We start from the raw sequence: 71408 nt of genomic DNA, 5'->3' as shown, positions 1-71408 counted from the left end.
GTGGTCGGGAGAACAGCGCGTTCCCTTCGCTACAGTGGACGCCTTTGATTACTTGGTTTGTGCTGGCACCGAGCTGCACTTGGAGTACCCGCAAGCCAAGTAGGAAACATAATTCAGTGGAAGAACAGAACACAGAAAAACAGACCACCCCGCACCGGGCGTGGCCAACAGCCGAGGCTGGGGATTTCAAATTAACAGCGGGGTTATCTAGTTTATGCTGGATAATGAGTATTCCAGATCGCCTTCAGATGGTGCTGCATGCGCAATAATGCCCAAGCCATGCTTTATCAACGTAAGCGGCCCCAATTCAGCGCGCTGAATATGCCAGACGCGCTGCGTGTGATTAAGGAGGTTTCGCTCGAGGTGTATTGAATGCTCCACTATCACTACTTTCATAACCCAAGCAGCTGGAAATTCGGGAGTAGGCAGAACTCGGGCCTTCTGGAATAGCGCCCCAAAGATAGGTTTTCCTTCCCGAAATTTATCCAGCCTTAACGGAGCCCTAAGCGGCCATTAATGAGAAAGCTGTCGGCCATGCAGTTTTCTGGAAACCACGGTGTTGGAGCTAAAAAACAGACGCCGAGGTCCCGGTGAATCTCCGAACATGATAGGGAAAGAAGTAGAGCGGTGAAAAGAACAAAGTGATACGCCCGGAAAGAGCTGCGGCGGAGTGGAGATTATGTAAACAATCTGGGGCATGGCTCAATCGCCAACCGGAGCTTTCCACCCTGCGGTTGGCTTGGGGAACGTTGCCCACATGAATCTGCGCCGACAGTTGACGAACAAATCATGGAGCTAGTGCGAGTGCCATCACGTCGAGAGGTAAGGCTAAAAAGAAAGAAATGCCTAGCACCCTCACATACGCACCATGAAAAACAACGTGTGTTTTTCGAAACCTAAGAAGACCAACAGTTTTGAGGGTAATATTATACTTGTTGTCAACCACTGTGGGAAAAGGACCACGTATTGAAAAGCTGCTTCTTCTAGACGTACGAGCGGCGTCTTCTGTGCGACTCTACTTCTTTGCAGTTTCCGAGGCCGTATTTCCCGGCCTGGGCTGCTGCCGTTTCAGCGGTGCCCACAGCCAAGGTTTTGCCGTTGTCTCCGAGAAGCTACGCCGCCTACACAAACGACTGCAGCATCCACGGGTGGTGATAGACGCGAAATTCATTGTTGACTGGAGAACATCACAAAAACGACAAGCAGTTCCCATTTTATTTTTTTTTCAGCCTTACCGCAGCGAACCCCGAGAAATTCTTGGCGGTTAAATTTTCACTCTATTTTCTAGCGTTCGTTTTTCTTCTCTGGTCTTCCTCTTAAGCTCCGTGTGACAATTTCTCGAGAAGACGACAGCGCAGCTAGTACGCAGACAGAAACGAAGAGATATAGAGACACCCAGCGCTACTGTGTGTCCATACCTCTTTTTTTCTGTCCGTGTCAGCTGCGCTGCCGTCCCCTCAGTATGTTCAACCCAGAAGCCCAAACAACCACTTCAGTGTCACAATGCTGTTCGAAAAACACTTGTGTCGAAGCAGCGCCTGCGAACAAGTGGTATAAAAGTTTGAATTTCTCTACTTTCGATTTTTTTGTTTTCTGTCCGGTAGCCTTTAGAGTGGTATGCGAATATACATTCGAATCCAAGCTCCTGGATTTTTTAGCACCGGAGTTGCTTAAGCTTGAGCGTGGTCTGGTCGCGCCGGAAAATAAAATGCCAAGAAAAAACTATTCCACCTGTAAAGGGTGCACCACCTCAGGTCGAGTAGAAAGAGAGAGATTCTTTATTAAAGAAGAAAACGCAGAGAGGTTTGCCGACATGAGTCCGTCCACATGATACTCGGCGGGGAGAGGAGGAGAGGGAAAAAGGGCGGTAGGTGCAGTTACGAATGGAAGCAGTAGAGAAAACAAGCATAAAATAAAAATAAGATGCAGTCATGATTCAGGGAATTGAGTTAAAAGTTTCTTGAAATGACGGTAAGGCTATAACGTCGTAGATACGCCAATGTCCTGGAGAAACGCGAATCATGCAGCCAGGGCTTTGTGCTGAGCAATGGGAGAGGGCAAGCCTCAAGTAGTATTTTAGCAGTGAAGCCGGCTGTTACGCGTGCTCGAGTGTGAGCACAAGGGGCATATGCGTTTGCGCACCCCTGGCTATGCCGTTTTGAAAGTGATAGCCTTTCTTGGCTTACTTCAACGGAAAACAGTTACTTTGCTTGTGTTGGTGTCATTGGCGTTCATCTATTTATTTTTATTGGGTTGGTGTTACTCTTTTTTTCGCGTCGTTTACTTTTCGTTTTGTTTCAGTGTTTACATTAACGATTCTCTTTTCAATTGTATTTTTATGTCCGGACTCTGCTGGCAGATTTCTCTTGTTTTTACTTTCCTTTTTTTTCAACGCTCCTTGTTTGTCTTCTTCCTGCTGTAACCCTAATGTCTAATATTCACCACTCATCAACGTAGTCACCCACCATCTGGTGTAGCAAGCCTTGTCCCTAGCAGGGCTGACCTCACCAGTTTACATTAAAGAGCCTTCTCTCTCTCTCGCATAGCGCAGCTTTCACTGGTCGGGCAAGGCTGGAGAAACAGCGGAGCTGGGGGAGGACCTAGAATCTTCCTCCCTGGGCTCTGCTGTCAGTGTAGGGTACAGACCGGAGCGGCATTGTAAAATCCGGCTAATCTTGGCTTCACCCCTCAACACTTGGCCTAGCCTGTGTCTGGTTCGGGACAATAATAATAAGAGAACGAAAAACTTTCGGCGAGACTAAGTTCTATTACTCCAAACCCCTCGAAATACACACAACAAAAACGGATACAGAGACGTAAGAATACCAAAAGGTGACCGTGGCTAACTATTGGCAAAACGTTACAGTTCAAACAATAGTAGAGAAAGTACGTGTTTGTCACCGTAAATGGTCCGCCGCACCTCACTTCCCGGTAGCACAGTCACGGCATGACATCTCGTGGCTGAAGGTAGGGCAACGCGCTCCGAGCTCCCGTCGCTGAAGAGCCGACGCAGCTCTCTTGGAACGTCGCTGCCGATGTCCGACGAGACAACTTGCTTGCGGGAGAGGACGTCAGGTGCTTCGTTGTGAAGGACCTCTTGGACGTGGCCCGGGTCAGGGCACCCGGCCGCCAGCGTTCCGGTCTCTCTTCACTCTCTGTCTTCTTCTTCGACTCCTTCTTCGGCCAGCTACTGTCGCTGGCCGCGTCCCATTGGCTGGTCGCCGGCGCAAGCTCGTGCCGTGGTCGCGAGACCTCGGCGCCGTAGCCGGTGTCGATGTCCTTCGCACCGCGTGCCTTGCGTCGTCTTTGTTGTCGTCTTCTTTGGGCGTTTCTTGTGGTGTTGGCCTTTTCTGTCATACGATTCCTTCGCATGACACCAGGCAAGACCATCGCAGAGCCTAACAAGCCTTAGCAAAGCCTTGCAAAACATACCAAAACTTAGCAAATCAGGAAGAAGTTAGGTCGACCTCCCGCTCCAGCTTTACACCAGGAGAGAAAGCTGCGAACATTTTTGGGCGCAGCCATTTGGCGGCTGTCTCTGGGCTGATCCGGTTGTCGGCGTAACCGAGGGAACGATGGCCTGGACCGACGAGTGAAAGCAAAAGCGAACGATGAAAGAAAGCAAAGCAGGATAGTGCCGCGAAATTGGGAGGGGAGGCCGGTTCGTAGTAGCGGCACGAGCCAGGACTCTCCGAAAAGTGCGTTTGGGGTGGGGAGGGGTCAGTTTGCTGTGCCTGCACGACGCCCTCGAGGGCGCGACGCTTGGCGAAAAAGTTGGGGACGGGGGGCGTGGGCGTGACTATGATGTTCGGCCGCTTAAAACGCACTCCGCACTTTCTTCCCGGGACGCACTTCACGCCACCCACGTAGGGGCTCATCATCGCTGCCGTCGAGAGAACCCGCGAGAGAGTGCTGCCTCAGCGCACTGCTGCTGCGCCCAAATATCGCATTAGGGGGTATCGAAATCGCCAGCCAATTTTTCACAGCTTAACGGATTAAATCTTCGCGCAGGATGTATAAACCACTCTGGCTGATGGAAAAACACTCCGTGGTGAACGAACATTAATCAGGAGAGGGGGAAAGGCTGCAGCAACCGTCTGGTTACACTATGAAAGCAATTCCAAAACACAGCAGCCGTGAGAACACGGCAGTAGAGTCCGCCCCCCCCCCCCCCCCCCCCGCGGATCCGCAGGCGTACCGGAGGCTTTTCGACTAAGCAGCCGTTAAAATGATGTCTAACGTGAAAAATCTTAAAAGGACAATATCGACTTGGCAGGTATTGAAAACTCCAATACAAAGTATGGCGTAGTGCGCATACATGAGAGAACATACACTCGCTTTACAAAACTCGCTTGACTGTGGTTTCATAGAATTAATTTTACCGCGCGGGTTGAGCGCGCCAGTAAACACATGTTTCACAGGAAGTTTTTATCAAGATGGGTTTGGAACTGGTATTTTGTACAGATGACAGCACCAACAGTCTTTGCGCGTCTATGTGCAAATGTTGCGTCGCATGATGCCTGCTGCAAACATTGAAATGCACTTAAGTTAAGAGATACTGGATATCTCAAACGGTATGTGTGGCATCAAGAAGTTTGATTTCACCAAAGACAACTGTATTACTAACCGTAAAATAAGAATAATGAAGATACATCACCGTTTACAATCCCTCGTCAGGAAGCAGCGTAGTGCTTCTGCAGAACTCAAGAGTGCAGAGGCACATTCTCAGAGCACACAGCTCCTCACAGCGCAGCCTACAGCGCCGCGCTGTGACTAATTCACAGGTCCCTGCGTTGACGCAGTCCAGTCGGTAAAGCGAGCTCTGAGACTGTAAGAATCGTGGGCGCTAACGATACAGTTCCCACTGTTGGCAGAGAATTGTATTCACTCGCTAAAGAGTTGTTCAGTAATTATTTAACTAAAACAAAGAACTGAAGCAAAATAGTTACAAATAGATGCTTCAGTAATTAATACTAGCTATTTAAAATCTTTCAGTGATATTGCTGTAATTAGCTAACAAAGAGTAAATGTGTAATTTAGTTTTGGTTTCAATTTCCTTTGGGTGCGAGGCCGTTGCGAGGCCGTCGCGCCTGACTTGTGCAGTGCGTGCGTGCAGTCTCCAGCTCAGATGAGCGTGCGTGCAAAACGTGGGTAACTCGGGTGCACGCGCTGAGCAACTGTTTCCCGTGCGCTTTGGAGGCCATCATTTGTTGCTTCACGTTAAGCACTTATCTATTGCCCCTGAACTGACGCCGGAACAGAGATTCCGATATAAACTTGACTACCGCAAGTTCATGCTATGGAGAGGCGGCCAGTGATTGTTACCGTTGGAAACGAAATAAAACAAGCCGTTATAATCCTTCCTCTAGGGCCCAACATGTCACCCGCCTCCTGCACAACCATCTGTCTATGCCTGACCGAATGTTGGACAAAGTACGCGCAAAGATCTTCGGGGATGATACGACAGCAATTATCCACCCACATTACACGGGAGTGCCCGATTCCACTCTCGACGCCCCTTTTATGATGATCAAACACGATGAAGCCTTAGTCAAGTGAACCTGCAACACGGCACCGGGCCATTACCAGATAACCTACGGCCTCCTACGGACCCTGAACGAAGAACACCGGGAGTCGCTACTGGAGTGCTACAACCATCACTGGGCTCATGGTAGGGTACCGGCGCACTGGCGACCTGCCGAAATAACGCCATTAGCCAAGCCTAATAAGCCCATCGCCATTCATAATTTGCGCCCTACCTCTGTAACATCGCGCGTCGGCAAGTTTGTCGAGTACCTCGTTACACGTCGGCTCACCAACTACTCAGAGGAGAGAGATATGCTCCCACATACAATGTTTGGTTTTCGACCCCGTTTTTAAACATCGCTCTATCGGGGCTCAATCCCAACATAGCTCAATCCCATACATGATGTGTCCAACGCACTGCACGCCGACGAATTAACACTGTCGAGCACCAAAGGGTCTTCAAACCACCAGTAAGGTCAGCTAAAACGAGCAATTGACACCACATTGGCATACCTGCAAACTTGCGGCTTAATGTTCGCGAACCTTCAAAAGCAGCCCAATCATTATGCGCTGGCGGGCATGAGGGTGACCGGTTCCACCGACTGCACATCTGATAGTGACCCTAGAGGGTACAGTCCTAGCCACGGTACAACGCTCCGAATCCTGGGAATTCCCTATCACCATAATTGAAGTGGAGCAGCATGGCTTCCTAGGCTTCAACAGACTGTGGCCCAGATGACTCATCTTATTAAACGGGTCTGCTCGCGCCGTCATGGACTAAAAAAGCAGACACATGTGGAATTCTTCAGGCCATTCTAATAAGTAGGATAACTTATGGAACACCCTACGCGGCTCTTAAGACAAAGGAGACCAACAAATAAAATTTCTCCAATCCAGCTTGTGAACAAGGTTGGAAAGCAAAGCTTTAAACAGCACCCACAACAATTTCCCATGCGACGTCATTTCAATTCACCCACGTGGCTCTACAAAGAGTGAAACCAGAATTTGTGCCAGCCGTTACCTAGAATTCGCGGTGGCGGCATCTCGAACACAGCAGCGTCGGCCACGGCCCCGCTAGAGCGGCGGACGCTACCGCTGTAGCCCGGCCGTGCGTCTTCAGAAAGAAAACGGAGAGGAGCTTATGTGAAAGAATGAGTCAGCGGAACCTAACCAGCCTGATGTGCTAGCTCCAGTCTACACCACCGCATAAAACAAGCGCCGACACTGAAACAATTCGGCATGGGACCTTAGTGATTCCCATTTCTACCGATTTGAACTAGTTAGTTTAGTAAGTTTTGGAATGATATAAAAGGTTAGGAAACTTTTACAATCACTATTTATTAGAACCAGGTCCTCCTTTCGCCTTTTGTAATACCTCCTAAACACAACCGAATCCGTATTCAATAATTTAGAAAACTGAGTCCCATTCGTGGCAAGCAGTCCGCAAAAGGTCGCGTTCTTCTTGCGGCCAGATGCCTGTATGTGGTCTCTGCATTTTGTTTTCCCGCCTTGCAAACAACTGTTAACGTATATTTGCCCCACGACGAATTAATACCGTCGGGTACGGGTTACCCAGAAGGTGCTATACAACAAGTTAATCAAGCTGTGGGAAGGAAGCACGCAATGAACGCGAAGCTAGCTGCGCCAACACAGGCCCAAAACAACCGTCGCTAAAGCAGACGACAAAGCTGTCCCGCCAAGCAGGTTGTGTGTCCCGCCGACACGACCGCCGATGTGAGCAGTGAACTTCGCGCGCGGAATGCTGGGTAACCATTTGCCGGGCCATCTACACTGTGCCCCGGGAATGAAAACCACCCCCTCCCTCCCCAGCCGCGTTCAGAGTTTCTTTTGGCGCACGCCACGAATGGACCGTTTGCTGGTAGAGGTAGAAAGCTTTGCTTTATTAGATATAATAATCTGCAACGCCTACAAAACCGCTCTTCGGCTACCAGTCTTCACATCAACTAATCGCCTCCTCCAGCTGGGCCTCCATAACATACTGGCACAACTAATTGAAGCCCACACCAAAAGTCACCATCAACGACTTCGACTAACTGCTTCAGAGCGATATCTGCTAAGCTCTTGGGCTGCTCTCTTGCACCAATAACATTCGCCCAGCAGCGCATGACAGCGATCCAACGAGCGGCCTTACGGGTTCAACAGTTCCAAAACACATGCACCCAACTTACAATGCTGGAGGTCGCAGGCATCACCACGCACGTCTTCTTACAGCGAGATATGCTACAGGCCCCGAAGCATGCCACGGCCTACCGCTTCCGAGATCCGCATGCGGCTGGGGTAGTTAAGGCGAATGGCAGCACACTGGCTTCAGCAACATTTCTTACCGGCTATATAAGTACTGCTGAAAAAGAAGCCATCACCATAGTTGCGGTGCACGCACCGACCTTCCTCGTTACCGTTCTCACCGACTCACAGACGGCGTGCTGACGGTTCCCAACGGGGAATATCACCAGCATTGCACATACCATCCTCCATGAAGACCACAACTGCCACATTCCCGCATTGTATGGATCACTGCCCAGGAATCCCTAACTGGGAATGAGGTGGTACGTGCCACAGTGCGTGACCTTACCCACGGGGCATTCCAAGAAGGGGAAGAAGAGTAACCACTTAGCGATCCTCAGGCCCTGCACAGCCTCTCACCAGACAACTCCGATATCCGTCATCACTACCGGGCTTCCCGCAAAGCCCTACGGTCCCAGCATCCATCTCTAGGTGTTGCCGACGCGCACATTTGGCGACGACTGCAGACCGACACTCACTACGACCACAATGTCCTCCATAGGGATGCTACTGCTGCCCCCCCCCCAACTGCCTGTATTGCTACGACACCCCAAATACAACAACTCATTCGGTTTGGATGCGCCCTGCCAACCCCTCACCCCCCAACCACATACCCTTGAGCAGCGGGAGAGCCTGCTGCCCAGTGGCCAGCTCGCGGATGAGGAATTTCTTGTGGCGCGCGCCCTCGCCACTGCAGCCCAACGTGGACTACCGGACTAGGGTTTTTCCCCACCACTTACGGTAGCCATCAAGGCAGAAATAAAAAAATGTTTTTATTCCAACGGTAATTCTTCCTGCCACTCTCGAGCGTTGCCCTTTCTTAAGAAAAACTTGTTTGGCCACGCCGCGCTCGGGGGAAGCCAGAACTGCGAAAAAATGCTTTAAAACTTTGCCTGGGGATGGCGCTTTATAAAACTAGGCCGGCTTTCATTGCTATAAAAACATCGCTGCAGTAACAACAAAGAGCTAATTGTGAATTTACTTGGTGTTATAAACATACGACATTAACGGTATAGTCCATGTAACGCACTTCCAGGATTTCCCCATATGCAGGTAAATAGGCGTGTTTGGCCGGTTTCGGAGCTTTCATAAAACTAGCCAATTTATCCATCACTTTATACGTGTTCTACTTCTTTCACCACAATAATTTCCCATAATTACCCAAAGCAAGTTTTCAAATTTGATCTGTGAAAATATTGAAGGTGCCTCTTCCACAAGAATGGGCCAAAGTTGCACACAAGGGCCTGTTTGTATGCGTAAACTGGTATATTTAGGCTAAAGTAGCTTAAATCGTTGAACCAAATGCAGCGAAAGTTCGGTAGTATATATTTGTATAGGGTGGCAACGCGCGTACGGCAGCGGATTGCTCTGTATTAAAACGTGTAAAAGTTTATTGCGACTGATGTTCAGTTATTTTAGCTATTTTTTAACAGCCGTATAACAAACTCTGTCCGCTTAATCGGAAATTACCTCCGTAATTATGTGCATCGACCTGTAGTATAAGACCATACCAAACCGCATGCCATTACGTCAAGTACGTGTCTGCATTTATAGCAAATGCCGACGCAAGCGATGCGAAAATACGAATTTCTCTCTTCAAATTCGGCATCTCCTTGTAAAGCCAAATCAGCAGAATAGCTGGGTTGCAGATGTATCATTGAGGATGGGTTTAAAAGGATCGTTACTCAATGATGAGACCTTAAAAGCATATAATAAATCTATGTATATTCGTTGATGCTCCAGGCACCATTTGTTAACAATATCTGAAAGTAGAGTACTGTTGCTTTCTATTGATACATCAGCCATGTCTGTGGCGCAAACAGACGTACAGCAGCGGCTGCAGAAACATGGCCCAAAACTGGCAGCGCAAGCGGAGGGAGTGCGGCCGCCCCTGAAATCGCCGCAGTGAAAACTGCCTCCTATCCCACACCCGCACATGGCGTCTTCCACCCGAGCGGTATGCAAGGATACGGCAAATAAGCGGGCCACGTGCTGGAAATAAGTTTCTTCGCTTGCCTTCTGGAGCATAGAGTTTGAACTGTCAGTTACGCATTTCGTGCGTCGAGGGCTTTCGCAGGAGAACATTCATTGCATTCATTGCAGAACAATGATAACTGAAGCCGCTAGAATGATGTTGCTGCTTAAACTAACAACTCCGGAGCAATTTCGTTACAGCTCGGGGGAGCAAAACGTTCCCTTGTCTTTGACTGAAACCACGGAAGCTATTGTCTTCGTCACGTCCGCAGTCCCGCGGATTTAACCCGGTACTGGAGCACACTTAAGCGACAACTGCTTAGCGGGTGTCCCTCTTTGGGCGCGGAGCAGTAAAAAATTCCCCGCATTTCCCCGAGGGGAAGAATGTGAAAGTGCGAATGCACGAGTTGAATTTGCGCGGTTCGGTAATGTTCGCGAAAGAGAGATCACACACACACACACACAACTACAAAGAAAGAAAGATGCATTTATTCACAGACACCTATTTGTGTTGTCGTTGTACTTGATTGCTAGAGCGGATCTCAGCTTTGAAATTTCGTGTCAGTACTCCTTTAAGCGGGTGCATTAGCCCTTCTCACGCCCGATTCCTGGCCAATCCCCCACGTGGGTATGTGCCATGTCAGCGGCCAGGCAGCGCGCGCCCATCTCCCCCCGTTGCCAAGGAAGACGAGGAGATTCCTGGCCAATCCCCCACGTGGGTATGTGCCGTGTCAGCGGCCAGGCAGCGCGCGCCCATCTCCCCCCGTTGCCAAGGAAGACGAGGAGATTCCTGGCCAATCCCCATCTCCCCCCGTTGCCAAGGAAGACGAGGAGATTCCTGGCCAATCCCCCACGTGGGTATGCTATGCGGACATCGCCGGTGGACGCAGGTTCAGGGTCGCTTAAGAAGTGCATTCGCACTTAAAACAGTAAAAGGGCACTGAGATATACTGATGATGGTTGGATGTTTATGGCGCAAGGCCAACTAGGGCAAAGAGCGCCAAAACAATGGTTAAATATGACGGATGAAGATGTAAATACTTAAATTGCTCAACAAAAGCAAAAATAAATCAGTAAAATCAGTAACAGACAATGAGGATGGCTGGTGTAAAAGGCCGGGGTGTGATAGTGAATAGCATGAACTTAGGTGCAAAAATTACGCGTGATATGAGATGAGTTGTAAAAATTTGATATCACTAAGAAACTTGAAAGTGTGTTGTAGAGGAATCATAGGATTATCTGCTAAAAACAGTGCTGGGTGTAGTGGAATGTGTTGTCTGTAGAGTTGAGGGAAGTGCTTACGTCTAGTTGTGTGGAGTGCTTTGCATGTAATGAGGACGTGAAGTACAGACAGGCCCTCCCCACACCTGCTACACAAGGGTCTTCGAGATCCAGTGAGCAGATGGGAGTGTGTCGCGTGCGTGTGGCCTATTCGTAATCTAGGTAGGGCAACTTCGATGATCTGTTGTGTGAGTCACTAGTGTATCGTCCTAGGTGTGGTTTTATTATGTGTAACTTGTTGTCTGTCCGTGTACTCCAGTCGGCTTGCCATGTTTTGTGAAGGTGTTGTCTTATGTGTGGCTTGCGGTCAGTGTAAGGTATTGTTGTTTTGTCCACTGTATTTTCAAGTGCAGCAAAGGCAGCCATTCGATCCGCGGTCTCATTCCCCGCGATTCCAGCATGGCTTGAAACCCAGCACAGAATTAGTTCACAATTTTTAGCATATATGGACATTATGTCATTAAAGACAAGATTGACAATGTGGTTTTTCGTGGGTCTCTGTGAAGACAATGCACGCACAACACTCAAAGAGTCTGTAAAGATGACGGATTTAGGAATTTGTTTTTCCAGAATGTGCTGAACGGTGACTCAAATGCCATAGGCTTCTGGTGAGAAGATAGTGGTAAGTACGCTCATGGTTATGCAAGAATTAAAGTTAGGACCATGAGCGCCGCAAGACACCATAGTTGAGGTTTTCGAAGCATCAGCGTAAAATTCGGCACATTTATATTTATCCTGCAGGGACAAGAAGTGCTGCAGAATGCCAGCACCCGAAACCCTGTTTTTATCCATTTTGATAAAAGAAACATCACAACAGATAGGCTGCAGTTGCCATGGTGGCATAACGTCAAACAAATGATGATGTGCATACTTCTAAAAACCCAACAGCAAGACCTGAAGCTTCCTCTCTCACCCTGAGTGAGTAGGGCAAAGAAGCAGATGCACGATTCGAGAATAGCTGGGTTGCAGATGTATCATTGAGGATGGGTTTAAAAGGATCGTTACTCAATGATGAGACCTTAAAAGCATATAATAAATCTATGTATATTCGTTGATGCTCCAGGCACCATTTGTTGCTTTCAACGTACAGACTCTGGGCTGGGCTAGTGAGGAACGCACCAGACGCAAGGCGCAGGCCCAAGTGGAGCACTGGATCAAGCATTTTAGTGCGGTTTTTGATGCCGACCCATACACGACACTACCGTAGTCTTACCGAGACCCGACCAAGGCGGTAAAGACACGGAGAAGCAGTTGTTTGTCTGCACCATAGGATTGGTGGGAGAGGACCTTGAGGATGTTTAGTGTTTTGAGGCATTTATGTTTAAGTGCATTGATGTGTGGGATGAACGTGAGCTTTTCATCAAATATGACACCTAAAAACTTGTGCTCCCTTTTCACAGGAATAGGTGCACGGTTAAGCGTAATCTCAGGGTCCGCGTTAATCCCACGCTTGTGGGAGAACAGAACACAAGTAGTTTTGGCCGGGTTTAGTTTAAACCCGTTAAGGTCCGCCCAGCCAGCAACTTTCTTAACACCGAGCTGTACTTGACGTTCGCATATTGACAGGTTACAGGATTTAAAAGATATTTGCACATCGTCTACATAGATGGAACAGGAAATGGTCGGCGGCAATGCCTTTTGGAGGGAGTTAATCTTAACTATAAACAACGTGCAGCTTAGGACTCCACCTTGCGGCACACCATTTTCCTGCAAATATACATTAGAAAGTGCACTGCCAACCTTCACTCGAAAGGTTCGTTTGGCCAAAAACCAGAAACAGTGTTCATCATGTTGCCGGAGACACCAAATGACTTAAGGTCCCTGAGGATGCCGTAGCGCCAGGCTGTATCATAAGCTTTTTAATTATCGAAAAATACAGTAAGGCAGAACTGTTTATGGACAAATGCATCTTTTATGTAGGATTCCAGTGCAAGACGTTGATCATTGGTAGATCGCCCAACCCTGAAGCCTGCCTGGCAGCCCTCGAGAAGACCGTTGTACTCCAGAAAGTACACGAGCCTACGTTTTATCATCTTCTCGAGGAGCTTACACAGGCAGCTTATCAGGGCGATGGGACGATAACTTGCTGGAGAGGAAGGGTCCTTCCCCTCCTTCAGAAAGGCGCCACAACTATGGCCTCCTTCCAAGACCTTAGAATCTGCCCCGAAAGCCATATTCTGCTGTAGAGGTGTACGAGTTGCTCAAGAGTGTCTGCGTGTAGGTGTTGTATCATCATCATCATCATCATCATCACCAGCCTATCTACGCCCACTGCAGGGCAAAGGCCTCTCCCATTATTCTCCAAATACCTCGGTCCTGTGCCAACTGTAACCAATTTATCCCCGCAAACTTCTTGATCTCATCTGCCCATCTAACTTTCTGCCGCCCCCTGCAACGCTTGCCTTCTCTAGGGATCCACTATGTTACCCTTAATGACCAGCGGTTATCTTGCCTTCGCATTACGTGCCCTGCCCACGTCCATTTCTTCTTCTTAATTTCTACTAATATGTCTTTAACACCAGTTTGCTCTCTGACCCACTCCGCTCTCTTCTTGTCCCATAATGTTACACCTATCATTTTCCGCTCCATTGCCCGCTGAGTCGTTCTCAATTTAAGTTGAACCCTCTTAGTGAGCCTCCAAGTTTCTGCCCCGTAGGTGAGTACCGGTAAGATGCAGCTGTCATACACTTTCTTCTTCAGCGACAATGGTATGCTACTATTCATTATCTGAGAATGTCTGCCATATGCACCCCACCCCATTCTGATCCTTCTAATTATCTCTGCCTCATGGTTGGGATCTGGGGTCACAACTTGGCCTAAGTAGATATATTCGCTTACCACTTCCACTGCCTCGCCACCTATCTCAAACTGCTGGTGTTGTATCATGGTGTATGTAATGCTGTCTGCCCCTGGAGCTGAGGGCTTACAAGTGGCAAGAGCAACCTTCAGCTTATGAAGTGTGAATTCAGAGTTGTAAGCAGAATTCGGCTTGTTCTTGTCTCGTAAGGGCTTCTTTTCTGAAGATGTTTTGTGTTGCATGAAAGTATTAGTGTAGTGTGCTGAGGTGGACACGTGTTCGAAGTGTTATGCGAGTGTGTTACCCTGGTTTTCCAGTGTGTCCCCTGTTGTACTAAGCAGGGGCAGGCTGTGTGTCTGTTGTCCTTTTAGTTTTCGTGTACGTGTCCACACTTTGTGTGTGTCTGTGTATGAATTGATGGAAGTGAGGAAGGTACGCCAACTCTCCCTTTTCGCCTCACGGCGCACTCGCCTGCCAAAAGCCTTGGCCCGTTTCAAGGAAATGAGATTATCGGACGTGGGGTACCGGCGAAGAACACCCCACGCCTTGTTCTGGGCCTCTCGAACACGCCTACAGTCCTCATTCCACTAGGGCCTCCTTGGTATGCGTGGGGCACCGGAGGCCTGGGAATGGACTTTTCAGCGGCGTCGAGGATGTGCGCCGTGAGCAGTTTGGTCGCCTCTTCTACGTGTAGGTGTTTTATGGATGTGTAGTGCAGTTTAGATGTTTTTGTGAATGTACTCCAGTTTCCTCTTCCCTCATTTAACTTTTTATGAGAGGGAGAAGTGTTTGTAAGGGCCTATGTATGTCAATTTGGTGGGGAAGTGGTCACTACTATATAGGCTTGTGTCCACATGCCACTCAAGAAATGGAAAAAGAACTGCAGAGCCAAGAGCCAAGTCAAGATGTGAATAACTGTTTTGTCCTATGTTATAATATGTAGCTTGGTTTTTGTTAAAAAGGCATGTTCCCGATGATGTTAGAAATTTTTCAATTACGCGACCTCGGGCCTCTGTGCGGGAAGAGCCCCAGATTGAATTATGTGCATTGAGGTCGTCTAAAACTAGGTACGGTTCAGGTAGTTGGTCTATCAGGGCCTCAAAATCAGTGTTCGATAGTTCGTAAGCCGGAGGGATGTAAAGGAGCACACCGTTATTAACCTATCATAAATAATTGTTGGAATCGCGACAGCTTCAAGCATGGTGTTTAGGTGGATGGTGTGACACGCTAAGGATTTTCGGGCTACTATGGCCACATCACTTGAAGAATAAGTGCAAGTGTGCCTGTCTTTTCGAAATACCAACTAGCTATTCAAAAAGTTAGTATGTTTACTATTTAGGTGTGTTTCCTGAAGACACATGAGACTTGGCTGATGTGAATGAAGTATCTCGTACACATCATCTAGATTGTTGATAAGGCCTCTACAGTTCCATTGAATGATGTTGTCTGTTCCCATTATTTACATTTAAGAATGACTGGAGTATGTTTGTGTGTGTGTGTGTTCATGCGTCGTCTTTCGGGGCTGTTAATCTGAGATTGGGCTTTTTGGGCCTTTCTGAAGGCTTGGAAGTCGGTGGCTTGTCCTTGCGCTGCGTTGCAGGAAGGAACGGCCCGACATCCATCTCGTCGTCGGATGTCCGAGGGGTGCGCGATGAACCGGGCCCCCCAGACTTGGCCTCCCCCTCGGGAGCCCTTCGTTTGAGCCGCCACCGCCGAGGGCGTCCCGGGCACCAGAGCTGGCACGAGCGGTACGGTGGCGGTGGGAGCCGGTGCGGGGCCCGTGGTGTCCATCCTCTCGGCACCCTCCAACATACTGGAGGACGGGGAGGCAGAGGCGGGAGCGGCACCGGTCGCTACGGAAGAGGTTGGCATCACAACCGCTGCTGCCTCAGCAAGCGGCGTGGTGCCGGGTTGGGCTGCGTGAGGCAACCCAGCGGGGGGTGGAGGCGGGACCAGGTCAGACTCGCTGAACTGGGTCCCTGTGGACACCAGACGCCGCTCTGCCCCCCGGCGAGCTGCGTCGGCGACCTCCCCAGGGGGAAAGAGGCGAACCTCTTTCGCGCCTCTGGGAAGGTAAGGTTCTCAGTGACTTTCACCTTGATGATCACATTCTCCTGTTTGAATTTCTCGCATGTTCTATAGTAGGCCCCGTGGGGTCCAGTTAGCACAGACGAGGGTTTGCGATGGGCAATTGTCAGATGAATGATCGTGTTGTGCGCACTTGGCGCATGTTAGTCGACCACGGAAGGCGGTAGTGCCATGCCCAAACCGCTGGAATTTAAAACACCGCCGGGGGTTGGGGATGTATGGCCTTACGGGGCAATGAATGAAACCTGCATTTACTGATTCAGGAACTGTGGAATGGTCGAAAGTCAATATTACATGTTTTGTTAAGATTTCCTTGATATCTCGACGAATCGTGATACGCCTCACTGCTGTCACAGCATGGTCCTTAAGGCCTTCCAACAGATCGGTGTCAGTTTCATTCATCAGATCTGACTCAGAGATCACACCCTGGGAGCTATTAAGGCTGCGGTGGGCTGTGACCCTGATGTCGAGATCTGCGATGCGAGTTTGAGTCAAGAGATTTGTAGCTTGTTTCTTGTTATTCACTTCTACAAGAACTTCTCCTGTTCTGAGTTTTTTGGCTTTGTAGGACTGGCCAAAAATTCCCTCAAGAAATTTGGAGATCAGGAAGACAGACTTTGTGGCAAGGGGATTCGACGCATCAACAGATTCAATTACCAAAAACCTAGCATAGTTGTCCGGCGTTGGGAAACTCGTCGTTGGCAACGGAGGAAAGGATACTTAGGTGAGGCCTCTTCTATGGGGCCGATCTCTGGATTTAGAAAATTTGGTAACCATATATCATAGTATAAAAGCAGGGAGACGGGGGTACTTTCTCCTTTGACCTTACCCTGGTAGTCAAAAAGGTCCCGGAGCTCCCTGCCTGGTAGTCAGACAGGGAGCCCATCGGCCGGAGCTTGACCAAGGCTCCGACGGCCACCGTTTACGGCTTCTACCCTTCACCTTTAAACACCTCGCCACGGTTGGACACGGCTTATGTTGGGAGCACGGGGTCCGCGGTGTCGCTGCTCACCGTCACCATGAATACTCAAGGCGCCCCGTGCGGGGAACTTAGATATACTAATGAAATTCATAACGCAACCAACACGGACGAGTTGAATGACGAGGCACATTGCGATAAATCTCCAGTGTGGAAAAATGTGAGAGGTTCTCTTCCATCGCGCATTAAGTCAAACTAATTGCTTCTCTTGGTGGTTTGTAACCATATGATGGCGGTGCGCGTTTGAGTGGACTAGGTGTTGCGCTGTCTCTAGTTGTTTCCCTTTCGTTATTCCTTGCATTGACATCTGCTGCCTTTGTATACCAAACGTCGCAGTTTGATACTCACGCATGTGTACCGTCATTCCGCTCGTCTTCGCATTATCCCCTGTGGATTTTAAGATGGAGCACCACATTGGCGAAGCATCGAATAGATGATAGAGTGTGTGAAAAGCTGGGTACTATGTACAGAAAGCTGGGACTGTTGGTATTCGTTCATGGTGGCAATCTGTCATGCGGTTCAATTATCACCCCGATCTGGATACTGATCCCATGCTAGGTGGGGCCGACGGAGGGGTGTTATGCATACTGCCTTTCGGAAGTCGAAGTCATCACAAATGCTTCGCGTATCTCGCTCATATTGCGGCGAACCATGGAGTTCGACCTGTGCATCTATCCTTTGCTGCCAGCACTGGCCGCTCCCCGCTGCCTGATCATGCGTTCTAAACGTAGTGCGTATAACATCGTTTGTGTGCCGCACCGGCAGTCTTATTAGGTGTTCGTTTGGGGTCAGTGCTCTAGATTGTTCTTTTTTATTATTGTTATCAATCTAGATCGATGTTTTTTTTAACAAGAGCACTGCAGATAAATGTTGCTGAAAACACTGTGGCATTCGATCCTCCGACGATAGACTGTGCACGTCAGTCTGTTGACTGCTTCTTCGACGCTTTGGTATTCCTTAATTTCATTGCGGAACAAGTCCACTACAAAAAAAGGTAACTTCAACAAGATCCTTGCTTCGTCCTTCAGGGCGTGGAAATACCAGTAAAATGTTTCCCCCTCGGCGTACAGGACTATTTGTAATGTACTTTTAACACAGCACCGTTACTTTTCTATAATATAATTTTTAAACAAACAGCCGGAACTTCCACTGCTAATTCACGTCACGTCTCACGCTGAAATGTATTCAAGTCAAGTCAAGTCAAGTTTATTCGACATCGAAATACAGATATTACTACGGACCATAGATTCAGATGTCAGGAGCGCGGACAAAAAGCCAACAGAAGCGGCCTGACGGGGTCCGTGCACCCTGTTGTATTTATAAAACAATTGTGTATACTTATGCAAACAAAAATAGATACACAACTCAATGTAGTAAAAACATAATTCACATTTCTTGGCAGCAATATAATAAATCCAAACTTAATACACTGCAACAAGATGCTTGCACACAATCAATAAAGCTAATTACGAACTACCAAAACCGATAATAAATACAAACACAACATACTTCATTCATTATTGATTACGTGAATTCAACAGACATGGTAACGTGTAGCACAATAATTGTTTTCCGTAATTGGTACGTGGGCGTAGCACAAACCATGCTTCTGGATGACGTGTGTTATAAATGCTATGATGTGGAGTCAGGTTCGACAGTTTTCTAATAAAATTACAATTTGTTCTTGTTTCACTATTGTAGCTGTTAAAAAGTTTTTCGTCATGCAGACCTTGAACGGGGCTAACCCCGAGGCTTTCGAAAATTAGTTGTGTGAGCATCATAAGCAGAATTAGAGAGGGCTCGCATGGCTTTCTTTAGTAGTAGATGTAGTTTAGTAATATTAGTAGCGGTCGTACGTCCCCAGACTAAGGGGCAGTAGTTAAGGTGAGTGAAAAAAAGAGAACGGTAAATACGCAATTTCATTTTCTGCGGGAGAAAGAACCGCAACCTTGTGAGAACACCAACGACGCGTCCAAGTTTGCTGGAAATATTATCGACGTGTTTGTTCCATGTTAAGCGTTCGTAGAAAAAAACGCCGAGGCTTTTCACTAAAGGGACAATTTCGATGCTGGAAGTACCAATGCATAGGCTGTTGCTAATACATGCTTCAGAATTTATTGGTTTAAAGAGAACTGCCTTTGTTTTGGAAGTGTTTATCGTTAACGAATTCACTGTGCTCCAATTACCCAGTTTATTTAGCACATTGTTTGCATCATGCAATAATTTAGTAGCATCTTTAGTAGCATCATAAAAAACAAATCTGCAAGAGTTGTCCATATTTACCAAGTCATTAATATAAAGTAAGAATAATAGTGGCCCGAGGATGCTCCCCTGGGGTACCCCTAATTTAACTGCCTAATAATCAGATATTTTATTGTCTAGCACCACAGCCTGGCTTCGGAATTTGAGGTACCTTTCTAGCAAAGTGAGATATTCACCTCTAAACCCATAATGCTCGAGTTTTTTAGTAATATGGCATGGTTAATTCGATCGAACGCCTTCGAGAAATCTACAAATAACCCTAATGTTACAAGTTTATTCTCAATTGCCTGCAGAAATATTTATTTTTGTGTTAGAAGCGCAGACTCGGTTGAAAGATATTTTCGAAACCCAAACTGTGAATTAGTTATTATAAGGTGTTTCTCACAAAAAGCTGACATGGGTTCACTAATTAGTTTTTCAAGCAATTTTGAAAACACGTGAAGGATTGATATTAGTCTATAGTTAGACAGTTCATTTCTATCACCACCTTTGAATATAACGCTCACTTTAGCCATTTGCATGCGTGTTGGAAAAATGCTTTTTTCGAAAGCGAGGTTGTACAGTGCACGTCAGGCTTGTCTATGGCAAGCGAGCGCGCGGCTTTCGAGCATGCTGGCGACATCTGGTGATAGTGGCTGGGTTGGAGATAGCTTAGCATTGCGCGTGCGTGGATCTCGGACAGGCTCGGGTCGGTCGTTTCGTAGCATGGGCCCCTCAAACTTAGAGATGCCACGCCCCGTAAGGGGCGCTTTTATTCTGCAGCGCCAATCGTAGGCGGACACGAGGTAAGCGCGTAGTTTGACGCGATGCATCATCAGTGCAGCCGTTACTTAATCGCACAAAAGTTTCGACAGAAAGCGCTGCAGTGCGTTCTTGTTGCGTGCTTTGCGTTTGCTAGACGTTAGATGCGAAAGATTAGCTCAGGTCGTTTTGTAGTATTGCGTAACTGCCTGCTGGGTTATTGCAGCGCGTCGAACGACGCGTCTATCTGGCCTGTCAACGCTCCCGGCTGCCACTCTGAAAGACAAGCGCCCCTCTAGGGTGGTGGCGTCTGCAAATTCGAGCGGCACATGCGAAACGACGACCGGCCTGCACGAAATCGGCGCACGCGCGATGGCAAGCTATCTCCAACCCAGCCGCTATCAGCAGATGTCGCCAGCGCGCACCCAAGCCGCGCGCTCGCTTGCCCTAGACAGGCCTGACGCGTGCTGAAGTACAGGGCAGGTGATATCCAGTGTGTGCTTAATCGGTAGGATTTGAATGTCATCGGCATCACATGCCCTAAAGTTACGAAATGATAAGAACGTGCGGAAGATTTCATTGGCATCGGTTGGGAATAGGAACGCCCTACTACTGTTACTGGGTGGCAAGTAGTTCAAAATACCCGCATTGAAAGAGCTGTTATCAAGGGATACAACAAAATTGTTAAATGCGTTTGCCAGCTGCGCATTAGACGTCGGTGCGCCATTCAAAATTAGTTCACTACCCTGCGCATGTTCCTGCTGTCGGCCAAGTACATTGTTGAGCCTTTTCCCCGAAACATCAGTTTTTGGCATGACTTCAGCGTTGAAAAGATTAAAAAGGTAAGCACGTTTAGCTTGCCTGAGGGAGTTGGTCACAGTATTTCTTAATATTTTAAAGGCGCGTAGGTCGTCCAAGTTTTTCGTACGGATGAATCGCGTATAAAGGGCGTCTTTCTCTTTTATCAGTTTTAATAAATGTGGTGTGATCCATGGTGTTCTGGCTTTCCTAAAGGATAGAGCTTTGCGAACGAAACATTTTTGGTATACTGAGTTAAACAATGACAAAAAGTTATCATAGGCTTCATTGGGGTCAGTTGCACTGAAAACGGTTTCCCAAGTTATCGTGGATAGCTCGTTTCGAAATGCTTCTATAGTGAGCGGATTAATGTCCTGAAATGTTGCAGAAGTATGCTTCGGTGCTTTTATTGTTGTCTTGTTCTCCGTCATTAAAAAATATGGGCAGATGATCGCTTAAATTAACGCCACTCACACCGGATACTAGATTGCGGGCTTCCATATTTGTAACAAAAACATCAATTAACGAGGCACAATCGGGCGTGAAGCGAGTAGGTGTAGCAATTGTGTTATAAGGGCATTTGAATCTAGCAAGTTTTGAAAATGATGTTGGGCTGAGGTTGCATTCAACATGTTGATATTAATGTCCACCCCTAACACAAGTTTCAAACGATTGCCATTAATCCATCCAAGGAACGTTTCCATAAATGATAGAAAGACCGGTACGCCCCCCGCAGGTGGCCTATACAAGACACAGGAAACGGTTTCTTTAATATAAACGCTACTATTTCAAAATCTTCCGTAGTTCGAGTGAAGTCCTCAATGATTGCGCAGTTTAGATTCTGCTTGACTATTAGCAATAACCCACCTCCCTTACTGGCGATACGATTCTTGTGGAAAGTGTTATATCCGGGTATTTTAGGAATATCATGTCCTTCTTGATACCATGTTTTGCTTAGCGTTATGACATCGAATGAAAAACCTAACTATGAAAGTAACGCATCGAGGTCGTCTACTTTGCCGCAAGCAGATTGTGTGTTGAAGTGGAAAAAAGATGTGCACCTTGTGGGGATCGCGACTTTCACGCGAACCCCTTTCTGGCTAGCTTCCGATCGCGGCCGGCGTTGCACAACCCGCCTTGCTTACGCGACGGGAGCCATACGGGAGGGCGCCAGCGACCGGAGGGTTTGTTGTCGCCCGGGTGGAGGCGTTGACTATTTTCCCCTCTGCCTTACCCGAGAACCAGTACTTCCTCCTATACTAGCGCCACCAAAGGGCGAGGTCTGGTGGGTTGTCGCATGACGAGAAGACGCTCTCTTGTCTTGGGGATGCGGTGGCGAGCGGACGTTTCGGCGCGCCGGTCCGGACCTGGGGAACGCGCCACAATGGGACGCGTCCGGGCGAGCTGCGAGACTGCAACCTCGCTCGCACGGGCAGCGCTCCGCTGCTCCGGTATGCCATCGGTGAGTCGAACCATGTCCATCTCTAGCGTTGTTTTAATGCCTCGCTCACAGTGTTACCGTTATGGCCTACGATCAGTCTGTATGCAGTGTACTTGATTCGCACTTTGCAATAAATGCTGCCGTTTTGCCCTCGCCGCCTCCTGCCTTTGTCTGTCTCCACAAACAACGGACCCGTCCGCAGCCGGCGCCCGCAAGGCATGTTTGCTGAGCGTGGATGGCTGAGGGGTGGGAAATAACTAGCGTGTGAAATCTAGAACCCCACATTTGGCGCCCCAACGTGAGGCCTTGTTTGCGGAGACGAGCAGGAGGCACGACAGCATCCTTTCTTCTGGCCTCAGACGATCCGAGCATGGACAACAGCATTCAGGCCTAACTGATTGGAGCGAGTTATTAGAAAGGCGAACTTTCCTGAGAGTGAGGCGATTTATTTATTGCTGCTGCGTTTTAATTTTTTAAGCGCCGAGTTACCAGCAATCGTGTCTATGGCAGGGCATCGTTGCCAGTTAACACGCGGTCTCCGAATTTTTGTCGGGACGTTGTTGTTTACGGAAACAAGGGTTTCCTAGCTTGCATCCACCCGAGGCCGGGGAGCCCGCGCCGTTGTGTCAGCCCGAAGTGAGTGTGTACGGAAGCTGAAATTTGGGTCCGAGTTTTCTGTAATGTTTTGTCCACTCCGGGAGTCGAGGCTCTGGGAGCCGTATGGCCGGGCCACGTGTGCCGCAAAAGGCTAGCTGGTATTGAAGCCTGGTACGGGCGCTCCGATAACCCTGATTGCGGTAGGCACCGTTTCGCTCATAAGCTGCTTGTGTTGCAGCGAGCGTGTAGGACCCTAACAAAGCAGATGTCTCCTCACGGCTGCACGGACCGGCACGTTCGGGGTTTCTTTCGTTTCGTCTGTTTTATTTTGGTGTGTTTTTTGATGCGGGTCGTTTGCCGAAGTGAGTGACCCGAAGGCTTTCACAGCCGGTCCTCCCGGAGAAGGCACGACCTTGGGAACAATCCGAGGGGGGCACCGCGCGCTCCCTCTCTTTTGTTGATCGCCTCGCGCGAGAGAAATGAATCTCTCCCGCCTCAGGAAAGACAGTTGCTTTGACCCCTCGCTGCTTGAAAAACTCCTTTCCGCAGCGTAGCTGTTTTTGTTGTCGCGCCACGCGGGCGACTGGACTAAAGGGGTGCCTCATCCCTTCACTAACGGAGAGAACAACGCGGGACAAACTTTGCGCCCGATAATTGTAACGTCGCAGGAGCCCTCTTGTTCGGCTCGAGAGACGAAGCTCTGTTCACGTGAACTAAGCGCCAGTGTGTTGAAACGTATTTCAGCATTTTGACGCAAGCGGTGTTCATGTGTGTGAACATAGGGCTGCCGTTGGGAGCAAATACTGTTTCCGCGTTCATAGGTATGAATGTAGTGTTACTATTGCGAGCAAATACTGCTTTCGCATTTGTGTGGTTGAGCATCGCGCCGGGCGGTCGATGCGATCGTGTGTGTTCTTTGCGCGCTGTACCCTACCGGGTTAGAACAGGTTCTAGCTCTGTTGACATTTCCAGAGCGGTTGCATTGCTGAGAAACTTAGCAGCTCAACCATCGGATTGTGTCACGTTATTGATGCAATCGAATTTGTATTCTCCCTACCCTGCACGCTGCAGGGTAAGGACAATTTGGCCAGATTTGTTGACGTTAACAAGCTGGTAGGTCTGCCGAAGCCTTGGAAGTTGTGATATTGGACTTCGAACCACATGATCAATGGGATCAAAGGGCCACTGCAGCCTGTTTATTTTTCTGCCGTATACATTGTGGGGTTTGGACAATTTATTGGGCTTTGTTGACAATAACAGAGCGATGGCAATGCTGACAATTTGGCAATTGTCCAATTGTCATTGGGATCGCGCCACAAAGGCGATGTGATCGGAGAGCTATTTTTCTGTCCTACACTGAATGTAGGTGCGGTGAGTTTATTTGTGCAGCTGAGCCACCCAGGCTTGGACCACATGATCGAGCGTGACTACTGTCCCGGACGACGGGTCGTCTGCAGCTGGCGAGCTTGCTGAAGCGGTGCGTGCGGGTATGCCTTTCACTACTTGCGGGTATGCCTACTACTTGCGGGTATGCGTGCGGGTATGCCTACTTGGGGTATGCCTTTCACTGCAACGTTTCGGATACGCGAGTATTGCTCGAGGTCTGTCATTCTTTGTTCATGCGCGGTTACCCCTGTTTTAGCTAGTTGCATTCCGTAAAAAGCACAGCGTTCTTTTTTTTTAGAGCTGTGTTTTCTTTCCTTCTCAATTTCTGAACTCCGTGTGGCCATGGCGTCAAACTGGGTGCTGAAAAAAGCAACAGACAGCTTTAGTTCGTTAAATTCTTCCTTCAGTTCTTTTTCTATTGCGGCAGGCATGTCTTGCATTTCTTCCCTGAAATCTTTCAAGAACTTTACAACTGCGTTTGTAATTTTGGGGGGAGACATGAAGCACTTTTAGCTTGGCAGCTGATTTTTGATTATGCTTTGATTATGATTTTGAGGTGTCCCGCCAACCAGCTTTTTTATTCGTGCTTACAATCGTCGTACCAACTATCTTCGAAAGAGTTCCCCATATAGCTGTGCCGGCGAACCTAGATAGAAATCAGTGTTTCAGCTTGATGGGTTCTGCGCGTCCTTTGCCACTAAGAGGCGATTACAACCGCCGAGACTCCCTTACACATTTGTCTCCAAGCGCAAATTGAATGACAGCGCTTGGGCACAAGGATATACCACGGGGACTTGCGCAGAGATCAATCTCACCCCCACTTTTCCCCCTTTCACAAAGGACCCCTGTAATGAAAAGTCTGAGGCTCGCAACACTTGTAGATTATTTTCTCGCAACGAAAGTGCATTGTTGTAAGTCGTCGTAAGCAGAGTACTGGGACATGACAGAAGCCCGATGCCGAACTTTCCCCATCACTTGCTCTTTTTTCGCCTCCACTCCCATTCGCTTGAGGCTAAGCTAATGGTACTACTGACTAGGATATTCCAAGCTTTAATGTACGCGGTATTCTCCCGAGGTCGAACACAGTCGGCCCCTGGCGAGTGTTGATGGCGCTTTGGCGTCGCAAGGTTGAAAGGAAGTTGCAACTACGAGCGGCTCTAGGTATGAAGCGTCCAGTCATACCTCAGCATTGGCCCCGGAAATGGCACACGATGGTTCACAGGATTAGAACTGGATCGGCAAGAACCCCACACTTTTGCGCCACAAGATTCGGACGCCTAGATGACCCCGAGTGTTCGCGGTGCTCAGCCAATAATGACATTGCACACATCCTGTGAGACTGTCCTAATTTTGCCGACTGTCGCCAACAAGCCTTCCACACCGTAGAATTGGCAATCCCACCGAGCCTTAATGATTGGCTTTATCCAGGCAGGTCCAATCAGAGCGAAGAACGGCGCCTGCTCGCCGCTCTACGAAACTTCGTCGAGAACTCTGGTCTTCACCACTTCCTTCAATTCCACACCCAATTGGATGTACCATTGGATGTATCCTACTTTTCTCCAACTCCCATTACCTAATCCCTCTCCCCTAGACACCAAAATTCGCTAAAGCGTAACATGGCGTCCTTGTATCCCTTGTACATAAAATAAATGCGGGTTACCACCACCACCTGGCGTAGTCTGCTCGTTCACGTTGCGCGCGGCGTAAAACTCGTGCTGCATACGATAAAACAACCAATATGTGTACTTGTTTGGCAGTAAGCAATGACATAGTTACCTCTGCTTGCGCATTTCCTGAAGAGACGCAATAATCACTGGCCGTTGCTGGTTAATGCGCTGGTTTATTTTAACGAAACGTCTTCACCGTGGTGAAACGTGTTATACGTGTGAAACGTATTACAACCATTGCTTCTACACATTGCACTTTTCTTATTGATGAGTGCAGTCGTCTGCCGTTGCCTGAACTTCAAAGGGTGGTTTTTGAAGGTGGCTTGTGGGTATTTAAAGGATAACAGTTTAATACACGAAACGTGTAAGAAGCGACAAGACCTTTGCATTCCCGTGCATTTTGCCACACCCTTTTAAAGTTGCGGTGTGTCCTTATAAAATGGAGAACCAACAAAAACGATTACACTGCACACGATCCGTGTGCATTCACCCACACATTAACGGGGACCTATTTTCCACCCGCAAGCGCCTGTGTGATCGAATTATTCCCATTGCTTTGCGAAAATAAATACCATTTTTGGATAGTCATTGCTTATACTGTGTTGCTCACTTTTCGTATTATTTAAGATACGTATATGTGAATGCGGGAGACTATTTCGGGTGAATTTCACGGTAAAATTAAGTCGTTGTGAGTTCACGCCTGTCCTGTGGCATTTCGTACGTGTGTCATTTTCATGTGTCCCATTTTCAAATCCCGACATGAATCACCTTGTCCAGAAATCTGTTTCACTCAGCATAACCAAATGCCTAATGTGGTCACATCTTAACCTCTTAAGGTGGGCCTAAGTTTAAAGGCGGAAAAATCGCGTAATATAATGCACGTTGTTGCTCATATATCTGGAAGTGTGTGCCGTGACTCGCTGAAATTTTTTTATTTTTCCCACAATGCTCGTTTTCAATATAATTTTGAAAAAGGCGAGCCACAGTTCTTAGACAATCTCAGGCCGAAAGGTGGGTTAATCAGTTTTGAAAATACTAGCGTCTACTCGTTGAAGTACTGCTTTTTCACCGCTATGGAACGCGATGGCTCGCGTACTTTCAACTGAAAGTAATACTGATTACCAACGTTTGGCTTTTTGCGTTGCATGTGTTCTCATCTTACTGCGCTTGGAATGTTGGTAGACCCCCCCCCCCCCCCACCTAAAAAAATAAAACAACGAAATGGACGAAAAGTTTCATCCGTGACTTGTTTAGCCAGTCCTCAAGAACTAACGCCAAGACAAAAGTTTACAACACAAGTAGTTACCGGGAACCCGTTGCGCTGTTTTGTAACGAGAAATAAAAAAGGCAACGTTTTACTAAATCTGCAACAGAGCAACCTCATTTGCCATCTTTATGGTTCGTAAGCGACATTACGCGAGAATGCAAATACACCTCGCTGTTCTTGGCACCTGTTAAATTTTAAAAGGAACGCAAGTGGTCAACAGTGCACCCGTAACAGAAACATCCATGCTGACTGTGAGGTCCCAGAAGCTTAGTTTACACACTCTAAACCTACTTGTCACTTTGAAGGTTAGCAATTTAATTCACAAGTGCACTTGCGACGAAATCCTCAAATAATTGATCCGACACCGTTATTCATCACACCTGCTTTCAGAGTCGCTAGACTTTCATTTAACTTAAGCTGCGGGCAAAAGACCTGTTAGAACGGTTGCATTAATATCTCTGCGCTGGTTAAAATAAGTAATTTTAGGTGGCCTTTCGAACACGCAAAAATATTGTAAGCTCTCAGAAAAAATGTGGGGGCAGTCAAGTGGTGTTACCATTTTAGGACATCCCACAAATGCAAGAATGCGTCATGCTACCAGTGAAAGCGATTCAAACTGCCGTTCTAAACCGAATTGCGGAGATCGAGGCTTCAATATTTGTATCCATTTATGATTTATCGAAGGCTCAAAGTCATAGTCTTTAAAGATCGAGTTTTTAACGGCATACAAGTTCTTTGTCATCATTGCGGCCGTTCTGAGATACCCGCGCCGCTTTTTTACGTAATGATGGAAAGTTGTTGCCACTTCCATGCTATACATTGAACCTTGAGGGACCGAACTAAAGTACTCCACTCTTGTCTGTGCCTTTCGTGTGCACAAACGGCGCGAGAAAGGCACGAAGCGTGCCCACCGTGTGCATTCTCCTGGGCCGCTCAGCGGAGCATCCACAATAGCAGGGTGACGCTGTCGCCACCTACATGTCGATCTCGCGGCGAATAGTGCACGTCACTGCGTGGATCGCAAGTCGGCGTCTTGGGTGTTTAATTAAAGCGGAGCAGAGGGAGTGGTTTCTGCTCACCTCATGGATTCCCGGACTAGGGAACCACTCGCACTTCAGAAAGCTGAAACAAACGTTTCTCGCTCTATCTCGATCGCTATGTCGCTCTCGCTCCTTACAACCATGTAGTGTACAGTAGAGCCTTGTCTATTAAGAAGTGCGCGCTTAATCCACAACACCTGTTTTCAGTGAGGTAAGTGCAGGCAAAACTACTCAGTTTGCATCCAGCTTGCGTCATCGTTGTTGAATACGTGCAGGTTTCTGAGTCTCATCTCTACACGCACATCAAGTGGAAACGCACTCTGTCTATCAAGCATGAACGCAATCACAAACGTCTGTTTTCGACAAAATAGGAAAGGAAGTGATAGCGGCACCCCGCTACTCCGCACCATTATTTATGTTGTGCGCCAATAAGCGCTAAAGAAACGAACTTGTAGTTCACCGCCAAAACCAGCGCTCCCTGTAACTACTTTGGCTTGTGTACAGAGTCCTTCCGCAATGAAACTCCCTGTTAGATTCGTGCGTGTTTGGTCGGTTCTTAGTCCTAAGCAGAGTTTTATGAATATAGCGTATACAAATGAGTGAGCATTAGTAACTGCGGCTCTCCGGAAGAATGGTTTTTGTGTGCTGCGGCTTCTACTATTCAACAGCGGACCCTCTGTCTCCTGAGAACACCAATTCAGTTTTGTGCCTTTAAAACCTTCCCTGATAAGGGTTTTCCTTTCTGAATTGGATATGTAATGCTATGGCACAAAATCGCCAATTTACTCTTGGACACCCGATAGTTTTTGGGGGGGTTGCGTCATCACCATTAATAATCATTTTTCTGTCGTCCACTGTAGTCCGTGCCCCTCGCGAAGATTTTAGAACACTGGTTCGGTGCTTCACCGACCTCCCTCCTTGTTTATAAATTGACTTATCTCGCCCACCGGCGTGCTCTCCCTGCATCTACTTTATGCCTCGTCTTATATCTAGCCCTTTTCTTACTGCGATGCATGGACCAATGTGTTCCCTGCATCAAATGGGGCTTGGCCTATTCCTCCCCTTTTCCGTGAGGTTAAGCTGGGAACCCTTCTACGCAACTTGCTCCTTTTAAAAATCATGCTTGCATATCATCCCTAAGAGTTACAGACTTCCCATTCACAGCACATAATGGATAAGCTCGTAAAAGCAGTGGCAATGGAAGCGCTAGCTTACTGCTCAGCTGGCTTACACGCTGATGTAATCCCGCAGCACGCGTGCATGACATACGCCGCGAGATATCCCCACCTTAAGCACATACCTTTGGATGGTGCTTTACGATGAGGTGACCGAGCAGCGGAGCGGTGAGGCAGGGCTCGACGGAGCGCACGCTGTAGGTGGCATTGAAGTTGAACTCAGTGTCATGCATCCAGGCGTCCACTGACGATGCGAAGCGTTTCTCGTCTTTCCACCGCACGCCCTCACACTCAGAGCCGCACTGCGTGCCAGCGGTCCGCAGCACCATTGCCAATGGAAGCCGGGATAGCAGCAGGAGCTCCCGGGAAATGCCTGGGTGGAAGAACTGGGCGACGACATTGGACAGACACGCTCCACGTGCGATACCGTTTCAGCGATGGTCGAACGGAACGTCGCGGCGTGAAGAAAATATCTGCAGGTGGCTCAAAGAGTAGTCACACGTCGCAATCGTGGAGTCACACGTCGCGATGAAGCTAATGAAACAGTGATATGCTTATAAATGCACGGCAGTGCGCAAGGTCCGGTAGGTCGGCGCGACGTTTAAGAGCCGTGACGCAATAATATATGTATATATATGAAGCGAGCTGAGCGGTCTTGCAGGGAGACAATATCAGCTATGCTGTATGCTCAATGGAGATCCCGAATGGTTGATAAATACGCATGTTAGTCGGAGCGTGGAGCGTGCGTAATATTACGCTTGAGAGAACCGAACGACGGTTCGCAGAAGCCAGGGCATTTTGTCTGTGATGATGCCTGAAAGGTCAAGTTGAGAGTGGATTCCAAAATATTTATAAGTGGAAGCGAGGCCAATGGTAGCAATATCAAGAACATAGGAGGTGGGTTCGCGAGGTGCGATTTGTGAAAGACATGTACTAAGGTTTACACTTGTTTAGGATCATTAGCCAAGATGTGCGTCATGCATTGATGCTGCTCAGATCAGTTTGCAAAGCTTTACGGTCTTTAATACGGTAAATCACGCAGTCTTCAGGGAAACGTTTTATTCGGCAGCGGCCAGGGCCGCAGAATGGTAAATTGTTTGATGGTAAATCTCTTGCATATCCCCTCTGGAGTGAACTAATTAACATTTTCAGGCACTTAGTTAGAGATGAGTGCGATCAAAATAAAAAACTGGGCGTGTATGTACGTGCCCAGCTTAGGGATAACCCTTATCAATGCTCATGATCAATAAAATTTCTCCTTTCACCTCGCCTGAAAGGCAAGCTATTTTTTTCTGTGATGAAAGGGAACTAACGATTGTAAACCCAGTGTTGCCAAGTACAAAAAGTGGTGGGGCTAGGGCGGGTGGTTATCTCTGCCCGCATTTCACATTCTCCCGTCTTATGTGGGGTACTCTAGGGCAGAGGTCGAAAACTTTTGCCCCACGGGAAAGTACTACGTTTCCGCCAACACGAAGTCCCCATTCCCTTGCCCTTGTTACCTTCTTCTGAAGGCTGATCTTGCAATTTTACACTTAAATGGGATTAGTCAGGAACAAAGCAAAATCGCTTCCAGTGGGCATTCGCCCCCATCTTCACACTTAGCCACATAACGTCTTCACTTCCTTTGTCTGTAACGGTCCTGAATATACCCCTCACCCTGATTTTCCGTCTGGCCCTTGCCTTGTTAGCTTCATGAAACTGGGCCCTGCACTTCGGAAGGTTGCCGACCACGGCTCTGACGTATTACTCAGTAGCAGTGTATTTGGCAAGCCCAGACTATATAAAAACACATATGGTATCGTCAGGCTTCCCATAAAACCAAAGTCCCTTTTCGGTTAACGTTCAGATTTGTGTGGTGGGGAAAAAATAGGAACCAGTTCCAGTACGTTCCGTAAATGTATCGCTAAGTGTGAGAAACGCATAGAGCGTAAGAGTTAGAATTATCCATACGTACCTACTACCGAAATCATCAAGTCTATTGAACTCACTATTGTTCCGCTCTTATAGCATCCGTGCCAGAGTAGCGACCACAGCGAAAACGTGAGTAATATTGCACAAGTCTACTGTACTAGTTTCTCATAAGTTCTGCCTATTTAATCTTTATACACCTTGTTGAATTTGGGAATTTTATTATTGTCCTGACGTTGTATATTTTGATATATTCCTGCCGCAGACAGTAATGGCCCATTTTAGGTACGCTCTCGCGCGCGTAGCCCGGCATTAAAAAACTACTCTTCTGTTTCCGAGCCCCATCAAGCCCCAAAATATCATCGCCGCTAATTGCATCATCATCATTATCACCATTGCGCGTGTCCCCGGGAAGACGTTTTCTGGAACACTCGAGCTCCCTGGTACCGGGCCAACCGCTGAGAATCTAGTCCACACCGCCGAAATACGTAAACATGGACCACTCCCCGAATACCGAAGCAGAACCTCTGAAGCAATCACCCACTTCTGCGATACCCGGGGTACCAGATCCGGCCTCTGCACCGCCAGCCATCCTTTCTGGTTTCGCAGTCCAGGACTCTTGGTCCGCTATCCAGGACAGCCTGTACGTGATCCTTGGCCATGGCCCTTACCAGCGCCGTGTCCTCACGTGCGGCGTGCTGTCCTCGTTCGGTGTGCTGCTGTACGCCATGTCGTACCTTTTGCTCGGCCGGCAGGTCGACCACTGGTGCAGTCCTCCCGACTATTTGGCTGCACTGTCCGCTGCAGAGTGGAAGAACCGCTCCATTCCACTCCAGGAGGACGCGGGCTTCAGCAGGTGCACCATGTACGGCCCGCCATTCATGGTAATGATAGCTCGACTCCCGTTACTAGACACAAACTGTACCGCAGTCAGAATTTAGTAATTGTGAAATCATTTATAAATGTATTGGCATCATTCACTAAATGTGAGAAAAGAGTGATTGGTTTGCAAAAGCCTTAAAGCGGAGCTCTGCTAATCTATGTTCTCTCGAAAACTGCGTGTGTCCACAGGGTATGTAAGAAAAAAGTAGCTTCGACAAAAGTGAATCTTGCAGCACGGCCAATGCTCTGCAGCTCTCGTTGTATATAGTATATGTCGAAACAAAAATACTGAAATTAGCCATTAGGACGGCTGTACTATTCAGCTGAGTTTAATTTGCCTCTCATAGTTGACAGCGAAGTTGTAAACGTTACGGTATCCCTATCAGCTATCAATACATGGCGTGTACGGAGGGAGTGTAGTTACAAAAAACGTCTGTAATTCTTGTTTATCTAACGTATCCTTAAACGAATTATACGAAAATTGGCCGCAAAGGCGGCTCTATATTCCCACAGTTTGATATACTTTTCATTACTACGCATTTACAGTGAAGTGTAAATATTGTTACAGTAGAGACTGCGAGCAATGGTGATTGGCCATTCACCTGTATAGCGTATGTACGAGGGAACGGTGAAATCTGCCGTTGACTGGCAGGAACAGAAAAAAGAAAATTACGCGTGCTACCAGCTCAGTGCTGACCTGCCTGTTCTCGCTCCACGACTGGCCTGTTGCAGACCTTGTAAATGAAGATTTCCGCATTCGTTACGGCCGTAGCAATACTGTGGACTGGCCGCCTGCTGCGGATACTGTGGCTTCTACGGCGAGGAAATAATAAGTGGTGACTGGGATGACTCTATCATTACGGCGATTTTAATTGGCTTGTTATATTTACTAACCGGGAAGTTGCAAACGTTACAGGTTTCTTATCGGCTGTCGATTGATAGCCGTGTACGCGCGGTGTCAGAACATTTTTTTCAAGCGCAGAGCACTTAATGGCCTTGCCTTGTCCTAGTAGTTTGGTAACAGATGATGTCAAGCGACTGTCGGAATCAGGCGGCGTAGCGAGATAGCGGACCCAAGCAGAGCCTGGTGTACCGTCATCGGGGTGTCACGCTGATACTTCGAAAACCAAGTGTTTTAAATAGTCATAACCGTTCGAATCTCGTGAACTGCTGGAGCTTGTCATACATCTTTCTGTTGTTCAGCGCAAAGATAACTGCTGGCACATTTAGAGCAAAATCACTGTATATAACCGGCATAACGCGCGATCATTTACTTAGGAACGCTCGTTTGGTTGTTTTTTACGATAGTAAGCGCAAAAGAAAGAAATAGCATTTTCGAAATGCCGCAGAAAGGCATCTGCCGCGCAAGGAAAAAATGGCGCGTTCGAAATGACGCAGAAAGGCTCTAGCCGTTCATGAAAAATAGTACGCATCCCCAATGGCGCAAAACAGCTGCAGCATTGGAGATTAAAGCAAGCACAAAAACAACAGAAATCTCGCTCGCACAATTTCATTCAGGGGGCGCTCGAGCCCTGTGAAGGCGGCACATGTGAAATGCATTTGGTGGCATCAGTGAGCGCATAACGGCGCTGCAGCCCATCATGACGACTCACTGCTCTACACTTCTGACAGCTTTCATATTGATTTGGATTAGTTTAATTTCTTTCTTTGCTGTTTCTGTTTCATTCCATTAATAAAAGTTCCGTTCTGGTTCTGCTCCTGAACGAAAAAAAATTATGGTTCGTAACGGTTCATAACGTTTCGTGTTACCAAGCGAAAAATTTGAAATTCATTTATATTTGTAAAAAAACATTCAAGATAGCGAAATTATCTTAAAAAGATTAGGTGATGCTTTTTGTTTTTACTTTCTGTATTTTTGTATTTTTCTAATCTACGTTCGACTAATTATCTTCATCTACGCTTCGTAGCGACAATTATGTAACTCCGCCCATTTGCATTTCTCTGCAAATGCAGGGCTATATATTTGGTACCTACGTGCTGTAGTCGGCGGTTGTGTACGTTCACTTTAGAATCAGCCAACAACGATAGGCTGGTGCATGCCTCCTGGCATGAAACGGATACTACAGTTATACGTAGGCTCAGCTTCGCTGAAAGCCGCAAATAGTGGTGGTGGGGTCCTCTTATGCACCAATGAAGATCGAGGGGTGGGGGGGAGGTCGACCTGCAAGGGCGGAGGGCTGTTCCTCGAAGGTGTCGAGTTCTCGCCTGTTCAAATCAAGGACACATCCATTACAGGTGTTCTGTGTGAGCCACTTCAGCAGGAGCTGAGAAGCAATGTGGCAAATAATCTCGCAAGTACACTCCTGACGAGACCAGAAAAACTCGATATGCCGTGAAATGCCGCATAAATAGCTACCTAGCAGGCTGAGCTACACCTTCGATGCATAGGTGTGCACTCCCGCCTGGCGGACCTTGGGGTTACCAGCGGGCTTTTAAAATCTGGCTGGGGTGCGCCGCGATTGGGACGCCCGGAGGAGAAGGGACCCGGGGTGATCTCGGAGGCCATGCCTCTGTAGCCTTGCTTACCGTCAGTCCTCCCAGATGGCGCTACCATACTGAGCCACGGCCGGATGTACACGGTTACTTTTTTGCCGTAATTGCATTTGGCTTGTTTTTTTACTGTAGAAAGTAACCAGTACAAGCTAGTAGGTGTGCGCGATGTCTCCATCGTCAAAGTAAATAAATACTGATTTGGGGCTATTAACAAGTCCAAAGTATACCCGGGGTATAGGGACCGGGCGGCCGTTGTATGGCACCACCGTCGTTTCAGCGAAGAGCGCCGCCCGTGGCGAACCGCTCGTCAGTGGAATTCCGGTGGAGGTCAGCGCAGCGTAGTTGTGCATGGCTTTCTGTCGTATTTCTGCGGTGTGGCTTGCAAAGCGGACGTAACCCTACGTGCATTTTTCAGATCGGTAAATCTTGAGCGTGGATGTGTCGTTTACGAGGCATGTCATATATGTTATTTACGCCCATACTCAGTATTCACGAATAGCAGACGACGCTCAATGCGCCAAGCTGGAAGTCAAGCTGGAAGTGAAAGTTCATTGCTTCACGCAATTTTTTCATGCCTGCATGCAGTTTCGCGAATCGAGGAGTATATGGCCGCTAAATGCTCCCACAAAGCCGGTGTGTGCAACCGATCTAGGAATGCTGCGGCGCTGGCCTTTGACAGTTGATGACGAAACGGCGTCGACGTCGTGCACAAGGGAAAGACGAAGGGGGGGGGGGTGTCTTCGAAGATTTACCTCAAAACAGAAATTGTGACGGACGACGCTTCCGTAACTTCATTACCTACGGCTGAAACGTGTTTAATTTCACAGAAATGCTCTTACTACAGTCATCGGGAATCGTTGATAGAATAAATACCGCATGATAGTAGAACGTTATTGCTTGTCGTGGAGAAGCATTGCTTCACAAGAATTGCAATGGTTACTGGCTAGTTGGTAAATGGTTTTTCAAAAACCAATTCCTGCGTGGCTGAAGGACGCAACACAGTAGGGTGCCCGAAACCTGTACTCAGCTTCACAAATGAATGCTGGGGTCGGTTTACAAGCTGCCACCTACGCTTGAAAAATCATGGACACCTCCGTCTAACGACGATAATGGTTTATCGCAAAGCTCTGTCGTATGGGTTTCCTTGGTTGCCTTCTGGATTTAAACTTTGACTATTTAAGCGTCGAATTTGACCAGCACACAGTTTCGTCTTTTGATCGCAGCGTCTTTGACTTTGACCATTTCCCATTCGATTTCGCACGAAGAAAGCTTTGTGTTCAACCATCATAATCATTAGACGGAGGGCTAGATGATTTTGCTGTTTAATTTTGAACTTCCATGCCCCCTCTCCAAATCTAAACTTTTTCCAGCGTGTCGGAAATGTGTCTGTGGTGGAGGACTCGGGCTCATGCACTCATATTTGAGGCGACTAATCTCGCGTTTTTGGTGTCTTCACCAGGCATTATACGATTTTTTTAGGTACTCCGTAAAGAATACTTAAGCATTAGAAAACACCGGCTGACGTTAACACTACCACATTTTTTTAACTATCGTGCCAGCCTTTATTCTACGCCGGTGGTAAAACGGGATGGGGAGGAGGGATGGATTGTAGCTTGGGCTGTTGAGTTGGTGAATAACTTTCGCTCTTGATAAAACGACCACCACAAACGTGGGATTTCCACTTCGGCTTTCAGGCTCCCATGCTGTCACAGTGTCGCTCACCAAAACCGAAGGTACAAAGCTCACGGTTACAGAAAGTGTAAACTACCGCAACATTTCTACGGCTACACGGTAATCCATCTCGTATGCAGGTGCCTTTCTATTTAAAGCATTCGTATCGAGGTATGCCAGCGCTAAGGCTGGCGTGGAAACCGTTGTCATTGAAACCAGTGAAGATAATTTAAAGTGATAGAAATGAATTCCAATATTGCTAATAGTTTTATTCCTACTCAGATCGCGCGGAGGCAGGCGCAGAGCGCTGCAAAAAGCGCTCGTGTCAATGTAGCCCCTCCCCAACCTTTCAAGCATCCAATAAGTTTGCGTAGCCGTTAGTCCATTTAAGAAGAAAATAATACTAATAATAGCAGTTTTATTCGTACTCAGAACGGGTGGGGCCAAGCGCAGATCGCTGCTAAAAGCGCCCATGCCATTGCAGCCGACACCCAACTTTAGACGCGTCCGACAAGTTTACGTAGTCATTACTGCATCTAAGAACCCAACACATCTGTCTAGACTTCGTTTCATCTTACATGTCTGCTGAGTACGCCACCAAAACATACAAAGCACCGAAGCAAACACTACAAAAGCAACGTGAGGCTGTGTAGTCCAATTCACCGGCCCATTCCACTGACGAGGGGAGCGCCGAGTGGTGGCGCCACCCGTGCAGCTGCCCGGTCACTATGACGCCTCCCGTAGTGAGGGCTCCTGATATTTTAGTGCTATAATCTCGACCAACTGGCGCCTTTGCTTTTAACCTCAATCTAAAGAACCGGCGTGGCACCCAAGAACAACCCCGCCCCCTTGGGACCACCAGCCTATTGCCTTACCAGCTCAGCCACCACAGCGGGTGTGTGTTATTTATGCATTGGTACTGCAGGTCAGGAGGGGCGGGAGGGGCAACAATACAAAAAAGACTGAGCAAAACCAGAGTAGCATCGTCACAGACAATGCAGGAGGCACATCGAATACATTAGGATACATGAAAGTACATAACATAATACAAGAAAAGACAGCGAATCACTTTATAACCCTATTACAGTCCGAACCAAAAAATTGCGGGATTCAAACACACCATGCGGCAGCGAGTTCCACTCTGACACTGTGCCTGGGAAAAAGCTGTTTTTAAAGTTCTTGTGCGAGCGAAAATTGGTGTTAGAGCGCGCTTATGACTGTGGCTTGATGTCGTGGCAGTCAGGGGTGTCACAATTATGGGGAGGACTATTTTCAACTTGCCAGTTATACAATAATGCAAGAATGAGATTCTACTAATTTTCCAGTGTGCTTCTAGTGTTGAAATATTCGGTTTCATCAAAGATGTTTTGGCAAAATAAATGTTACCGCCTTTTTCTTGAATATTTTCCATCTGGTGGGAATTCTTTTTAGTAATAGTGTCCCTGACAACTGCGGCATATTCAAGTTTGGACCGTATAACATTCTATGCGAGAAGCTTTCTACCTACCGGGCGATTTTTTAATCTTCTTTTAGATGCAACTGCATCTCATTCACTCGCCTTGTCCATGCAGAGAGAGAGAAACAACTTTATTGAATCGATCCGGCAGTTCAGGGGAGGGGGTGTGGGAGGGGAGACTCTTGCGTGCCCGCTTGCCCCACGGAGGCGGCGGCCGTGCTGCGAGCCCGAAGGCGAGCACCGGTCGTCTCACGCTCCTAGGGGAACGTGGCACGTGCTGGACCTTGTCTCTGTGGGTAGTCTTGCTGCTTCTTCGTTGTGGTGTTCCATGTCTTCGTCCTAGCCCCGCGTTCACCCTATCCGTTGTCTCGCAAGCGAGACGACGTCCCGGGTTTCTGCCGGTCCAGGAGCTCGAGGACGTGCTGGACGACGGCCCGTTGATTACCGAGTTCTGTGCTGATGAGCTTGCTGCAGATCTCGTCTGGCAACTCGTTGTCTTGGGTGTTGGGTGCAGGGGGCGAGCATTCCCAGAGTATGTGGCTCTGGGTGGCTCGCGCCTTCTTGCACCGTTGGCACGTGTCTGTGTGATATATCTCCGGACAGACGTGTTTCGCCCATACCGGAGTCCATATCGCTCTTGCCTGTAGTTGTCGTAGGGTGGTCGCTTCTTTGCGTGTTAGGTCCCGATGAGGCGGTGGGTATCTGTTACGGTTCGCTCTGTACCATTGCAGAACTTCCCCGTACGTTGTGATGGCATACTCTTCGCTGTTCTCGTTCTCGGCAGCGGCTTCTGTCGGGTTTGCCTCGCGTATTGCGGGGAGCGATGACGGGAGCCCGCGTCTTGTTAGCGCGTGCGCCTCCCTGTCTGCTTCCTCGTTGCGATTCGGGCCAGCCGACGCGTCCAGCTCGCCAGCATGCGCCGGGAACCACTTGATGGTGACGTTGGTTGCCAGTCTTCTGTTCTGTGTGATTGGGGCTAGTGCTCTTGCCGTAGTGGGGTGCACGTTATTCTGCGAAAAGTTGGAGACCGCCGTTCTCGAGTCGCTTATTATCGTGCGGCAATCCGGTACGTGCAGCGCCAGCACGATGGCGTATTCTTCTGCCTGCGCTGGCGTCCTGCACCGTATGCTGCCTGAGGTGACGAGTTCTCCGGTGCTTGCGTTGATGACCACCGCCGCGTAAGCGTTCCGTATATTGTGATATTTGGCCACATCCACATAGTAAGCATGTGGATCGTTGGCGTGGCTTTTGGTTAGAGCCACAGCCCTTGCTGTTCTTCGCTCTTGATCGTTCTGTGGATGCATGTGTCTCGGTACAGGTGGTATCCGGATCTTGCGCAGTACGTCTCGGGGTAGAGCGGCCGCTTCTTTTGGCGAGGTGTGTGGGATTTCCACGCCGATCCGCTTCAGGATGGCTCGCCCCGTTCTGGTTTGAGCCAGGCGTTGGTATTGCGCTGTTCGTTGTGCTTCCATGATTTCTTCGAGCGTATTGTGTACGCCCAAAGCGAGCATGTGTTCTGTGCTCGTGTGGTGATATAATCCGAGGGCGCTCTTGTATGCCCTACGGATGGCGGCGTCGATTGTTTTCTTCTCGTCCGCCCGCCAGTTGTGGTAGGACGCTACGTATGCGACGTGACTGATTGCAAATGACTGTGTTAGTCTCAGCAGGCTGTCCTCCTTCATGCCGTGCTGTCTTGTGGCCACCTTGTTGATGAGCCGAACGGCTCGAAATATCTTTGTTTGTAGTTCGTTTACCAGGGTCTTTTCGTTGCTGCCCTTGTCTCTGAGCCTTAGACCCAAGACTTTGAGTGTTTTGACCTTGGGAATTTCTCCCCCGTCGCCCGTCTTGATTGTGATGTCCACTGGTCTCTCCTTGAAGCGTTTGCCTCGTGGAGTGATTAGCATCAGCTCTGATTTTGCCGGTGAGCACTTTAGCCCCGTGGGCTGTAGGTAATCTTCCACCGCTGACACCGCCTCTTGCAACGCCGCCTCGATCTGTCCGTCGCTGCCTTGCGTTGTCCAAATCGTGATGTCATCTGCGTATATCGTATATTTAACGTTCTGGATGGTGTTTAGCCTGTTGGCAACTCCAATCATCACGAGGTTAAAGAGCAGTGGGGAAATCACCGACCCTTGCGGCGTGCCCGTGCTTCCCAATTGTTTGGGCGGGAGCTGTAGGTCCCCTGCTACTACATGTGCGGTGCGTCCGGTCAAAAAGTCTTTAACGTATGTGAAGGATCTTCTTCCCATGTTGAGGTGTGATACTTGCTTGAGGATGGCCGAATGGTGCACGTTGTCAAACGCGCCCTGTAGGTCCAGCCCCAGTACCGCTGTGTTGTCTTTGGTCTTTCCGTCCATCACTTCGTGTTTTAGCAGTAACATGGCGTCCTGCGTGCAGAGTTTGGCCCGGAAGCCGAGCATGGTGTCCGGGTATATGTTGGTTTCCTCCAGGTATTGCTGCCAGCGGTTCAGCAGGACGTGTTCGAGTAGTTTCCCGGCGCATGACGTGAGGGATATGGGCCTCAAGTTTTCGATGCCCGGTGGCTTGTTTGGCTTTGGTATTAGGACCGTCTTGGCGGTCTTCCATTGCTGTGGTAATTTTCCGTCTTTCCAGCACCGGTTGAAATATTTAGTGAGGGCGGATATTGCCGTATCACTTAAATTTCTCAGTGCCTTGTTGGTGATCTGGTCTATCCCGGGGGCCGACTTGCAATTGATCGATTGGAGCACCGCACGCACTTCCCACTCCTCTATATCTGCGTCTAGGAGTGCGTTGTCCGCGCCAGTGTATACCGGTAACGGATCCACCGGCGTTTCCGGGAGATATTTGTTGTTGAGGCGCTTTTTCACCTCGTCTTCGCCCAGTTCTGTGACCGCCTTGTGCAGGGTTCTGTTGAGTATGTATTGTTGGGTTCCTTTGGTTTGTTGCTCATCCAGCAGGTGCCGTAGTAGTTTCCAGGTCTTGCCCTTGTGTAACTGGCCGTCTGCTTCTTGACATACAGCGTGCCACTTCTGCCGGCACACCACCTTACTGTGTTTTTCGATTTCGATGTTAAGTTGTGCTATTCTTTTCCTTAGTTTCCTGTTGTGGCGTTGTCGTTTCCAGCGATTTTTAAGTGAGTTTCGGGCTTCCATGAGGTGCGCTAGGCGGCTGTCGATTTGCACGCCGTCTGCTTCGGCGTCGACCGTTTGCGTGGCGCTCTGGATCGTGCCGTTGAGCAGGTTCGCCCATGTCTCAATGTCTTCTATGGTTTCCGGGCCGTTGGCTTCTAATTTCTGTCTGTAGTCATGCCAATCCACAATGTGCTGTTGTCTGCTTTCCTTGATGTTGCCTCTGATGGGTATCTCTATCTCGAGGATCTTGTGGTCGCTTCCCAGTGTCTCCTCGGTGTTTCTCCATTTCACCCTTAGTGGCCTCGTGGTTTCGCCCAGAAACGTCAGGTCCGGGTTTGTGTCCCGCTGCGTTGATGTTAGTGCGTTTCTTGTTGTGGTTTCCAGGTCGTTAATCAGCTGGTAGCCCATTTCTGTCATGTCGTCCAACAGGTGCTGTCCCTTCTCGGTGGTTTCGGGGTAACCCCAGAGTCTGTGCTGTGCGTTGAAGTCCCCTGCAATGAAATTGATGTTGTCCCCCGCGATCTGCTTCGTCTTCTGGATGAGTGCCTTAAACTTTTGCTTGTGTTGCCTTGGGTTGCTGTAGAGGTTGACTACCGTGATGCTCGTGCGCCTTTTGCGTTTGCCGGCCACGATTTCAGTTGTCACGAGTTCAATAGCGCTGCGTGGCACGAGATCGTGTTCTATTACAATGAGTCCCTTCTTCACCAGGGTGCAGACTCCCCTCCCCTTTTTAGATCCCGTGTCACGGGTGCTTGGGGGGGATTTCGCAAACGATCTGTACCCTGGTAGCGTCGGTGCTTCGTTGCTAAGCGTTTCTTGTATGATGATGACGTCGGGCGTATTTTCGGCTTGTAGTATGTATTGTTGAAGCTGTGCTTTCTTCTTCTGAAAGCCGTTGGAGTTCCATTGCCATATTATTAATTTCCCGCTGCGCTGTTTTCGTGCTTGGTGGTTACCTTGATCCTTTTTAGCTGTGCTATCCATTATGGTTGGGTTAGGTTCAGCGCTTGTTGTGGTATAATGCCTGCTGCAACGAGTGCTTGGATGATTACGTCTATCTTGCGATCGAGTGCGTCGACTTTCTGCTCGAGTGCTCCGACTGTCTGGTCTAGGCGGCCTATTTTCGTCTCCAGTTGGTCCTGGCGTTCTTCGAGTCTATCCAGCCTCATGTTGACCCGCCTTTCCCGTGCGACTTCGAGCGCCCTCCGTTTTGGTGCTGGTCCGTACGGTCTGTCTGCCTCTCCCGTTTCGGTTTCGGCGTTGTCGTTGTTCTCCGCGCTAGGTTGTGCTTCCATCTCGATGTTATCTTTTTCCTCCTCCGGTGGCGGGGGTTGCGGGGTTGTTTCTTGTAATCTTGGCTGGGGCGAGTGCTCCCTCAGCTTCAACGCTTGATTGTTCTGCGCATCAAGGAATGAGTTCAGCCTTGCAGTTAGCTCGGCTAGGCTCCTCTTCAGCTGCTCATTTTCTTGTCGTAACGCTCTGTTAATTTGGTCTAGCGCTGCATTGGTGTGTACCGTTTCTTGGGTCTTGGCGGCTTGGGCCCAGTTGAGCTGTCGCGCCGGTTGTTGTCTTCCTTGGTTGCAGTACATCTTCTCTTGCGAGGTAATTCCCCGGCTCGTGGAGCGGCCTCTGCTTTTATCGCGTTTCCTCGAACGGCTGCGCCCTCTTCGGGTTCCAGGCGTCTCGCCTTGCTTTTGTTGCTGTTGTTTCCATTTTCCTCGTGAGGGCGGGGACAATTCTGGGAAATCCACTTGCGATAGTGATGACCTTTCATTGATCTTCTTTGCCCATCTGCGCTGAGTGACGACAAAGGGCACTTTGTATTTGCGTGTGCAGCCTTCTGTCCCCGTGGCGTGAGCTCCGTTGCACAGCTTGCAACATGGCTTGCATTGCCCGTCGTGGTCGGGTGCCGGGTTCGGTGCGCCGCACGCGAAGCAAATTTTGGTCTCCGGCGTGGGACACACGTCGGCGCGATGGCCGATCCTCCCACATGTTCTGCATACGTCGTAGTGTTGCTTGTAGATTCCGCACGGAACTCTGCACGGGCCGTACTTGACACTCCTCGGAACCTTCGTCCCTTGAAATAAAATGACCACCGATGTTGTATTGCCAATTCTGTGTGCTTCCAGCGCTAATGGGTTGGCCGGGTGCATAATGTCGTTCTGTATGTCTTCGTCCGTGGCGTCCAGCGCTATGCCTCTGATGACTCCCTTCGCCGTACCGTGAGGGGCGGTACGGTAAGCGTATGTTTCGTAGTTCTTGCCCCCGATGTACAGGGAGCGTACGTTTGCATATTTGTTTGCTCGATCTTCATCTGGTGTGCTTACCACGATGATGTTTTGCGTCGGGTTTGTGCAAATGGTGTCCGCCATGGCCACGGTTTTGGCAACGCTCGCTGCTGTGATAACTGCCGATAGGACTACGTCAACCTCGAGCCTTGCGAGGCAGAGTCCTCCCCTTGGTCTCATGATGACTTTCCGCTCCTCCTTCGGTAGATTTACCGGTAGGCGCGATGCTTTGGTAACCCTTGCTACGATTCGCTTTGCTTGACTCTCACTGAATTGCGAGGTTGACTTGCTGTTTTGAGTGTCCTTGCTAGCCTGGGGCTGAAGTTGGATTTGACTTACTTGCTTCGTTGCGGTGGATTTCCAACCTGCGGTGTCTCTCGGGTTCAGGTCGCTGCCTTGGACCGCGATAACGGTGCGGCCGGCGTTGTTGAGTACCTCCGTCGTCCTCGACGGCGTGGTGGTGTTGTTGCTCTCGTCGGCGCCAAGTTCCATGTCCTCCATGGCGAGGGCCGCAAAACGGTTGTGGGTGACAGCAGCGTTGGGTTGAGATGATGTCGAGGCCATCTTCGGAGTCGAGGAGCCGAGCGCGGCGAGCGCCGGGGCTACCGGCGTCTCCGGGCGGCCGGCGCAGCTGTGCGCCGCGGCCGAACTCGAGCTAAGCCTAGGCGAGGCCAGTTAGGCTTAGTTCCGCGCTCACCGGTAATCGGCGAAAATTCGGAACTCACTCGGTAAACCGGGCCAAAAATGGTGTCAGTAGAGTCCAGAGATGTTCACGGACACAAAGGAGTTGAAATCCGGTCGCTCAAAGTCAATTAACTCGGCGCAATTAGTGAGATCTGCGGAGCTCATGTGGAGCACGTCTGCTCTCCACGGCGACCGCAGCGCCACCCCCCTTGTCCATGCAGCGTCGTCGGCGTTGTTGTCGTCCGCCCCTCCCCCATTCTCCTCGCCGCGCGAGCTGCGCTCTCCGCCGCTCACCCCCTCTCCCCTCCGATGCCCCTGTCTCGCGAGGGGCATTGGATTAGATTCGAATGGATTAGCTTGGCTTGGCTTGGCTTGACTTCGCTTGGCTTGGCTTGGCTTGGCTTGGCTTGGATTGGATTTGGATTGGATTGGATTAAAGTGGATTGTGTTGGATTGTGTTGCGTCATAGCCGCGGCAGACGTCCAAACAAGCATTTGTCACAAGCACTTTGTGAATCCGGCTTGATGGATACCAGTCACAGAAATAACCCGAATAAGTTCGGGATGGCTGGTGATAATTTGATGTACTGGTTACTGCTACGTTTTTTCTTCTTGTTTAAATGTATTTCATTGGCGAGAAAAGGAAAACGAGCTTATTCCGGAATGTTTATGCGGGTGGTTTGATTCCGCCTTTTCATTTCGTAACGCAGGAAGGTACGCGGAACGGCAGCTCAGTGGTATCCTGTGACCGGTGGGACTACGACATCGCCAACCGACGAGACAGCATCGTTAGCAAGTTCAACCTCGTCTGCGATCGCCAGTACCTGTACGGGCTGTCCTACGTTTGCGCAATCTTGGCAACCGCAGTGCTGTCGCCCCTGGCGGGCTTCGCCTCCGATCGCTTCGGCAGGAAACCCGTGATCATGGTTTGCGCTTTCACCTGGCTCATCACTGCCATCGGCAACAGCGTCGCCGAGACCTACGCAATGTTCGTCACCACCCGAGTGCTAGATTACGCGGCCGCCAACGCTACCTTTACCGTGATTTTTATACTACTCTACGAGGTCACCGGAAACGCGAGGCGCTGGCTCTTTACCATCCTCGCCACGGCCGTGGCAGGCACGTTCGGTCCGCCGTTCGTGCACGTCATGTCGGGCATGGAACCGCGTTGGGAGTTGAGCCAGGGCATTCTCCTCGTTCCGACGGCCCTAACAGTTCTCTGGTGCTGTCTTCTCAGCGAATCCCCCGCCTGGCTTCTTGCCACATGGGATCTAGAGCGAGCACAGGCTGGCGCCCTGGAAGCGGCCCTTGTGAACGGGGTAAGCGTGCCCAAGGCCAAGGCCACTTTCTTGGCCATCGTCAACCAGATGCAGAAGATTACGCCTAGTCAGACATCTACTACGGGTTCATCCTTTGCCCAGGAGCGAATCTTTCAACTGAAAACTACTCGCCGCAAAGCTGCTGCAGCCTTTTTAACCAGATTTACTCTCAATGCCATGTACTTTGGTATGGTGGCTACTGAAGAGGTCTCTGGAATGAGCTGGCAGCTAGTCGATGTTTTCGTGACCACAGCGTACTATGCCGCTGTCTGCTTGGCCGTAAAGAAGTACGGCCCGAAAAATGCGGCTCTGATCGCCCTGGGCGTGGTCTTCATGCTCGCCGCGTCAAAGATCCTTACCATTGTGTTCCGCAGTGAGGATGCGCAGTCAATCCTGAAGGGCGGTACGAAGATTGCCGTATCCGGGGCGTTGAGCGTCGTTTTGTTCTACATCGCGGAAATCTTCCCTACGGATCGGCGGAGCGTAGGCATCAGCATGGCTCTCTTTTTTGGCTCCTCCGGAACACTGTGCGCCATTTTTTTGAAGAGGCTTAGCGGTGAGCACGCGAAACTGGTGCTCAGCTTATTTTCTGGGTTTATGGTTTCGCTCAGCATTGCGGGAATCCAGTGGCTTCCGGAGGTATTCATTGAGAAGCCCCCGAAAAGAGACCCGGTCATGAAGAGCGAGCGGGAGAGAAAGGAAGCCCTTGTGGCATCATTGGGAAACCCGAAAAGAAGTCCTCCGCTCCAGCTGAGCACTGGGCCATGCAGTAGGCAGAAAGAGCCTGCCGGTCGAACCCCATCGTCAGTGCTCTCGGTGTCTGAAATGACGCCGAAGACATCTCGGAAATCATGCAAGCGACGGCCGCTTCATCACAGTTTGCCTCCTCCTGCCAAAACACCTTCGCCCTGATAAGTAGTTCTCCCTCACCCGACGCCACCAGACAAATCGCTTGAGTGAACACTTTTTACTGCTCCTTTTTGCGTGTTTGGTTCGCCATAATCTGATAAATTTGTTCTATCCAGAGCGTGCCTATCGGTTGTCGCGTTTCAGCTCCCTGAACGGAAAAATGCTCCCGTGTAAATTGTTCACTGTGCAGTGGCGGATTTTTTAATTTGTGGCCGAATTGCGCGTTGGTGGTCTCCGAGATTACGGCGAAAGTGCTTCTTAATCATTTTTTGGCGACTTTTTTAGAACCTAACGATGCAGTTATCGTGACTTTAGGAACAGGGTGTTTGTTATTCGTTCGATTACTCTGGACATCTGCGAAGCTAGAAAAGGTGTAAAATACCGCCATAATGAGAAAACGTGCTGTGACTGCAAAGTGCTGGTTTCAGTGTTTCGCCACTCACACTGTGCTAATTGACACTGCTGCTAACGACCTACGACCTTGGAGATGCATGAAGTGTCCGCGGCATAGTTTCCGTGTTGTGTACGTTGGTCATGTGGGTTTTTACGTATGCTGTAATCTACAGGAGTCGTATTTTTGTTTGAAAAGATGAAACGCAAGCATAACACCTGGACTTGATGATAGGCGTTGTTTACTGCGACAATCCGAATGACACAAACATTTCTTGAAAAACAGAAATCTCTTTTTCTCCGTCTAAATTTATTCCTTCCTGTCTGCAGCGAATATAACAATGCATTGAATGCGTTTTTTAGCCAAGTAGCTGTACATCCGGCGAAACCCGTAAAGGGCAGTATAGCGAGAAGGTTCAACATATATCGAGTTATTGGTTGTTTGTCATAATGAGTTACTTCGCCGTGGAGTCTTAGGCAATTAGGAATCCCCATCTGCTTTCAATACATGAACGTTCAGTGAAGTATTACGACGTGAGGAAGAGACGCATGAGGAGTGCATCTACGAGACCAGGTTTCTAACATACGCCTTCGGGAGACGTGTGGTTGCAGGAAGCGGCTGAAGCTGCCGTTTTACGAGAAATGGGCCAAAACAAATTATGCGACCTCCCCTTACAACATGTGTCTTAAAGAACGTCTTTCGATTGACAGGCAGCAAGAGGCTGGCACGGCAAGACTCGATTTTATTGGCGCATGCGCCTTTTAATACTGAGCGGTCTGGCCCACAACTTCCAGACCGGATAATGCTACAATCACCCCTTCTTCGGGTAAACGGCCGGAGTAAGTAAAAGAAAAAGTAAAAGAAAAAATGCAACAGAAAATGAGAGAAAATGAAAAGCTACAGAATTTGCTTAAAGTCCTTTGTGCGTAAAAGTTTTGATGGTGGGCGTTTGATGTGAGTGGATTTCCGAGTCTACTGTCCCGTGTTGTTGCTCGTCCCACGCAGCTGCTCCTTGGTCGTTTGCCGGGTTGTCATCACGCTGGAGTGTCTGGCCTGCACAACACCCGGCTGCCGAACAGTGGTTGATGCCAGAGCATCGTCGACAGTTGGCTTCGGCCATGGATGGTCGGCCACGTCTCCTCTGGTCGAGTCTGGCTGGTAGACTCTGCTTTATTGAGGCCAGTCTTCTGCTGCCTGTGGTTGCCGTGCCGGAGTAGCTTCTCCCGCAATGTCTTCATATTCCTCGTACATATACCGAACATGGTAGCCTAATTTAGCGGCCGTGGACCACCGTTCGCGCCTGCCGCCAGTCGCTGCCTCATTGGCCGCTAGGCAATGGCACCAAGAACGAAAGTTGGGCGAGCAGCGGCTGATGCCTTGGAATGGCCACCGCCCGTCATTTGGCACGTGTGTTCACAAACGTGTTTAATAATTGAACGAAGAAAACATGCAGGTAATAGTGTGTTTTCTAGTGTCGAATTGTTGTCTTTTTCAAGGTAAATTATTTCCTCGAGCTCGTTATTATTACCTCGTTAAACAAGCATTCTTTTTGCTTTTCTTTTATTCAAAATTCGTATGAGGACGTCTTTGATTCGAAGGCGCCAAAACACATGTACTAAGGTCATATATTGCACATACAATTTGTGTGCACACTGTAGCACTCTAAGAAAAAATATGACATATGCAAATTTAGGCATACAATATTGCGCAATAGGAAAACACGTGGTACATACACATTGACGTACACAATAATTACGAAAGGAGAACTTGGAAACATTGACTCACTAGACAGATTTTTGCCCGCACACGCCTCGGCGGGAGAAGAAAAGAACTTGAAAGTTCAGTTAAATGTGTATTTGTTCCTTGGAGACGCCTCGGTGCAGGAATGTTGCTCAGACGTCCACAAAATTCGTCTCAGTTCAGAGACACAATAATCGGGAACCTACAATTAAAAAAAAGCCTGCAGAGAAATACTTCAAGGCCTGCAATTAGGCCAGTTTGCGCAAACGGAAAGAAAGCGTTCATTAGACCCTTTACCTGGATACACTTCCGAAAATCCATGCTTACACCGACGACATGCAGCGAGAAAAATCGGTTCCACACAATACCCGCGCTGTTGACCATTAATTACTGGAATCTACCCACATACAATGATAATGCGCAACTACGTCATATTAGATGCGACTGCATCTCATTCACTCGCCTTGTCCATGCAGCGTCGGCGTTGTTGTCGTCCGCCCCTCCCCCATTCTCCTCGCCGCGCGAGCTGCGCTCTCCGCCGCTCACCCCCTCTCCTCTCCGATGCCCCTCTCTCATCCACACCCTTCCCTCTACACTATAAAAAAAAAATAACAGCTAGCGGCGCGCGGTTTCGATCCCACGACCCCGTGGGCGGAACGCGAGGTACATGGTGCTCTTCCCACTGCGCCACAAAACCGAGACAATCAAATGCTACGAACGCGCCTTATATCCTTGACTCATTCAAACTACGTCAAGAAGCTACTGATACAACGCATGATAGGGCAATGATTAACACTTGCAATAAAAGAAAAGAAGCTCTCACTTACAGCAACAATGATGGAGTAAAGGTCGTTGCGACAGCGAAGCCCCAAGCATACCACTTAGAGAGATTGACAAAGATTGGCCAATAAAACATAATAATAATCATAAAACGTAACATTCATACGCGTTCCCGACACGTTTCACGCGATTTCAGAATCAATCCAACGGAAACACCAAGTGAACCCCACGATGCGTCGCATCTACACAGGGTTCCCCTCGCGGGGAGGTGGGCGCATTTTTTTCCCCAGAACCCAAATCGAACGCACACGCCTTTGTTAAAGACGATCGTCTTTCTTGGGCTCCTTAAACCCAGAAATTTTGGTCTGTCTGTATGTCTGTCCGTCTGTCTGTCTGTGACTCGATTCAGCCACCCGGTCAAAGTCAATCAAGGCCTGCGCAGTAGTCTTATATAGTCACACCTAAATCTACCCATCTAATTCCGGTGTAATGTTCATACTTCTCAATATTGTTGAAGAAGAACAAGACACTACGCAAATATAAGACAACAAATTAGTACAGAAGTGATATTTGCAGTGTTCCTTTATAAACAATCATACATGCTTGACTTTTGCAAAATTAAATACTTCATCAACTGCAGAAAAAAAATTCACCCCGCCGTCGCCTGCTGTCGCCCACGCCACTATAGCTTCTGGTGCCATTTTAAGAAATCAACCGGCAACAGTTACGAAAGGTTCCACTAGATAGGTTTCACGTTCTTCTTGCAACGCACGTGGAATAGGGAAACGCGGTTCTATAAACGTTGAAGTAGGGCGCCTCGATTCACGCCCGTCTTAGCCGTACGGCAGCGTTGGCATCGAGACACCCGCTTTGGAGCTGTGAAACGCGGGAAATTTAAAATGATTTGAGCAAACCTTTGGTGTATCTTTACCTTGAGAGGAGCGCGACTCAAGAGGAACAACATGAGAGGTGAGCGGTAAAGCGAAGACAGGCATTTACTTGGCAAAAGTCGATAAACACTATCGTATTTTGACGACATTTGCAACGAAAGGAGCAGATACGCGGCCAATTTTTTAATGGCGCGTCAACAGTCTGCTTACCGAGGGTTGGGGGGGGGAGGGGGAGGAGGGGGGAAAGTGGAAAAGACGCACAGAAAAAAAAAACCGTTTCTGCATTGTAAGCCGCACCTACCCAGTTCATTACTTGCAGATATCAGCTGGGTTGTCACAGGCTGCCCTGTAGATCGTGTCTGGGCCGCGCCTCTTATCTCAACTTGTCCGATGCGGCACGATGGTTCAAACCACGGAGTGAAGAGCAAACTTTAAAACTATGGACCGCAACCCCAATCGCGAGGAACTGACCAGGCAGGGGCGCGCCGGCTAGATTGAACAGCTAAGCCGGCAATGCTGCTTTGTTTTTGTTTTTTTAATGAGCGAAAGGATTGCAAATGCGGCTTCAGACAACACATTCATTGCGGGCTGGCCTTCCCCAGCTCCCTGTGCAAATCGACTGGCATTCGCGAACCTGCACACGAACTTTGCGTACCTGCAATAGCTGGGATATATTTGCACATTATTTTCCACTCCAAGACAACTTACATGTCTCATCACTTCACGCTGTATGCGCGAAGTATTTTGAAAACAGAAGAGTGCTGTCTGTCGGCTTTTTTTATTCACTATAACTTGTACAAAGCTAATTTGCTTGCCTGTTATTTTTGAGGAAGACAAAAAAAATTCTTGCCAATCCACCCTGTGAATGTGGTTCGAAAGCAAAGCTGTCAACGGCATCCGCAACGACTTCCCACGCGACGACGCATAAATTCACTCAGATCGCTGTAAATATAGTGAAACAAGAAGAAGAGAAGTGCACTTAACCACGCCCTTTATTACATCAAAGAGACATTCTTGGTAATGTTAAATCAATGCATGATGCATGAATGGAGGTTGCTTAAGTGTATTGGTGTAGCACATGAGTGGTAACTCTTTTTTTCATAAAATAAAGGAAGCTCAAACCCGGTGTTAGACTATCTCACTTCTCTGTCTCTTCCACCGAGGGTGGAGGCGACGAGATGGGCGGCGGAGACAGCGGAGGGGGAGAAGAAGGAGGAAGAAAAGGAGGATGAGGAAGGAATGCTTCGATTCAGAATATGATCAATTATTCTCTCAGGAATACATTGGTACCCGATGTGTGGCGGATAGTTAAAATACTTCCTATACCGAAGAATGTTGGTCAGGGCCTCGCCGTTAATAATATCAGGCCTATTTCTCTGACTTCAAACGGTGGAAATATTGCGGATTTTGCTTCACCGAATTATAAAATTTTTGTCTAAGTATAATATTGTAACAAGGATGTTGGGCTGTGTACTGAGCCGACGGATATGCGGCGCTGTCTGTGCTAGAGAGAGGGACTGATGAGAGCTGAGCAGCTAGAAGAGGAGTCGACGACGATCGGTCTCGACTTGGCTGCTGCGTGAATCTGGACACTCTGCTCTGGCTTTCCCCTTGTAAATACCCTTGGTGAATACAATACCTTCCCCGTAACAATATCCTCAGCCCAAGTCAAATTCGAGTTTGCCCAGGTTTTTCTATTTGGAGTGCCCACATCGACCTTGAAAGTCGTATAAAACTTGCCGGTCGATATAAACAGGTAGCGGCTCTAGTGACCTTGGATATTGCAAAAGCATACGACAATGTGGAGTACTCAGTGGTAATGTCTAGGTTACAGAAATTAAACTTTCCAAGATACATGATAGCATTGCTCTGTGAATTCCTAAAAGACAGGCAGTTCTGTTGTGTGAGGGGCAACATCTGTTTCTCTCGACACTTGCAGAAAAGAGGTGTACTACAGGGAGCTGTCCATTCACCGGCTCTTTTTAATATCCTGTTTAATATCCTGTTAATATCCTGTTTTAATATCCTTTTAATATCCTGTTTCCGGTGTCCATACTTACGTCTATGCCGACGATATCGCGTTTTTCGCGTCAGCTTCTGACATACACGAAGTGTATGTATTAATGCAGTCGTATCTGAATACTTTATATTCCTGGTTAGACAGCATCTGTCTCACAATTAGTGCCAGCAAATGCTCTGTTCTAGCTTTTGAGTCCACTTTTTCCTTTAATATCACTCTCTGTTACTTTCAGCCCATCATACCACATGTTCATTTTTTAAAATACCTTGAGGCAGTATACACCAGCCAACTTGACTGGAGTCCGCATATAGAGCGTATAGCTACTAAAGGAGCACGCGCTGTTGGCATGTTGAGGCGTCTCAGCCATAGAAAGAGGGGAATGCGCCGGGATTCTCTTCGGATAGTATACCGAATGCACATACGTGCCCCCTATTTTAGAGTTCGGGTGTTTGCTATTCTCGGGGTCTGCAACGTATAAGCTCCATCGCCTAGTTCTTCTGGAAGGTCAGGCTCTTCGCTGGTGTTTAGGGCTACCTAAAAATACAGCTAATGCGTTACTTTTATTTGGAAGCCCGAGTTCCCCTCTGCTACACCGATTTCGATTACTCACTGTGGATACTTTTCTGAGAGCCTATGGCTTGGGGGTTAACAGGGCACAATTCATCTTTCTGGCTGAGCCAGCTGTGTTTCTGGCGTTCCAGTGGCCGAGGTCCTATCGGCCGCAAGTTACTCCAGCACAAAGCTTGCTGTCTCCATTAGGGGTTGCGGTCAATAACGTACTTCCATCTCTCGATAGGGGTACTACGTTAATGGTGAACTTACGGAACATCTTTCTCCAATATGCTAAAATGCTAACTGGCCGACTGCTCAATAGTATCCTACAAGATCATTTGGCCTCAATTGCCTGTTGTCGATGTCATTGGGACAACGCCTTTATTAACCGCCGCAAGGTTGAAGCTGCAAGGGCAGCACGAATCAGTCTTATTGTCGTTGAGAGATTTTTGTCAACTAAAATTCTCCTGGCAACCGAAGTGGTGCCCTTCACACGACCTGGAGGTGATTGTAACGAGCCTTCGATGTCGTGTGCCTCAGTTGAATAGATACCTCCACAGGTCTCGTCTGGCGCAGTCTGCTATGTGCAGTTACTGTAATGAAGAAGAGTCTGTCCTGTACACGATTTTCAAGCCTCAGACGTCAGCTCCTTGAGGTGCCGCTTCATAGCCTGGGATTGGCCTTATCAGTGTTCGCTCTATTATCATTTGGGTCTTCAGAAACGGGATATTGCCGCCGGGAGGTTTGTTCTGCTCTTCTGCGCTTCATAGAAAATTCCAAAAGATTCACAACGTAATTCAATTCTTATTCGGGCAACTCACCAAAACCCTCCAAAAGTCTTCATTTCTGAATATTTTTCTTCTTCCTCCTCCTCATCTTCTTCTTCATTTTCTTCTTCTTCTTCTACTTTATTTATTTATTTATTTCCCTTTTTTGTTCTATTTTAATAATGACTACCTTTCAAACTAGATTCCTCAAACACAAGAAGCAAAAAGCTTCCAAATTTTTCTAATTTTCCTCGAGTAATGTACGCAGTCAGTCATCTCTTTCGGTTTAACGACTGATGTTTGGGCGATCCCCTGATTGGGTATGCGCCATTTATATAAGGAACGACAACAACAACAACAACAACAGATTTCTGAACGGCCCAGAATTCGGTATAGGGGAGTGGTTCCTTGTTCACTGGATCCCAGATGCACTCCGCGCCGGCTGTTCTCTACTCACCAGCTGAAGCTGGTTAGGTAGAGAGGGGCTGTAGAGTAGCATCTCCCACTGCCTGAGTTCGGTAGTTGACGGAAAGAGAGGAGGATACTCAGGGCTAACGTCGCACACCCTGATTATGTGGCGGAGTTCGTACTACTGAGCAAAATTTTCATTCAGCGTAATAGCGATTCGGGTGCATTAAGTATAGACGCGTCGAGTCTGGGAAAGAGGCGCATTTTAATGAGCCGTAAGGTAGTTTGTTGCTCTCTGGAAACGTCAGGGTAAGGCGAAGCTAGGGTCTGTCTCTGAAGGCTATAATGCTGGGTTATGTCCCTAAACGTGACAAGCGGGTGACCGTCCTCTTGCAGCCGCATAGCACGGGGAGTAAAAGCGTTGGCTTGTTGGTTGGCGTATTCGTTGCCCTCCATTGAAGCGTGAGCGGGTGTCCAGATGAGCTGAATGGAACCATTGGGGTAGTGGTTTTTCAGCACACACAGGACAGGTCGCGACACCCAACCTGACTGGTAATTCCGGCAGGCTTGTTGGGTATGGTTGAGTACCTTATGAATCTATGTTTGAGTGATAGCAAAGGCGATCGTGCCTCTTCTGCCTCTTAGAGAGGCAGACGCAAGGAGGTTGGTTCTGGATGTAGCCACGATGATGGCGTACTGCTGCCCTCGATGTTGGGAGGCGTCTGTGTAGATACCTGCATGATCCCCTCGAAGGGTTGTGTTGAGCGCTTGAGCCCGTGCTTGTCGGCGATCCTCGTCGTGTGAGGGGTTCATATTTTTAATCAAAGGGAGAATCTTTAGATCTCGTCACCATTATTACGGGGGTACATCAAGCGGAGTTACATTCTCTGCTGCACAGCCAATCTGGTGAAGGATGCGGCGACATGCCGTAGTTCTGCTCATCGTAACTTCAGCTTAGAAAGATGCACCTCTATCAGCTCTTACAACGTGTTGGGAAGCCCCGGGCTAAGCAGGCTCTGTGTGGATGTACCCATAGAAAAACCAACGGCCTGCTCAACAGTCTTTCTAGTCATTATACGAAGCATAGTTATTTCCTCCTTGCCGAGAAGAAGACAGGTGGCTGATATGAGTGATTCTCGAGAGGACGAAAGCTTGAATTAATCGAAAGGTATTTGGATTCGTTGAAGCCTCGCTTCTTGGTGGCAACTGGCCTGATCATGCGTATGATTTGATTGACGCTGTGTTGGAGGCGCTGCAAGGGTACGTCACTCTTGGTGTTGGATGATGGAGGCGAAAGCAAAAACGCCCGTGTGTACCAGATTTCGGCGCACGTTAAAGATTCCCAGGTAGTCAAATTTAATCCGGAGCCCTCCACTACGGTGCGCCTCATCGACTGCGTTGCGTCGGCGCGTTAAAACCTACAATCAATCAATCTCTTGGTGTTGGCCTGGAGATATAGGCCAAGGATCATGATGCTGGGACTTGGAGTGATGTATTTGAATGTGTTCTTTGATGTGTCGTTTGGCGTGAGGGCGCACGACAAGAATCTGTGATTTTTGTAGCGTAAGCTACACTGGCCGAGCTTGAGCAGTTTCGCATGAATTTTGCAGGGCCATGCTGCGCAAGCGCGAGGAGCATTGGATTGAATTAGATTGGATTGGATTTGAATAAGATTGGATTAGATTCGAATAAGTTGGATTGTATTGGATTGGATTAGAAATCCAATCCGATTGGAGTACGGGTGTGTAGAGATTTGGGTTTGCACATTTGCCGGTATGCGCATTCCAGAAGAGTGACGTCATAGCTGCGGCAGGCGCACTGGCGCTGGCGCATGCCCAGCTGCGCGCCTCGTTTGCGCAGTAGGCAAGTCTGACACTGCGTCGGAGCCGCTTGATAGCCGTTTCGGGTAGATCCTGTAGAGCCGTGCTAGGGTGGCTAGCCACCATAGCCGTGCTGCACATGCGCGAGGAGCATTGACTGGACTGGACTGGACCGGATTGGATTGCATTGGATTGGAAATCGTTTTAGCAGCAGTAAGCATGATAATCAGGTAATCCTAGACAACCAGAAAACCTTCGAATAACCAGCTTAACCTAAGCTGACTCTACGTATATCCTTGCATTGCCGGGCTAAGCCGCCGTTAATTTTTTTACGTAGAAACTGGAGGCCCCAGGTTTTAGCACGTTGGCGTACTAGAAGTGAGATGCCATGTGATGCTGTGAGCTTCCTTTAGTTTTAAAGCAATGATTTTACCTCTACCCCCCAAGGGTTCTTTCGCGACCGTTGGTGTCACCAGAAAACTCCAGCGAACAAAAAAGAATTTACTGGCACCCCCGGGAATCAAACCTGGAACTAATAGACTAACAAAGCGAGAGCCCGTTGTCTTACTGATTTAGCTACTTTTTTTTCTTTATTGCCTTCTTTGACAGAATGACAAAACAAAAACACACGTAACTGATAATGTGTACACTTAATACTTGCATTGAGTACCAATTTAGCTACGAGGCCACGCAAAGACGGGGAAAACAGGTAGTGTACTCACCAAGCACATATCCGGGTTTGCCCCCTGCGTTCTCGCTGAATGCCACGTGAAAGCGTCACGCGACCACTCACGCCCGTCTGGCGGCCCTGTGCGCACCTTGCTCATGTTCTAAGAGTTACAAAAATTAAAGAAAGCCACACCAATGCATGGCATCGCACTTCTAGTACGCCAATGTGCTAAAGGATGTGGCCTCCAGTGTTCATGTAAAAAAATCATGCCATATCCACGGAATTCATTCAGTGTACCCCTAAAGGCCCTCTGGCGAGGGTATTACATAGGGGGGAGGGGGGCAAGACAACATTATACAAAATTACTAACAAAAATACAAAACGCATTACAACCAGTAATTAGTCGCAACGAAGGGAAGAAACAATAAATACAACCTACAGCCGTACCGCGTTGCACAATCGTTAAACAATCAGATAAATTTGGAACATGGCTCGCAAGACCTCAAAAATTTGCTTGACACTATTGCGCCCATAATATTGGCTGAAAAAGAAAACAATATAACGCAAAAACAAAGAACAGAGAACATAACAAGTGGCAGCGTATGCAGAAATAGCCTGCAGCAAGAGCAAGAACAACGTATGCAAGCTACTGCCGCAATTTATGCTAGAGGTAAAAACTACAAAAAAAAATTCTAGTTAGTGACCGTAGTGTGTAAGAGCTGCAAGAATTTATTAGAATCTTTTTCGGTGGCAATATGTGCTGGCAAGTCATTCCACTCAACAATGGTGCGCGGTATGAATGATTGTGTGAAACGAAGTGAATGACATTGTGGGCGTTTAATTTTATTGGGGTGATCGCGTCTTGGAAAGAGAGCAGAGGGGCTTTCAAAAAAACTTTCACGCAGTGACGGGTGGTTATAAAGCTTGTGAAAAAGTGATAAGCGCGCATGTTTCCGGCGCACGGCCAAATCAACTAGTTCAGCACGGTTTTTCAAGTTAGTGACGCTGGAAAAGGAAGAATAATCAGAGTAAATAAACCGAGCAGCACGGTTTTGCACGGATTCAATATTTGATACGATGTAGGCTTGATGAGGGTCCCAAATGGCGCTAGCATACTCCAATTTAGGGCGAATGAAAGTGGTGAAAGCAATCTTTTTTAACTGTGATGGAGCCTGTTTTAACTTACGTTTTAGCAACCCAAGCGAACGGTTAGTGCTTGCAAGAGTAAGTTCGACGTGATGCTGCCATGTTAGATCCTGCTGAAAGTGAAGGCCAAGGTACTTGTAAGAAGATGTGAACTCAAGTGGCACATTATTCAAGAAGTAATAAGTGGGAATACGGATAGTAGCGTTAGTAAAGGACAATGAATGATGATAAGTGGGGCGAAGCTCGAGAGGGGGAGATCATCGGTAACCGTAACTCTCCCGTGAAAGTTCGCCCATTACATAATTAAGAAAGACGTAAGACTGTGTGCGTACATTGTACAAATCAACTTTTATTTTGTTCTTTTATTTTGTTCTTGTTCGTTTGTTGTTTCGTTTCTTCGTGTGTTCTTTTCATTTCGTCGTTGTCATGAGTGGATTGCGAGGTCCCTTCATTACGACGGCTTTATGATCTGTGAAATGAAGCGAGAGAGATTCTTGTACTGGCTGCAATGGGAAGTTTGCAAACACTAAGTCTATTTAGGGCGAACTTGTGCCCGAACAAGACGAGAGGAAACGAGCAAAGGTCCTTGCGTCTCGTTCTATCTCCGAGAACGACTGCCTGCGTTCGTGGCGTGATCTCTTGCGTGGGTCGAGGGTACCCACAGACTCTACCCGAGAGGATAAACTCTGGGTTGGGGTCCACGAACCTTCTCGAACAACGAACGGTGGTCCAGCTGCTGGTGACAGCCCTGAGCAGACAGCGGCGGGCCGAGACGGGCGCCGAACGTCCTAGTGATGGCCGGGTCGTCCCTCGTGCCCCGCCCGGTCACGCTCCGGGGGCTAGATAGTGCTCCAGCTCTTGCCTTCACGACCAGGGCGGAACCCTGTGCGGTGATCCCCCTGGAGCAGGGCTACTGTAAATAAAGTCCTTTTCTCTCTCTCTCTCTCTCTTGCGTGATCTCCCCCTCGCAGTGCACGTGCGATCGCGCCTCCGTTGGCGAACACAGACAAGCTCGCGCTCCCGGTGCCGAGTTTGCGCTGCCGGTTGCAGCCGGTTCTTGCGCGTGCAACGCGGCCCACTTTGCGACATCTCCGAAAGCATGGGGCGGTCACGTACCACGAGACACAAGGGATGGACAGACCCATGGCTTTAGGAGCTTCGCCCCTAAAAATCACACCTCCTTGTCTTCCGCCCTCACGACAACTAAGGAATACATTCAAATACTCCTTGACGGCCAGGCCATCATTCCAAGCCCCAGCATCAAGATCGTGGGCCTACATCTCGAGGCTAACACCAAGAGTGACGTCTCCTTGCAGCGCCTCAAAAACAGCATTAATCAAATCATACACATGATCAGGCGAGTTGCCACCAAGAAGCGAGGCCTAAAGGAATCCGGTACCTTTCGATTAATTGAAACTTCTGTCCTCTCGAGAGTCACTTACGTCCACCCCCTGTCTTCTTCTCGACAAGGAAGACATAGAGATGCTTTATATATTGACTAGAAAGGCGGTCGAGCAGGCCATTGGTCTTCTCGTGAATGCGTACACACAGAGGATGCTTAGCACGGGGCTCCACAACACGGTGGAAGAGCTAATAGAAGGCCATCATTCTATCCAGAAGGTCCGACTCAGAACTGCGGTGGGTAACCGCATGCTTCACAAGATTGGCTGGGTAGCCCAGAATATCACTCCGCTTGACGTACTCCCAGACTCTTGGCGACTAAAACTAAAGATGCTCCCTTTGCTTAGAAATATGAACCCCTCACATGACGAGGGTCACCGAAAAGCACGGGCACAAGCGCTTAACACCACCCTCAGTGGGGATCATGCAGTTATCTACACAGACGCCTCCAAACATCGAGGGAAGCAATACACCATCATTTTGGCTACCTCCACAACCAACCTCCTTGCGTGTACCTCGCTTAGGACCGAAGAAATGACGGCAGCAGAAGAGGCAGCCATCCCCTTGGCTCTCACCCAACCAGGGGTTCGGAGGGTAGTCAGCTATCCCCAGCAAGCCTATTGGAATTAGCAGTCGGGTTGGGTGTCCTGACCTGCACTGCGCTTGCTAAAAACCGCTCCCCAAACTGTTCCATTCAGCTCATCTGGACACCCCCTCACGCTTCAATGGAGGGCAACAAATACGCCCACCCAAGAAGCCTGCGCTTTTACCTCCCGTGCTACGGAGCTGCACGAGGACAGTCACCCGCTTGTCACGCTTGTCACGCATCCCAGGGTTATCGCCTTCTGAGACAGATCGTACCTTCGCCTTACCCTGACATTTCCAGAGAACAACAAACTACCCTACGGCTCATACAATCCGGGCTCCTTCCCACAGCCTACGCGTCTTCACTTAACGTATCCGAATCGCTATGACGCTGAATGTAAATTTTGCTCAGAAATAGGAACACTTCGCTCCGTAATCGGGGTGTGCGACTTTAGCCCTGAGCACCCTCCTCTCTTTCCGTCAACTACCCAACAAGAGCAATGGGAGATGCTGCTGTCCAGGCCTTCTCTACCTACCCAGCTTCAGCGTGTGGACAGAACACAGACCTCCCGGACTGCATATGGGCCCCACAGAAGGAGGAATCACTCCCCAGGGCTGCACTCTGGGCCGTTCCGAAATCTGAACAGAAGTATTTCCTCCTCCTTCTGCTCCTTCTCTGCCACAAATCTCGTCGCCTCCGTCCGCGCTGCAGAGACGGAGAAGTCAGATCGTCTAACACCGGGTTGGAGGTTACTTTGATTTTATAAAAAAAGTTTCCGCTCTTGTGCTACACCAATACAACTCAACCAAACACCGTTCATGCATGGTGGATTGATTTAACCTTACCAAGAATATCTCTTTGAAGTAATAATTGGTGTGGTTAAGTGCATTTCACATCTCTCTGGTTTTACTATTTGTAGAGCGATGTGAGTGAATTTGAGTGACGTCGCATGGGTAATCGTTATGGGTGCCTTTACAGCTTTGCTTTCCAACCACATTCACGGGGTGGATTGGAGCGATTTTTGTTAGGGATCGCTGGGATATGAACTTGTTCGCGCACTTCGGTTGCCAGGGGTACCCAGTGAATGCCGGTTCGCGGGTGATGATGCCCAGGGTGCCGAGAATATGCCAACCCGTCTGGCTGTACCTTGTGAGGGCTGGGCGTGAAGGCTGGGGCGTTGAAGTGTCATGGCGAGGCGAAGTAGAATAATTGAAAAGAAGGCGTTTATTTGCCCATTGCAGTGCACGACCGACCACGCTGGCGGCAGGGACAAGAGAACAACCGAACAAGCAAGCGCGTCCCCGACCTCGCTTGGGCCTGGCGCTGCATCGGCGTAATAGCACTGGAGGGGGCGCTAGTGATAAGCTAGTAACTATGGCTAGCGCTCACAAGCTACGCTGCTCTCGTTGAGCCTGCCTTCGACCCTCTATTTGTTCACTGAGGGTATTTGACGCCCCAGCGCCTCGAAACGGTCGGTCGGAGCAGTGATCCCGATGCTAAGGGCCTGCTTCTAGGCCCGCCTAATAACCGCGTCAATTTTAAGTTCTTGGTCCTTTTTGAGGTGTGGAAAAGGGGTGTGACGTGGTTTGTCCTACTGAGGACGAAAGCTTCAACTAATCGAACAATATTGTGCTCCTTCATACCATGATTCCGGTTAGCAATTCGCTATTATCAGTCGAGCAGTCTAATGCACGCTTTTTTGGAGCGCGAGGGCGGTTTAAACGTTGTGTACATTCGCTTGTATTTGGAGATCCAGAACCCGCATACTAGACACTGTGGGAGTGGGCTGTATTCCATTCGCAAAAATCTTTACAAGAGGGGAGGGTGTTGTTCGGGTCTGTACATTTACTCCTACTAGTTGGTCTGTAAAGGAACAATTTTGCCTTTTTCGAGGAGCAGCTGAGGCCCCTGGGACTTACGTACCGCTGCACCGCCTCAATGCCCGGTTGTAAGATGTCCTAAATTTCCCCGTCACTGCCTCCGCTGTCCGAGAGCGTGACATCGTCGCCACAGAGGCTGTGTTGGAGACCATCGATCTTTTCCAGTATTTCGGGAAGCCTCATCGTGGCTACGTTGAAAAGAAACGGGGAAAGGATAGAACCCTGCGGAGCACCCCTGTTCCCAAGCTTGATCACATCTGAGTAGAGTCTCCCTACAGCAAGAGTAGCTGTGCGTTCGCAGAGAAAGTTACTTAAGTAGTTGTATACCTATTTCCCAAGGCCGAGTGAGCCAAGGTTGTCAAGAATTACCGAGGGTTTGACGTTGTCAAAAAACCTTGGTAAAATCTTATCCAATATGGCTCTAGTGTCTAGAGGTGAGCAGCTTTCCCCGTCGATGACATGTTTTAGACGGAGCATGATATCCTGCGTAGAGAGTTTTGGATGGAACATGATCATAGAGTGCGGGAAGAGTCCATTGCCTTCCATATAGTTGGAGATCCGATTTAGAAAAACGTCTTCTAATATTCTCCCTGGCCGGAAGCGAGGGAAATAGTTCTAAGGTTTTCGATGTGAATTTTGTTGACCAGTTGATAGGTCATAAGGACTTTGGCCGTTTTGCACTGGTTTTGCAGTTGCCCAGTCTCCCAGCATACGTTCATGTATTGTGTGAGGGCTTCAAAAGACTCGTCATCTATGTTTCTGGGAATTTTATTTGTATTGCCATGCGGGCCAGGAGCAGAGTGAGTGCGCAATGCCCATAACTTCATAATGCCCATAATAGGACCCATAACTTCACTTATAGTGCTGAACCGGTAAAGAATAGCATTTTCGTTGCCCCGTGCGGAGGGTGCAGTCACCAATGTATCTTTCCTGAATGGTCTTGAGCAATTCCGTGTTTGTTTCGTGAAATTTATGGAGAACTACGCTGATGTTGTTTCTTTGAGTAGTTTTACTGTTTTTGGTGTCCATGAGAAAGCGTAGAACGTTCCAGGGTTTGGGAAAGCCCATTTCCTTGTCCGACCGCATGTGCTATGACACTTTTGCCGAGTTAGTTGCTGTCCGTACATTTCTATATCACGCCTGCGGGCCACTAGTCGTCGCCGCAGAGTTCGGTTAAGTTTTCGCTTTGGGTTTCGCGTGTGTAAGCTACACACAAAACACAAGTTAGCCTGAATGGGAGTTTCTTGGCTGGAATACGTCTTTTAAACTCCTCACGACAGGCGGCCTGCTCCCACGTGTGGTAGTATGATGGTGGAGAAACTGCCAGTTTACACCGGGGGCCACAAGCCGTCGTAAATAAGCGCATTTACCACGGTTGTACCTCTTCACAAAACGCAGTATATGGCTGTGATTACTGCGCTTGTCCTAATGGGAGTATTAAAAACTCCCCCGCCACCTCCATTTCCTTCTCCTCCTCCTTCACCTCTTCCTCCTCTTCGCGTCCTTACAAAATGGCTGCCAGTTGGTGTCGTGTGTCGTCTGAGCTCCAGCGTCCCCGAAAATTTATTGCCAGTGTGAACTTGCGGCCGGACGAACGGATGTGAAGTGCTTCCCAACAACCGAAGCTCGCTGCGAACATTGTGGAACCAGCCTGGACTGACGTGCGACGGACTGCAACGTCGCCTCCGTGTCACCGACCTTCGAGCCGACGGAATACGCCAGCGAGCCGACGCGAGGCCTAAATGCAGTGATCGCTGAGAGTGGCTCGTTAAAAACAACGCGGTTGTGCCTCTGCGAGGTGGTTGAAGGTAAGATTTTCACGTTTTTTATTGTACGCAACATTTTGGGAGACTTGTGCCCCTTCTAGCGTCAAATAAACTCAACGTGTTTCCCGCGCCACTGCACGGGCGATTCTACGCCACTGGAGGTGAGCGTTGTGCGTGAAAGACGGCACCATGCCCGGAACGTCACTGGGGAGGCCGAACGGTGGGAAAGCAATGCGTATTTGCGCGGGTCTCGAGCAGAACACTCACTCATTCACACTCGCAAGCAGAATGAAAACTGTCCGAACTCTGGACGGCTGCTAGGTGTTTTTGTTAGGCTGTGTCTGTGGCTTACTGGCAAGCGAGGGTGAAGTTGGCCGGTCAAACGTCGCAGGGCGGCCGCTTTTCTTGAGAAGTAGGTGTGGTGCCAGCCGTGCCTGCTACGAGGAGGGTGACTGCCGCGTGCCGCCGGCGATTAATTGCTTTCACTGGAAAGGGAGAAGGTCGGGGCCCCGTGGGAGCTCTCCGTACGCTAGATGCGTGTAACTATAACCAGCAAACGCCATTCGAGGGAGCATTCTGTAGAGTCGACGGACGACTGCTTATTTTATTATTATTTTTTTTTTAAGCTGGCCACGCGCAGGCGTCACACCGACCGAAATTTTTCCTTAACTTTCGGTGAGGGAAGAGAGGGGCAGTGCGGGGGGTAAAACCTGAAGCTCGTTCCCAGAACACTACACGCAAGGAAAAGAGGGAAAGGAAGCATTTTGAGAAGTTGGTCGTCACAAGGGTCGCGCACCCTTCTGAACAGCAGAGCACTTCGTTTTGACGAACTAGTGAGCGCAGGTGTCTCGGACGGAAGTGCAATTTTGCGTAGCTGTAAACAAACATTCAGACATTACGGAAAGTTGGACACAAGAGTGACAAGTTCAGCGTCTTTACAGTGCCGTTTCTCTTTTTTTTTCAGGTCAGATGCCCAACATGCTTATGTATTTGTTACCGCAGCTTTAAAGCGTTTTGCTATCCCTCTAATGTGCTGCTGTGGATTCCAGAAGAACGTGCCAGAGGGTGCGGCAACGTCAGCGTTTGGGAGGCAGGTGCAAACAAACAGCGCACCGACTACATGCTGACCTCATTGTTTGCAAATGGCTTAATTTTTTTTCGTTGAGGAGTGTTGTAGTAGATAAAGTTCTTACCAAGATACCTTGTGTTCTCGATGTAGGTGTTTTGTTGATTCAGTGTTTTTATTGTCTTATTAACGTGTTGACACGTATATCGTATTCATGTAATTTTTATGCAATAAATTGACTGTGCAGAAAACAAACTTTTCACGTTTCGGCATTCAACGTTTGAAGCGGAAAAAGACTAGAAATTCCGTAATCCCCAACGAAAAATAAAAATGCGGCCTGTGCCCTTATTAAGAACTCCCAAATGCAGTAATAAATTCCACTGCAGCGCATATATATGAAGCCCACAAAAACACACACAAAAAAAACCTCGAATGCAGGTCAACACTGCTCCCAATGCGCCCCCTGAAAACTCCCAGTTGGAGGAAACAATACACTCCCAATGGTACCCCTGGAAACTCCCATTGTAGTGGCAGTAAAATGAAACTCCCATATGCTACTGAAAAAACTGCCGAAATAATGGGAGTAAGGCGAAACTCCCATTGGTAGGAGTTTTGAAAACTCCGAATTGGTACTGAGTTATGACACGAGCCATTTACTCCCATTCCGGCTTATTTGTGTTCTGTGTGTATGTTTCGCTTCCCACACATGCAGTAACTTTGCGCCGGCCTGTTGGAGCTGTCTCTTCCGGTATACCCTTAGTGACACGCTTTGTGTCTGCGTGAAGTTGTTCTGCCCAGGTCTGAATGCCTATTACGTCGACCTCAAAGTACCGTCTCCCACGCCCAGAGGTTCTCGTTCCTCGGCTCTAAGCCGGATGAATGCATCCCGCTCGATGAGCTGTAATCTTTTTCAGACTTTCCTTTCGCTACCCCAAAAAAAAATGCACCCCTAGAGCGACGCGATAATGTTTGCTGCCGAGGATTTTCTGGGTATTTAGCCAGGTTGCTACCGTACGCGTGTTTTTGGCAAAGGTAAAGGCAGGAGTAGTGTCCCCATTAACACTGTTTCCAATACGGGTGAGATACTGCGGCTCGTTGAGCAAGCTGAGACCCTCTCACTGCGCATCAAGCCACAGATTGCACCTATTTATTGTGTTCCGCTTATAGGCCCATCCCGTATGGTGTCCATTAAAATCTCGGACAATCCGCAGTGTGTTCCCTCTCGCTATTTTGAGAGCTTTCCAGAAACGTTTACTAAATTTATGACTGGTTTATAGGGAACTATACACATTAAGAATAAACGTGCACTGAGTATTGTGTTTCTGGTTTGGGATAATTTCTAGAAGGACGTGAGCCGCGGACACCACGTCTACTGCGGTCTCGCGGCGCGAACTGGAGATTTCGCCTAACTAGGGTATTAACTACGGGTTTTCAAAGCAAAGCATTACTACTTTCGTCCAGGGGTTTCGCGGAGGACGCGCAAGTTAACGTTTTAACCGGAGACACACCCCTGGCGATACATCTATTGAAGCGCATCACGTGATCCGCCGGGCCCGCTGGCGGCGCAACGAACAAGGCCCCGTTTTAAGTCGTTCTTCTCACATCGCGGCCGCTCCCGTCCCGGCGACGACGGAGCGGCCGCTCAGCTGGTCCGCAGCCGACCAATTCCGCAGCCTCCCACGCATGCGCCGTTGGAGCGTCTCGGACGATGTGACTCAGCCTTGCCCTGCGTTCCCCGTGAAAGAGAAGCGCCGCGTTCGCTGAGAATGAAAGCGAGGCTGGGCCTCCTTCTGGTAGGATTTCACGGGACCGAACGGCTTTGAGCCATGGTCGGCAATACGGGTACATCAAAGGTTAACCAAGCGAAACCAAGGCTTAACCAGACTAGGCCGAGCTTTTGCTTTGCATATCCAAGGTTAGGTAAGCTCAGCCGCTTCCATTTTTGTTTGTCTGTTACACCAGATGCATCACAATCAAGGTCAATTAAAGATTTGTAATTTGACATTCGGGCAAAAATGCCTGTCTCTTGGAGGCACACCACATCAGGTATTTCATATGAATTCTTGCTTTTGATGAATAGTTTTAAATTAGCAGGTTTTCTTTGAAATGCTCGACAATTCCATTGTCACACCATCAAGGTTTCGGCTTTGCTCTTTCCATTGGAGCTATTGGACATGATCATTTGCAATTTTGTGGATGTCCCCCGTCGGGGGGCGGGGATAGAGCATAATGGATTTGATGGGACCCGGTCCCACCTTCCGTCCGGCTCGTGGGATCCCATGCTCTAGCGCTGTTATTCAGCATCGCTCCGAATGTGACGCTGAGAGTTTCAGTGAGGTATTGGGGGAGGGTTACTCCGAAGTGACGGAGCATGCCGTCATCAACATTTTAAGTGCGAATGCACTTTATAAGCGACCCCGAACCTTCCGCCGTCCGCATAGCAACAGCTGCGGGTGCGCGCGCTTTTCGTCTTACTTAGCAACGGGGGGAGATGGGCGCGCGCTGCCTGGCCGCTGACATGGCACATACCCACGTGGGTGATTGGCCAGGAATAAGTGCACTTTCTTAAGCGAGCCTGAATCGTCGCGCTCGCATAGCGCCTCCTCTCCCCCCTCGCCTACTCTCCTAAAGCCCCTTTACTACTCTCCAGCTCGCAACACCCTCTCTCGGCGCGCCAGCCAGGCCACTACACTATATAAAAAAACAGCATCCGGCGCCAGGTTTCGATCTGCGGACTTTGCGGCCGCAGCGCGACGCTCTACCGACTAAGCCACGGACGCGACTTTTTTTTTTTTTGAAACAATAACTTTATTTACACATAAATATACACGTTATGCCGAGTGTTACACATGGTTCAGGAGCAGCTCTGACAGCGGATGTGTCCGTTACATGTTTGAGTGGTAAGATGACAACAAACGTAAATCCAGGAGAAGAAAAAAAAACACAAAGGCAAAGAGAAACCAAGCAAAAAAGGACAAAGAGAACAGCAACACAGACTATACAAAAAACAAGGGCTGAAGGAATTGTGAGCGTCCTATTAGCTGGCGCTAATCTCTCTTGTACCTCTAAAGAGGGGCTGGTCAACGTAGATGCGCTGGCTCGTTAAACGGTCCAATCACATTTTTTATTTTAATAATGCCTTAGACGTGTCCCTTCCTGCGTCTTTCCTCATTTGTTTTGTAGCGCTTCAGCGCATGGCTGCCTCGGGCGAGCTTCCTTCGCAGTTCCAAGTCACAGTCAGATGTGCCCAGTGCACTAACCGTCCATTGGACCTCCCGCAGAAAGTGTTGCCATGCGGGTTGCGGGTGGAGGGCGCACTCCACTGCATCTACCCTCGCTTTCCAGAGGGAGTGGAGTCCAATGGCTAGGACACAATCACGGAAAGCGGGGTGCTCTGTGTCCAAGCACAGGAACTTGAGGCCCGTCCAAGTGACGTTCCACGATGTTCTGAAGCACGATTGTATTTCGTGCCAGAAATACATCGCTGTGTTGCAGTCAAGGAAAGCGTGTTCTGCGGTTTCAGGTTTGCCACACAGGAGGCACCCGGCGCCCCAGGGAAGGAAGGAGCCCCGCTCCTGCTGACGCGCCATGACTGGCAACACTGCCGCGTGGAAACGGAAAAAAAAATCTTTTGTGCCGACTTGGATGGGCGATTGCCTGACTCGCTTGAGCACATCGCCTCCACCCTGAGGGACCGGAGGCTGACGGTACAGAGGTGGTGGCAATGTCTGCGCTATTAAGTCCCAGTATAACTTTCTTGGGTTCACAGTGAGCAGGTATTCCCAAGAAAAATACGTCTGCAGTGATGCCACCGCGTTCGCTATCTCCCCGTAGAACCCGGTGATGCGAGAGCCGTGATCGACAGACGCTGACGTGGCAAGCCACGGCCGCAAGTGAAAGAAGCCTAGGCATTGGATGGCTGCTTGACGGAACGGGTCAACCTGGTCGCGGAAGAAAATGAAGCGCTGGACGACGAGCTTGAGTTCTGCGTTTATCAGTCCTATGCCTCCCCCGTCCACGCTCCAGAAGAGATTCGTTCGGCGCATGGGCTCGTATTGTGACCGCCAAACGAACACCGCCCACGACCGGTGTAACCTCTGTATCGAGCCGGCATCGATGGTGGTGATGCGCGCTGCGTACAGAATCGCGGGGTATGCTACCATGTTGCACAACAGGGACCTTGCGTAAATGGATATGTTACGGTTCCTCCAGGGGTGAAGCTTCCATTCGGCCGCGTCAACTTTTGCTTTCCACCGAGGCGCCACCGCCTGGCCCACTCCGATCTTTACCCCTAGATATGTCTCAACGTGGTCCGACCACCGCATGTTGAAGCACTTGCGCGGCTTTCTTTCCCAGCACCCCAACCAGGCTCCCTCGGATTTTTCGAGGTTCAACTCAGCACCGGAGAAACCGCAGAATTGATGTGCCAGTCGGAGTACTTCTCCGGCTTGGGCAGCTGTTGTGCAGATAAGGGCAACGTCGTCGGCATATGCCAACACTCGGAGTTCCCGTCCGCCCATAACGAGTCCTTCGATTTTGGTGGACGCAGCAACCATGCGACAAAGCGGCTCCAGGTAAAGAGCAAAAAGTAGTGGAGACATTGGACAGCCTTGGCGGACAGAGTTTTGTACCATGATGGGGTTTCCTACTTGCCCATTAACGATTATGCTCGTCGTGATTTGGGTGTAGCATATCTGGATCCACTCCATCATGGCATCTCCAACTCCGCAGTGCCTGAGGAGTGTGAACAGGAACGGCCGTTGTACCCTGTCGAATGCCTTCCTGAAATCGAGCTGTAGCACAGCCAGTGGTGCCAACCCTAGCTCTCCCGCCTCACAAGCGGTCCTCATCCAGTAAAGGTTGGAATTTATTGTTCGCCCTTTAAAACCGCAAGTCTGGTGTGGGCCCACCACCGGACTAAGGGCCGTTTCGAGTCGATGAGCCAGTATCCGAGCCAGGATTTTGTAGTCCGACGACAAAAGGGAAATCGGGCGGAAATCGGATGTGCTTGGAATTGGATCGGATTGTGGTGTTTTCGGCAGGAGGACCAGGTGGCTATTTCGCATGGAAGGAGGAAGTAGCTTTTTGTGCATTGTGTCCTCGAAAACTGAAGCGAGTACCGGACTTAAAATTTTTTGAAAAGCCTGATAAAATTCTGAGACAATCCCGTCTGGACCTGGGGACTTGTTTTTGGGTAGCTGTTTAATTACGGATTCTACCTCCGCTGCAGTTATTGGAGAGTTAATTAATTCTCTCAAATCATCCGATACCTTTGGGAGCTCGCAAAGAACGTCCTCGGGGATGGGGTCCAATCCGATCTGCAAATCAAACAGGCTGGAGTAAAAGTCCTCAAAGGCGCTTGCCACTTCACGCGGTCCACGTGCGAGCTGCCCTTGGTGTTGAACCTCGGTGATGTTTTTCCGGGTAGCATTCTCTCTCTCGAGCGTGCGGAAGATTTTTGAGGGCTGTGCCTCCTGCTCAACTCTCTGCTCCCTGCTGCGGACCAAGGCACCCCAGTAGCGATGTTCCAGTTCATTGAAAAGCTCTTTTTTAGTTACGCGGATATCCTCGCGAAATTCCCCAGGCCTCTCTTCATCCGCCTCGATGAGGTCTCGGAGCGTTGACATGAGGCGGTTTTGGGTAGCTCTACAACGCGCGGCCTCTCGCCTGCCTATGGTGGTTGCAACTTCTTTGATTTTAGTTTTGAAAGATTCCCACTCGCTAGACCCTATCGTGCGAGATCCCAAGCATTTTATTTCTTCCCGCACGCGTTCTACGAATTCTGGGTTTTGCATGATCGATGCGTTCATTATCCATCGGGGATTTAGTTTGCCATGCTTTTGGTTTACATCGTACCTAATTTCACATGTCACTAAGCCGTGGTCAGACAGTGGGACGGGAGTCACAGCGTAATCTTGTACTCGTGAGAGTAAGTCTCCTGAGACATAAAACCGGTCCAGCCGGGCCTGAGACGCACCAGTCCATCTGGTGTATCGTGGGGTGGCCCACCTCCGTCCCGAGGCCGCGTCGGTCAGGTCACAGTCGCGAACTACTGACTTTAAAATTCGCGACGAGGCATCGGTGCTGCTGCACCCACCCGCTCTGTCACTTTTTTCCATCACACAATTAAAGTCACCGCCGAATATTACGGTGCATGGGACATTCAAAAGAGGGCGGGTGGTGGTGAAGAGCTCCCTTCATGATGGTGGGTCATTGGGAGCGTACATGCACAGGAAACGGGTGAGTTCCCTTCCCACAAATGCGTCCACTAGGCTGAATCGGCCATCTTTGCCCAATTCGCAGTCGACGGTTTTGGCCGAATCATTTTTTCTAACGAGAATGGCTGCGCCGCCTGCTCGGGTCTCGGTCAGGGTGTGAAAGCACCAGAACTGATTGCCGAACAGGCGTACAAAATTTTTTGCATCGTCTGGGTTTCCGATTTTTGTTTCCTGAAGAAAGGCTACATCAATTTTTTCCTGATTCAGAAGTTCTAATAGCCAAAGTCTCCGTTTTGCGGAGACAAGGCTGACTACGTTAAGCGTGGCTAGTTTTAAAAAGGTTTGGGGGAGGCTCATTGTGGGAAAGGCGCTCACCTCGACTGCTTTTATCTCGGTCCCTCGGGGTTCCTTGACCCGCTTTCTCCCTGGCCGGTGTTGTTTCCAGCCCTGCCGCGTGCCTTTCGGCGCGTCACAATAGACCCTTTGCAAAAAGGCGGACAACACTGAGTATTCAGCGGTGGTAACACTGGAGGTGAACGCGACGACGCCATTAGAAAGGAAGCAGGTCGTAGCAACGCCGTTGCGGTTGCGCGTTTTCGCCCACGGCATCACGAGTCTGTTGCCCCACGACGCGTATGCAATTACGTGGACGGTGGACGGTAGCTACCCCATAGAAACTCTGTGCTCGCAGCCTTTTCGCTTCCTTTCCAATGGCGGCGCAGCTGGTGCACAGTGTTGCCACAGTGGCTTGCTACTTTTCCGCCAACGATTTGGCCATTTTGCAAAAGGTCTATTGGGCTTTCAGGTTCTTTGCTGTCTTCCTGGGGGTCCACGGCGCCGGGACCCTCCGGTGGAGGGGGCGTTGGTTGGATTGTATCCACGCACGCCAAGGGGTCCTCCGGCGGTGGCTGCTCCTCCTTTCCCTCTCGCTCCTCTCCCGTGGCCTCCTTGACCTCCTCGGGGTTGCTGCATTCCTCTGCTGCGGGGACTTCGGAGGCCGGCGGGGGAGATGTAGAGGGGGGCGGGCTGGGCCTATCGGTTGGCGTTGCATTGGAATGTGCTGCTTCTTGATCTGCGCTGCTCATCATGGCCGCCATGTCGTCCGCGTCCATATATTCCTCCAGCTGAGGCCGTGCGGACGCTCGCTGCTTGACTCTGGCGGCGTACGAGACCGGGCAGTTTGCGTGGTCGTGGCCGAATTAGCGACACGAACGGCACCACGGCGTCCTGCAGCTCCTACG

General features: G+C 49.1%; 3 protein-coding genes across 3 annotated transcripts; 1 reads left to right on the top strand and 2 right to left on the bottom strand.

Moving 5' to 3' along the window:
* Positions 1–37886: 37886 nt before the first annotated feature.
* On the bottom strand, positions 37887–41406 carry LOC144141972 (uncharacterized). The gene has a single exon (XM_077673405.1). The coding sequence runs from the start codon at positions 41282–41284 to the stop codon at positions 38111–38113; it is 3174 nt and encodes a 1057-aa protein (XP_077529531.1). The 5' UTR covers positions 41285–41406; the 3' UTR covers positions 37887–38110.
* A 444-nt stretch (positions 41407–41850) lies between these two features.
* On the bottom strand, positions 41851–43961 carry LOC144143282 (uncharacterized). The gene has a single exon (XM_077675057.1). It carries the CDS (start codon positions 43717–43719, stop codon positions 41851–41853), a length of 1869 nt encoding a protein of 622 aa, XP_077531183.1. The 5' UTR covers positions 43720–43961.
* Positions 43900–47619, top strand: LOC144143280 (solute carrier family 22 member 16-like). The gene is made up of 3 exons (XM_077675054.1): positions 43900–43908; positions 44549–45684; positions 47463–47619. Exons 1-3 carry the CDS (start codon positions 43900–43902, stop codon positions 47617–47619), a joined length of 1302 nt encoding a protein of 433 aa, XP_077531180.1.
* The last annotated feature ends 23789 nt before the right edge of the window (positions 47620–71408 follow it).

The sequence above is a fragment of the Haemaphysalis longicornis genome, unplaced genomic scaffold (assembly GCF_048455015.1).
Source record: "Haemaphysalis longicornis isolate Haplotype H1 unplaced genomic scaffold, Haemaphysalis longicornis Haplotype H1 scaffold_6, whole genome shotgun sequence".
In the NCBI taxonomy this organism is placed as follows: Eukaryota; Metazoa; Arthropoda; class Arachnida; order Ixodida; family Ixodidae; genus Haemaphysalis; species Haemaphysalis longicornis.
This window is presented reverse-complemented; position numbering and strand designations above follow the sequence as displayed.

Coding starts and splice junctions, on each gene's coding strand:
- LOC144143280 (XM_077675054.1), top strand. Junction 45,685..47,462: donor TTTGGCTCCTCCGGAACACT/GTGCGCCATTTT, acceptor CGTCCCACGCAG/CTGCTCCTTGGTCGTTTGCC.
- LOC144143282 (XM_077675057.1), bottom strand. CDS start 43,719: ATGGCCTCGACATCATCTCAACCCAACGCTGCTGTCACCCACAACCGT.
- LOC144141972 (XM_077673405.1), bottom strand. CDS start 41,284: ATGACAGAAATGGGCTACCAGCTGATTAACGACCTGGAAACCACAACA.